The sequence below is a fragment of the Anomaloglossus baeobatrachus genome, chromosome 3 (assembly GCF_048569485.1).
Source record: "Anomaloglossus baeobatrachus isolate aAnoBae1 chromosome 3, aAnoBae1.hap1, whole genome shotgun sequence".
NCBI lineage: Eukaryota > Metazoa > Chordata > Amphibia > Anura > Aromobatidae > Anomaloglossus > Anomaloglossus baeobatrachus.
In genome coordinates this window covers 640,863,513-640,935,601 of record NC_134355.1, presented here as the reverse complement: position 1 = coordinate 640,935,601, position 72,089 = coordinate 640,863,513, and the positions used below count along the sequence as shown (strand labels likewise).

At 48.1% G+C, this 72,089-nt stretch overlaps 1 protein-coding gene across 1 annotated transcript; it reads right to left on the bottom strand.

Annotated features, from left to right (window-relative positions):
• Window positions 1-18,406: 18,406 nt before the first annotated feature.
• On the bottom strand, window positions 18,407-60,507 carry LOC142295693 (b(0,+)-type amino acid transporter 1-like). Its single transcript, XM_075338788.1, has 6 exons — window positions 59,788-60,507; window positions 57,940-58,073; window positions 37,940-38,069; window positions 35,210-35,334; window positions 22,800-22,887; window positions 18,407-19,102 (listed from the first exon to the last, which is right to left on the bottom strand). Exons 1-6 carry the CDS (start codon window positions 60,505-60,507, stop codon window positions 18,872-18,874), a joined length of 1,428 nt encoding a protein of 475 aa, XP_075194903.1. The 3' UTR covers window positions 18,407-18,871.
• Between the last annotated feature and the right edge of the window lie 11,582 nt (window positions 60,508-72,089).

The following is a 72,089-nucleotide window of genomic DNA, read 5'->3' as shown; positions in this document are numbered from 1 at the left end:
GTTGTTTCTGATGCCACTAAGGTCAGAAGACTTTGCTTCTAGCAGCTCCAATAAGGGGTGTGATTCTCACGATCTCTGGCTGTGAACTGAACAGGATGCCAGGATGTGATGTAAGAGGAGCAACAGACACTCCCATGGGCTGGACGAAAAGAAACAGAGGAGCCGAAAGGTCTGATCAGTAGATGGCAGCAGAAGACAAGCATGAAAAACATTAAATAACAGTTTTAAATAAAACAACTAGGAACAGCACACTGCTTGTAGGTTAGAATGCATATGAGACCTGGAAGGTTCCCTTTAAAGGGGTTGTCCGATCTTAAGTTACAAGTCTGCAATCACTCTATGTGTCACTCTATGTGACTGCAGACTTGTGAATCCTCACATCGCATGTACTGTGCGCTGTGAGGATTCTCCGGTGCCGGGAGCCACAAGCGCATGACTGCAAGAATGTGATTTGCATGTATGAGGCCACATTCCAACTAGACTGTATTCGGTTGCTATTAATGCAAGTGTATTAAGCAAGGCCAGATACAGTCTAGTTCGAATGTGGCCAGAAATATGCTAATCACATACTTGCGGTCACATAACCTCCTGCTCTCAGAGCCAGCACTGGAGAATCACCACAGTGTTAAGTGTAGAGATGAGCGAACCGGTCGCGGTTCGGCTCGAGTTCGGTTCGCCGAACGGAGGTCTCGTTCGGTTCGGCGAACCAGTTCGGCGAACCACTCGAACCGCATAGGAAACAATGGGAGGCAATTACAAACACATAAAAACACCTAGAAAACACCCTCAAAGGTGTCCAAAAGGTGACAAACAACTCACAACACAAACACATGGGAAAGTGACAAGGACATATACTCATGCGAAAACTAAAGAGCAGGACAAGGAAAAAGAGGAGGAAACACAGATATAGGCATGGCACGCCCTTCTAAAATCATGTAAATCACCACAAGGTTACTCCAAGCGGAGTCTCCCTTTTTTCCAAAAAATGGGCCCTACACACACCCACCCCTTCAGTGGCAGCACTTGTGCCCCAGTTGTACACTTCACAGGTAGATTTGCATCAAGCACATTCAAAAATACGCCATACTTAACCGTCCCCAGGATGACACCGGGGTAGGTAGCAAAGTCTTTCCTGATCCCAGCTCTGTGCATCTTGGATCATTTTTAAAAACAATGTAAGCAAGGGTTACTCCAAGCGGAGTCTCCCTTCTTTCCAAAAATTGGGCCACACACACACCCACCCCTTCAGTGGCAGCACTTGTGCCCCAGTTGTACACTTCACAGGTAGATTTGCATCAAGCACATTCAAAATCCACAAGCATTTACTCTCCCCAGGATGACACAGGGGTAGTAAATTCCTTGTGGATCCATGACTTGTTCATTTTGATGAACGTCAGTCTGTCCACATTGTCACTGGACAGACGCGTGCGCTTATCTGTCAGCACACACCCAGCAGCACTGAAGACACGTTCAGAGACAACGCTGGCAGCTGGACACGACAAAATCTCCAAGGCGTAACTGGATAGCTCTGGCCATTTTTCAAGATTTGAAGCCCAAAATGAGCAAAGCTCCATTTGCAAAGTCATGGCATCGATGTTCATTTGGAGATACTCCTGTATCATCCTCTCCAGCCGTTGACTATGTGTTAGACTTGTTGTCTCTGGTGACCTTGCAAAGGATGGTCTAAAAAAATTATGAAAAGATTCAATAAAATTGCTGTTACCAGCATCAGATACAGTGCTGCTGGAACGGGTAGACTGTTGAAGATGACGAGACCGTCCCATGTTTGTCAAGTTACAACTGGGAGATTCACTACCTGCACCTGCACGGTTGTTTGGTGGAAAAGCCGAGCTAAGATCGAGTAACAGCTTCTGCTGATACTCCTGCATACGTGCGTCCCTTTCTATGGCTGGAATTATGTCACAAAATTTGGACTTGTACCAGGGATCTAATAGTGTGGCAATCCAGTAGTCATCATCACTTCTAATTTTGACAATACGAGGGTCATGTTGGAGGTAGTGCAGCAAGAAGGCGCTCATGTGTCTTGCGCAGCCATGCGGACCAAGTCCACGCTGTGTTTGTGGCATAGAGGTGCTAACCGTTCTTTCTTCCTCTGACATCTCCCCCCAACCTCTTTCAACAGAAATTTGACCAAGGTCTCCCTCATCTGCTGAGTCTTCCATGTCCATGGACAGTTCGTTCTCCATTTCTTCATGTTCTCCTGCACCTTCCTCAACATTTCGCCTGCTACTATGCACCCTTGTTGATCCCTGTCCCCCATGGTCCCATGCCTGCCGCGTTGGTGATGATGAACGTCTGGACCTTGGTGATGTTGTTGTGTCTTGCGCATATGAATCCTCCTGTAGTTCCTCCCCTTCCTGTTTTCCCACCCTCTGACTCCGAATAGTGTTTAGCGTGTGCTCCAGCATGTAATTGATTGGAATTGTCATGCTGATAATGGCATTGTCAGCGCTAAACATTCGTTGCCATGTCGAAACTGTGCAGAAGGGTGCATAGGTTCTTGATCTGAGACCACTTCATCAGGGTGATCTGCCCCACCTCTGCATCTCGTTGGCCCAGGCTATACGTCATGACGTATTGCACCAGGGCTCGATGGTGCTGCCACAGTCGCTGTAACTTGTGGAGATTCGAATTCCAGCGTGTCGGCACATCACATTTCAGGCGATGAACCGGCAGGTCGAAAGACTTCTGGAGCGATGCAAGTCGCTCAGCAGCGGTGGTTGAACGGCGGAAGTGAGCAGACAGTTTTCGTGCCCTATTCAGAAGGCCATCATAGTGAGTATAAAAATTGCTGGACAACAAGGTTCAACACGTGAGCCATACAAGGCACGTGTGTCACCTTGCCCAGGCGAAGGGCCGCACCCAGGTTTGCAGCATTGTCGCACACGGCCTTACCAGGCTGCAGGTTGAGTGGAGACAACCATTTACCAAACTCAGTCTCCAGAGCTGCCAACAACTCAGCCGCTGTGTGACTCTTATTTCCAAGACATTTCAAGCTAAAGACCGCCTGATGCCGTTGCGCTCTGCTGCCAGCATAGTAATGAGGGGTGCGTGATTCCTTCTGCGCAGTTAGAACGCTGGTGGCCTGACCAGGCAGGCTTAGGGCGGAGGTGGAGGACCCAGACGAGGTGGAGGAGGCAGAAGCAGTGGCGGAACTTGGACAGACAGAGGATTGACACACAAGTCATGGGGACGGCAAGACTTGTGCAGCAGACCCTTCACCATCTATCACCATAGTTACCCAGTGCCCAGTCAGCGACATGTAACGTCCCTGTCCATGCTTACTGGTCCAAGTATCGGTGGTGAAATGCACCCGTTCACACACAGAGTTTCTCAAGGAAGCGGTGATGTTGTGTGCGACATGCTGGTGTAGCGCAGGCACACCTTTCTTAGAGAAGTAGTGGCGACTGGGCATCTGGTACTGGGGCACAGCGACAGACATAAGGTCTCTAAAATCCTGCGTGTCCACCAGGCGGAAAGGCAGCATTTCGGTAGCCAAGAGCTTACAGAGAGATAAAGTCAACCTCTTAGCTTTGTCATGGGTCGCAGGAAATGGCCTTTTATTTGTCCACATCTGAGGGACAGAGATCTGGCTGCTGTGTGTAGACGGTGGTGAGTAGGGTGTCCGTGAAAAAATGCAGGTTTGTGAGGAAAGTGCAGGCGTAGAAATGATGTTGCCTTCATCCAACGTTGATGCTATCGATGTCTGAGAGAGCTGTACACACGCACTTGTTTCCCCTTCCAAACCAAATGACGACCTACCAAGCAAACTGCCTGTTGCGGTTACAGTGGTGGAAGTTGTGTGTGGAAAACCAGGTGTGACAGCTGTCCCCACAGTCCTAGAAGATGAAGAGCGCGCGGATGCACTTTAAGGGGCAGGCAGTGGATGGTTCGCTCCGCTAGACCGCATTACAGCACGGTGAGCTTCCCACTGGGACATATGATATTTATTCATGTGACAATTCATGGAAGAAGTTGTCAAACTCCTGAGGTTTTGCCCTCTACTAACAGAATCATGACAAATTTTACATATCACATAATTTGGGCGATCTTTTTCTATGTCAAAAAAGGTCCAGGCTAGGCAAGGCTTAGAGGGCATGCGACCTGCTGAGCCCCCCCGACTAGTGCTCAGAGGCAGAGTGGTGGCTGAGGATGCAGTTGTAGACGTGCTACCAGTACTACTCCTCTTTCCAGTAAGGCGCAAGGTAACTTCGTCGTCAGTAGCATCCTCCTCCACCGCCTCTGTTGACCTCCTCGAGTGCCTGACTGTGGGTTGACAGTAGGTGGGATCTAGAACTTCCTCATCAAGCGTTGTGTTTGCACTCCCCTCACCCTCAGACCGAGCCTCTTCCTGCCCTGACCGAATATTTAAGTTGTCATCCCAATCTGGTATCTGCATCTCATCGTCATCAGTATGTTCCTCATTGTCTATAACAACAGGTGTTACAGTTTGTGAATAAGGGTCAACATTATGCTCATGAACTTGGTCATCACGGCCTGATTCTGAGTCACAAAGGTTCTGGGCATCACTGCAGACCATTTCCTGGTCTGTACTCACTGTAGCTTGGGAGCAGACCTCTGATTCCCTGGCTATAGTGTGACTGAACAGCTCTGCAGACTCAGCCATCTCAGTTCCACCATACTGTGCAGGGCGGATGGAGACTTGAGAGCTGGGAGAAAGCAAGTGTGATTGGGATGACAACTCAGAGGACTGGTGTTTTTTGGATGCGGTAGTTGAGGTGGCGGAGAGGGCACTTGTTGGACAACTTGAGATCCATTCAAGCATTTTCTTTTTTTGGCCATCATCTACCTTTGTTCCAGTTGTTCGTGTCTGTAAAAAAGGGAGCACATCGGATTGTCCACGGTAAGTAGTAGACATCTTTCTTTTGCTGGAAGATGGTCTATCTTCAGCAGATGTTAATGGAGCTTTGCCACCTTCCCCACGGACAAATCCTTTTTTTCCTTTTCCAACACGCCTCTTCCCCTTTCCACCAGCATCTGTCATTTTGCCACTCATTTTGATTGCGACAAGATTGTGCACTTAAAATGTGGTAGTAAAAATTGAGAGGTGGTGTAGATTGCAGCGGTGGTCTAGCTTTATTAACAGCAGAATAAACAACAATAACTATCCCTGACAATGCAACTACGGCCCTTAAACTGGCAGCATAGTTTGCTAGTATAATGGCTTAGTAACAATGAGTTTGAGTGTGCAATGCAGAGGTGCTGCAAATCGATTTGCACTAGTGGGACACTAATGGAAGTCCAACAGCCACTTTTAGGATGCCACTAAGTTTACTCAGTGTTTGCTAGTATAATGGCTTAGTAACAATGAGTTTGAGTGTGCAATGCAGAGGTGCTGCAAATAGATTTGCACTAGTGGGACACTAATGGAAGTCCAACAGCCACTTTTAGGATACCACTAAGTTTTCTCAGTATTTGCTAGTATAATGGCTTCGTAACAATGAGCTTGAGTGTGCAAAGGACAGGATGGTACAGTGGCAGGGTTGTGGGTCAGTGTACAGGAAAGGAAGCCTCACTTTCTATCCCTCCTAATGGGGAAATGCAGCGAGGAAGTCCCTGACCTTAGCTACACAGAAGCTGTTATCTGTAGCTGTTTCCACGGACCTGACTGTCACCTATGGCTCTGAGCCTGCTGGAATTAGCCCTTACAAGGGCTAATAGAAACTTCTATCCCTATTCTGTATAGCGCTGTGTGTAGAGCGTACATAGCAGTATCGGAGACAGGAGCTACGCCAGCGGTGACTGACACCCAGACGCAGAAGAGATAATGGCGTCCGGACGGGCAGATACCCGTTTCTATAATGCAGGGACATGTGACATGGACATCCTATCACACATGCCGTTGCTTCTCTAGCTAAAAGTCCACTTAGCTGTGTGTGTGTCTAGGATTGGCTGACATGCTGGCCCGCCCCACTACACGCGCGCGCTTAGGGAAGGAAGACAAGGGAAAAAAAAAAAAAAAAGGCGATCGCCATTATCCCAGCAGCAGTGATCTGAATGCGCTGTTCCCGCACACTATACGCTGAAATTTCATAATAATGTGAGTCACAGAGTGACTTACACTATTACAGCGGTAAGCCAGCTAGTAATTAGCTTGTCTTTTTGCTGCTAGAACCGTTCTCGAACGTAACTAGAACTATCGAGCTTTGTTCGATCTAGAACAGCCCCAAAAATCACTCGAACCGCGAACTGGAGAACCGCGAATCGTGCTCAACTCTAGTTAAGTGTGCACAATGTGAGTATTTCCAAGTCTGCAGTCACATACGGTGACACATAGAGCGATTGCAGACTTAACCTTGGTGCAGGAAGGGGATTAAAGGAAGTGGGGGTGTCAGAGAACATTGAAAAAAATATAATAGTAATACCATTAAATTAATTGTGGAATTACAGCTGTGGTATAGATTAAGGCTGCATTCACACTTGCGTTCATTGCAATCCGCCGCTATGGAAAAAAGCGCAGTCCGTTAACGGACTGCGCTATTTTCCATAGACTTGTATTCACGACGCACTGTGACGCAAGTGTCTGCGTTACATCCGCTGCACGATGCTGAGTCGTTATTTTGATTGAGCGCCTGGCGGAGGGAACGCAGCATGTAGCGTTTTTGGTGTCGTTAAAACAATCCGTTGCCTTTATTATCACACTATTTACAACGCATCCGTCACATACGTCACACAACCCATTGTGACGGATGCCAAACAACGCAAGTGTGAAAGTAGCCTAAGGCGGGCTTTGCACACTACGACATCGCAGCTGCGATGTCGGTGGGGTCACATCCGGCGTTGCAGTCGATATCGTAGTGTGTAATTCGTTTTGGATATGATTAACGAGCGTATGATCGGTGTAGCGTCGGTCATTTCCATAATTTCGGAAGGACCGATGTTACAATGTTGTTCCTCGTTCCTGCGGCAGCACACATCGCTATGTGTGAAGCCGCAGGAGCGAGGAACATCACCTTACCTGCGTCCTGCGGCTCACGCCGGCTATGCGGAAGGACGGAGGTGGGCGGGATGTTTACGTCCCGCTCATCTCTGTCCCTCCGCTTCTATTGGCCGCCTGCCATGTGACGTCGCTATGACGCCACACAACCCGCTTCCTTAATAAGGAGGCGGTTCGCCGTCCAGAGCAACGTCGCAGGGCAGGTGAGTGCATGTGAAGCTGCCGTAGCGATAAAGTTCGCTACGGCAGCTATCACTAGATATCGCACCTGCGACGGGGGCGGGGCCTATCGCGCTTGGCATCGCAAGCATCGGCTTGCGATGTCGTAGTGTTGAAAGTGCCCCTTAGAGTCACAGCTGACATTTTTTCTTCCCAATGTATTTCTCAATCCATGAGTCATCAGGGGATATGGAAGATATGAAATGATGAGGCACTTTGAGCCACATGCCACAAAACCATATAGCAGCATTTATTTTTCATGTCATTTATCATACCCACATATGTGTGTCTCATCTCTGCACAAAAAGGGGGTTAGTGTCAGAGAATATTCTATCCAATGTCTTATTATGTACTGACCTGGAATGGTTGTTATTCCAGTATGCTGCTGATGACCCTCCAAAATTTGTAGAAATGCAAAGTCTGTGTCCAAGTTCAGAGTTGGGGGTTCTGTTCGTATGCTAATAATTGTGTTGAAAAACTGTAGCTCAGCCACATAACAAGTTTTATTGCATGCGGGAGATGCTTGTTTGCTGCTGTGATCAATAAAAAAAAAAAAAGATAATGTGGGCGCACACCTATTTTTGATATTCAGCGCAGGTAAAGCAGACAGCTGGGGCTGGTATTATTAGGCTGGAGAGGCCCATGGTTATTTGGCGCTTCCAGCCTAAAAATAGGAGCCCGCAACCATCCCAGAAGTGGTGCATCCATTAGATATGCCTGTCGCGGGCGGAGGAGGGGACGCTGGGCTCACCCACTGCTCGGGTCCGGCTGCTGCTGCTGCTGCTGCTCGGTGGTGGCTCGAGCGGTGGGCCGGCTCCCGGGGACTCGAGCGGCGATCCTCGCCCGTGAGTGAAAAGGGGAATGGTTTTGAGGATGGATTGTTCGTGACGCCACCCACAGTTGTAATGAGGTTGTGACACCACCGCTGCTCTGGATGGGGATCCCGGGAGCGGTGACAGGGAGCAGCTTGGATGTTGTTTCTCCCCTCCGTGGGTAGGGGGTTGGTTGTCCCGGGGCCCGGTGAGGGGTAGGAATGGATGGCAGGCGGGTTACGGGGCCTGGTGAGGTGCAGGGTCGCGGGGGCAGCGCGGTGCCGCACGGCACGGTGGTACTCACTCAGCCAGTAATTCACATGGAGTCTCTGGTCAAACAAACGGCTGGATGGACGGGTCCCACAGACGGCTGCGGTGTTTCTCCTCCTGGCAGGTTGATGGTGACTGCCTTTCCCTGCACCAATGTTGTTTTTACAGTTCCAATGGCTTCCCACCGGTAACCCGCTCCCCAGCTTGTGATGGATGCTGAGGGAGCCCCTTTTGCCCGCAGGCTCTGGCCCTGGGAACTGTAGCCTTGGCGGTGACTGTGTTTCCCTCTACGGTGTGAGCTGTTGCCTTCAATCGAGTCTTGACTGCTGGGAAACCCCGGAGGTTCCCTTCGCTAACGGATTTGACCAGTTTAACGGCAACTCCTAGCCTGGTCGGGGTCCGTAAGCCCTGCCGGATGGTACTGGCTTCTCTTTGCTCTCCGATCCGGTACCGCCGGGCCACCGCCCATCCACGGTCCTTACGGTTCGCTCCTATCGGCCTCTCCTGCAGACGGTCACCACCGTCTGCCAACCTTGCTGTACTGTCTGGGCCACACACCTGGACGCCGTCAGACTCCTCTACTACCACACACTTCACTCCTCAACTCCTCTCCAAAACTCATCTGATCTGACTCCTTTTCCCGCCTCCAGGACTGTGAACTCCTCGGTGGGCAGGACCAACCGCCTGGCCCACCCCCTGGTGTGGACATCAGCCCCTGGAGGAAGGCAACAAGGATTTTATGTTTGGCTTCGGTGTGCCTAACTGGGGTGTGGGGTGTGTTGGTGTTGTTCTGTGACGACCTGGCTTGTCCAGGGCGCCACATGCCAATTCTGGTTGTTTGCCAGGCTCTTACCAATTGCTCTGGTGCGCTCACAATTGGTCTAATTCTTTTGGAGTTGATGTCAGCTGTGAATTGACAGATGGCATAAAGCCCAGGGGTTAGTAATAGATAGGCATTTATCAGAAACCCCCAGTACTAACCTGGCAAGTGTAGAGTTAAAAAAACACACAGGAAAAAATAGTTTATTTGAATAAACATTACCCCACATGCCCTTATTCACCATTTTATTAATTAAAAAGAAATCCTCAAAGTTCTGATGTAATCCGATGGTGTCCCACGACGCCTATCGATTCCTATGGAACTTCGTTCTGAGAACAAGGCTCCATAGGTCACTGCACGTCAGTGGCAGCTTGGAATTTCTCACTAGTGGTGATGTCACCGAGTTACTGACATTACCGCTCGTGAGAAATTACAGGCTGTAACTGACCGGCAGTGACCTATGGAGCCTTGTTCTTAGAATAAAGCTCCATAGGAATTGATGGGCATCATGGGACATTACACCATCATATTACGTCGAAACTTCAAGGATTTCTTTTTAATTAATAAATTGGGCCTTCCCAGCCTGATAATACCAGCCCCCTGCTGTCTGCTTTACCTGTGCTGGTTATCAAAAATAGGTGCAAACCCATGTGATTTTTCTTTCTTTATTGTTCATAACAGTGTACAGGCATCTCCTGCGTGCAATAAAGCTTGTTCATTGGCTGCTCTACAACTTTTCAACACACTTAGTAGCATATGAACACAACCTGAACTCCAAACTTGGACACAGACTTTTTGAAAAGTCCATGTTTAAGTTCAAGCTTTGGATACTCGGTTTCCGGTATAAACACTAAAGTTTACCATTCGGGTTCGCTCAGCCCTATTCCTGTGCCCTTCCGAAGAATTGCTGATTATTATTTGCCATCTGACCATAACCAGCAGTTCCGGAAGCACTTCATCATAACAATGGAAGATTATGCTACTTTATACTTAGTATCCATTGATTCATCATCTATGGCTCCAAGACCAATGCCCTGATGATTCTTTTGTAGAATGGCTCTGGAGATCCAGCTCATGTTTTACTTGATGCAGAACCTCTAAAAGAAGGTCAAGGTAAAACATCTTGTAGTTTGTCTCTACCATTCACAAACTAATGATCTGTGCAGGTGAATTAATGGGACCTTAAACAAATGCTCAAAACGTTGGTTGGGTCTCAGGGACGCAGCTGAGAGCAGTATCTCCCACACTTCTTAGTTGCTTATCGAGAGGTATCGAAGACCTCCATAAGGTTCTCCACTTTTCAAGCTCCTGTATGGCCGACGTGTAAAGAGACCCCACATCTGAATAAATAATCCAGAGATAGAAAGCAATCCATGCTGGGAAATCTGTCATAGATGTTGTCATGCAATTCAGAGAAAAAAATGCAAACTCTATCTCAGTTTGTGCAGGGGAACAAGATACAGGCCCAATGCAATGATATGACTGCAATGCCAGAGTTTATGAAGTGGTTCAGAAAGTGTGGGTGCTAGTCCTCATGATATAGTTGTGTGTAGACCCACTTGGGAGGAACATCTGACCTACGTGTCTCAGGTGCTCAAGCTGATCCAAAAGGCTAGTCTGAAAATCAAGTGTGGAAAGCATGAGATTGGCATGACAAAGGCGCAGTACCTAGGATACTGAGGGCATGAGGGAACTCTAAGGGCGGCTTTGCACGTTGCGACATTGCACGTGCGATGTTGATGGGGTCAAATCGAAAGTGACGCACATCCGGCGTCGCAGTCGATATCGCAACGTGTAAAACCTTTTTGATACGATGAACGAGCGCAAAAGCGTCGTTATCATATCATCGCTGCAGCCTCCGACATTTCCATAATGCCGATGGTGCGACAGGTGCGATGTTGTTCCTCGCTCCTGCGGCAGCGCACATCGCTGTGTATGAAGCCGCAGGAGCGAGGAACTTCACCTTACCTGCCGCCGGCTGCAATGAGAAGGACGGAGGTGGGCGGGATGTTTACATCCTGCTCATCTCTGCCCCTCCACTTCAATTGGCCGCCTACCGTGTGACGTCGCAGTGACGCCGCACGACCCGCCCCCTTAGGAAGGAGGCGGGTCGCCGGCCAGAGGGACGTCGCACGGCAGGTATGTACGTGTAAAGCTGCCGTAGCGATAATAATCGCTACAGCAGCTTTCACTAGATATTGCACGTGCGATGGGGGCGGGACTATCGCTGCAGCATCGGTAACACATTATTACCGATGTTGCAGCGTGCAAAGCCCGCCTAAGGCCAGAGCCGACAAGGTAGATGCCATCAGAGCCAAAATCCAAAACACAGGTTATGCAACTTTTGAGTACTGCTGGGTACCATAGGAAGTTTGTATGTAACTAAAATGTGCTATCAAAACCCCTGACTGACTTTTCCAAAAAGAAGCTGTCTCAAATAGTTAAATCGTTAGAAGACTATGAGCACTCTCCTTCCACATTGAAATCTTCTCTTTCAGGTTCTACTATGTTGCAAGCCCCAGATTTCATCTGAAGATTTCTGATACAGACAGATGTCAGTGCTTATGACCTGTGGGCAGATTAGTCAGATAAATTCCATTAGGGAAGAACATTCAGTTATGTATTTGATCAAAAAACTTCTGCCCCGGGAGGTGGCCTACACTGCTGCAGAGTAGGTGTGCCTAGTCAATGTGTGGATCCAGAAAAGGGTGCAACCATATCTGTACAGATGTATTTTTACAGTAGTGAATGACCACAACACTCGTTACATTAGGTAAACCATAACAAACTACTGCAGCGGAGTCTAGCTTTACAGCATTATAACTTTTCCATCTAGCACAAGAAAGGAAGTAATCAAATGATTGCAAATTAGTTATCTCACCAGAGACAAACTGGTGAGATGGGCTTGGAGGATTGTCTGCAAATCAATCTCCCATGCCATCTCTAACAGGGGGAGTTTTTTATGCATTAATTTTTTAAAAAAAATCCAATATCACTGGACACCTTGCAACATCTCCTGAATGATAATTAAAATAGTGAGGAGTCAGCAAATCTAACGAGAGAACAAAGGTTCTGTACATATCTCCTTGCCGGCAAAAAAAAAAAGGTGCTAATATATGCAAGGAAGATAAGTGTCCTTAAAATACACTGGATATCTCCAACCGATACCAGATACATCACATGGCATAATTGAAATGCAATATTTCCTTGCTATATCGATAATTATCTGCTGTCAACACAATCCTTAGATATATATGAGATAAGTGGATGTAATTGCTCCTGTAGATACAAGCTCCAGGATTTTCAGCCTTGGAAAGCCATAGAAATATAAAATGAACACAAATTATGAATATATCATAGTTAAACTTCTTGTGTCTAGAATAATGAAAGTATGCTCAGAACTATTACAGTCATATTATTACACTTTGCGGTTCCTGTGAGATCATATGAGATAAATTAGAATTATGTCCTGCACCCATCTTTCCTTGCATAAAATTAGCCATCCTCCTCTTACCTTGACCAGAAGGAGGGCTGAGGGGTGTGGATGAAACCTTTTGTAATATGTAATCCAGAGAATCTAATTCTCGGACCAAGGAGAATTGACGAGTATCATAGGTCTGTCGAAAATTCCCCTGCAACTCCTCCGTCAGAAGGTTTCACGACCTGTAAGACATTTTTATATTTTATCCCTTTTAGTTTCCTACTGTTTTTGTCTTGTGTGTATGTCTTTTTATAATTTTGTAAGCATTTTACCCTTTTTGTTATTGAAATATAAAATGAAGATTGAAAATATAGTCTGGTTATGTTAACCTGTGTATGTCAGCGTGCAAGGAGTTTACCTGTCGGCTGCTTGAGGAAGGTGGGGGAAGTGTACTAGTGTATCACCTAGGGTAGGCATCTTGATGGCTTAACAAAATGGCAGGGGGTGGCAGCAAGACGTATGATGTGGACGTGTGATGAAGTGTGGCTATGGAGTGAGCTTAGGTCATTGTCAACCTATTGCCATAGTAGGAAAAACGAGTGAGGGAAGTGGAGACCCCTTTACAGTCATATCCAAGTCATTGTGCAGTGAGTGGGCAGTGCTCGTGACATACTGTATATATTGTGGAACATTTTCTGCATAGCGGTAGGGAAACATAAGATCAATGAAGTCAAAGACAGGGAAACAGAGGTTCAGTTAAAACTGTTCTTTATTACTGTACAAAATAATTGCAAAGTCTTTACATACAGGCACAAAACACAATTTGATCCCTGATCATCTGAGAACTAAAGGCCCCGTCACACACAGATAAATCTTTGGCAGATCTGTGGTTGCAGTGAAATCATGGACATATTGTTCCATTTGTACACAGTCACAAACCTGGCACTGATTGTCCACAATTTCACTGCAACCACAGATCTACCACAGATCTACCACAGATCTACCACAGATCTACCACAGATCTACCACAGATCTACCACAGATCTACCACAGATCTACCACAGATTTATCTCTGTGTGACAGGGCCTTAACTCTCTGACTATGCATGTGGCCTACTACCTGAAAGAGAAACAAAAAAATATGTGTTATCCCACACTAATAGCAGTAACTTGAAAACAACAGTCCTCAGTAGCAGAGGAGACCAGCAATCCTCAGTAGCAGAGTGTAACACCTGCCTGGAACCACAGACTTCAGATTGGCTGTAACGGACAAGCTAGAGGAAAGCCGCTTACAAAGCAGGACCCGGAGAACCCTGAAACCCTTTCACCCCTATACAGGGATTTGGAATTATACAGAGCCCTGAAAATTACTACCTGTGGAAGGCTGCAGTCCAGATGAGAGTAGTAGTCCAGCAGGGTCAAACCAGGAGATGCAGAACAGGGACAAAATCAGCAGATTAGGACGTAGTCAGAAAATCAAGGAAAGGTCAGCAAACAGGAGGGGGAACGAGAATGGTGCAGTGTCCTCCCACTGGCTGCAGTCAAACGGCGGCAACACCAGCTGGAAGACACACCACCTACAGCTAGCCAGCGGCACCGCAGGTCCCAGGGAAATCCAGCCTAGTGGATGAACGGAGCCTGCGCCCACCAGAGCCACTGGCACTGATCCTCTCCAATCACCAGCACTGTCCATGGCAGGAACAAGACGTCACTTGGTGATCGAAGCAGAAGTCGCTGGAGAGGGCTCTGGTGGTGACGTGACACAGAGTAGACCAGCAGTCCTCAGTAGCAGAGTAGACCAGCAGTCCTCAGTAGCAGAGGAAACCAGCAGTCCTCAGTAGCAGAGTAGACCAGCAGTCCTCAGTAGCAGAGGAAACCAGCAGTCCTCAGTAGCAGAGTAGACCAGCAGTCCTCAGTAGCAGAGGAAACCAGCAGTCCTCAGTAGCAAAGTAGACCAGCAGTCCTCAGTAGCAGAGGAGACCAGCAGTCCTCAATAGCAGAGTAGACCAGCAGTCCTCAGTAGCAGGGGAGACAAGCAGTACTCAGTAGCAGAGGAGACCAACAGTCCTCAGTAGCAGAGGAGACCAGCAGTCCAGGAGATGTGGTGGCAGCAGCAGATCAGCAAACTGGCACAATATAAGCAGCAGCACTAAGGGACCTAACAACTAGCAATGTAACTAACATTGCCCAGGCACTTTCCACAAGGGGGAAGTGTCTTAAATACCTGCAGCCTCTCAGCTGACCTGAGAGACACTTCCGGGTTAGAGTGTGCTGGCCCTTTAAGAAAAGTGGTGTGGCCTCATGCCATCCCTTCAGGCAGAAGCTGGAAGCCTGTGACATACACACAGGGTCTGGAAGGCAGCAGCATGGAGCAGGGATGGGATAACCACCACAGGGGGTCCAGACAGGTGAGTGGACCGACGTCCACGCTGGGGAAGGGGGGCAGGAAAGTGCGGGGGTGCCGGCATAGCCATTCAACCTGTGTTCCAGGTCAAAATCGTTGTGTAGCCCCAACCTGAAAGCCGGCAATGGTGCCCCTTTTAAAGTGGGCCAGACTTCTTCCATACAAGTAACTAAAGAATCCCTATAAAATTCAGCCAGGATTCATTCCCCTTAATAATTAGCCAGAGTAACCCTGTAAGACCCAACCTAAACCCCGTTATGATAGCAAGCCAGAGTGCTACCTGAGCCAGCTAGATTGCTCATCATGGCTGTCAGAACTGTGTGTCATGTGACTGGGATAGAGAGTGGCATGGGCTCCTCATGCTCTTGGACCCTAGCCTATCCGTCACCTCCGGATTATCCCTGATGGTGGAGGCACCTGAGTGCCGTGAATTACTATACTCCTGAGTAACCCTGATCTGTTCCTCCCCTCCCCCAAGGGAAGGAAGGGGCAGGAATGTGATGGAAACACAGATGAGACAGACAGGAATAACAGAAACTCAGTCACACTGCACACTCATAGGAATAAACAGTAAGAAACTAATAGGAAAAGCAAGGGAAATAATGCAGCAACAAAAAGACAACAAGTGTTAACACCACAACCGCACCAAACAATAAAGTAATACAACCACCAGTAAGTCTGGATCACAACACTTTACCCGACCAATATAGAGAAGCTATAGCTGGCATTAAAGGAAGTGTCCAGCCAGCATATATAGGAGGAGAGTGAATGTGATTGGTTCTCCCAAAGCATGTGACCAAGAAGACTAACAAGCAGTGCAGCAAAGATTAACTCTTGCTAACCTGCCCCTGAATCACAGGTCTGTGAGTCGAGGCCCGAATCACCCAGTACTGTGCACAGACTTGAGAGAAGTCAGACGGTGATGCCTGCAGAAACCTCCTTGTGAAACTGGACAGGGTCAAATGCCCACTAGTCTGAATTTTACTGACATTCTCTAACTGGAACTAAATGTGAATAGATTACAGGTGGGAAAATCCTGTGCCGCGTCCTCCTTGTATATCCCACATTCCAATGATAACCTCATTTCATAACAGTTTCCATAAAAAGGTGGGACATATGATGTTACCTAAGAACCGTCCGTATAAAATCAACAAATGGCCACCTGTGAGCCACCTGTAACCCATCAGTACACGGCGCTGCTCGACTCTGGATTACTTACTTAGCAATTCCAAAGTAGAGCGTTAAACTTTTCCTGACGCCCAAAATAAAGTACAAGGATTAAAGATGTTCTCACAACATGAACATAGCGTTCTTTTCACTTTTTACGATTGTTTTCATCTCCAGATAAATGGACCTGTGCAAACGTGAGAAGATATGAATGACACGTTCAGATAAATATACTAAACTCTTGGCAGGTAAAAACGTGACATTAAAAATGCTCAGTGCATTGTTGTGTGTAGTAAATGGAATTTCTAAATAATCAATGGGTGCTATTGCATCTGGTTATTAGCGCCCCCCAGCTCATATTTAAAATGCATGCAGTTTGCAAGAAGCTCCATGTAGACTTGAATGTGTCCACGCCTAAAGTTAGTTTCACAGGAATATGTATTGATGACCTATCCTTTGAGCTAGCCACTATTATGTGACTGGTAGTGGTGCACCTCCCCTGCATCCAGGACCCCCATCAGTCATCAAAACTTTTTTGTTAGGCTAGGTTCACATTTCCGTTGTTTATGATCAGTCACAATCCGCCGCTCTGATAAACAACGCAATCCGTTTGGCGGATTCCGTTGTTTCCCATAGATTTATATGAGCGGCGGATTGTGACTGATGCCCTTGCGTTGCATCCTCCACCCGACTGATCAGTCGTGGAATGACTGACCGTTGGGCGGCAGGAATGCAGAGTGTAACGTTTTTTGAGCAGCGGAATCCTTATGATTTCGCTGCGCATACTCTCTCTCGGCGGCTGAACGATCAGCTGATCACCCAGCAGCCGGCTTCTGTGACCGATCAGCTGATCTCCTGGCCGCCGGCTTTTGAGAGCGATCAGCTGATCTCCCGGCCACCGGCTTTTGAGAGCGATCAGCTGATCGTTCACAATAGCCGGCCGCTGGGAGATCATCTGATCGCTCTCAAAAGCCGGCGGCCGGGAGATCAGCTGATCGCTCTCAAAAGCCGGCGGCCGGCTATTGTGAACGATCAGCTGATCGCTCTCTCTCTCGTTTTAAAACGGAATCCGCTTTCTAATTCCAATTATTGTCATCCGTTGTACAACGCATCAGTCACAAGTGTTAAGCAACGCATGTGACTGATGCAAAACAACGGAAATGTGAATCTAGGATTAGGCAGTAGTGATGGGCGAACCCGAACTCTAAAGTTCGAGGTCCGTATAAGGACCCCAAACAGGGACTTCTCAGGGAATTTTTTTTATGTTTTTATTTTGCCAGATGATGCAGATTTGGTGCAGAAATGTCTGCACCCAAATACTCAATGTGCACACATTGAACTCAATATGGAATTAGCCAATGACTTCACCTGCTGAGGTGGGGTCACTGAGTTTACTTCAGGTCAGTTTACTTGCGGTCACAGCTGGGGTACCATGGGAACCTCAGCTGTGACCTCAGTGATGTCACCGTTCACAGCTGCGCCGCATAATTTCTAATGTGACCATGCACTGCGACATCAGATGTAGCAGAGCCAGGATCGTTGTGGGACCTCATGTGAATTACTTCGGACCTGCAGAGTGTTTTGGAAGTTAATATATTAGAGAAAGAGGGTTTTTTTTTTTGTTTTGTTTTGTTTTTTAAATAAAATGTTTCTCTGTGTTTTGTGTTTATTTCTTTTTACTTACAGAGTTAGCAATGGAGGTATCATAGACGCCTCCCCATTACTAATCTCGGGCTTGATGACAGCTGTGATTTTTTGACAATTCACAGTTGTCATTAACCCTTTATATTACCCTGCTTGCCACCGGATCAGGGCAATTGGGATGAGTCAGGTAAAGCGCTGGCATTGGCTTATCTAATGGATGCTGCTGCGGGCTGCTATTTTTAGGCTGAGGGGGACCAATAACTATGGGCCTCCCCAGCCTGTAAATGTCTGCTTTATCTTAGCTGGGTATAAAAATTGGGAGGACCAAATGCCGTTTTTTAAATTATTTAAATAATTAAAAAAGAATGGGATAACTCGCATTTTGATACATAACCAAGACCCGAACCTGGAAGCAGTGTGACAGCCGTGTGGAGACTCGGTAAGTATGATTCTCCTGCTTTACAGCCCCTCAGCACTTACTAACACCATTTTATAGTACACATGTCCCAAATACTTGAATATTAAGCTGTTTTCTCATTGTCAAAAGAAATAATTACAATAATACAAAAAATAAATTATGTGAATGTAATATATGTCATATGAACTGTGTAGGTTTCCAGTTTAACATTTTATTTTTTGAAATACAGAAGCAAATGTAAAAAAACCCCATAAATATTTCCTGTAGAAAGTCTCGCTAGTAGAAGAGGTAGAACAGAAGATCATTAATTAATCATTAATTAATAAGACCTATCTAATGAATAGATCAGTTTTAAATGCAGGATGACCCCTTAACTTTCATTCTACACATTGGTAGCAAAATCTGTGTTAACACTTTAGTTATTTTTGTTTTGGGATGAGGTGGTGTTTTAATTTGTACATATAATGGGGTACATATAATCTAGACACTAATATTTATCCATTTTTTTGGTGGGGAAATAGAAAGAACTAAAAAAAAAAAGAACTGAAAAAATTCCACCTTCATACGCTGTTTATTTTTTGCCCACTCGTCTTGGTCAAAAACACATTTTTGACCACCAAGAGACAAGAAAACATAAAACGACACATCAACGCATACTGTTCCCAGAATTACTAAAAAAAAAATAAAATATATATGTCCTGATAGTTACAACCGCATCTCAGTTGTTTTTATCGGTTGGTGCAACTTGAAGCAGAAGCTGAAGATGGAGCGTGATGGAATGGAACCAGCCTGGAGACCATTTATAGCGGACAACCGGAATATAAATGATAATTCCACTGAGGATAAAGAGGACGACATAGAGATATTCCAGCTGGGGGCTGCCAATAATTGGGGCCAACACCAGGAACACAGAGGCAATGAGCACAATCACTGGAATGATGATTGGAACCTGGAAGAGATTAGAAGAGTTTAATGGTTAACGCCCAAACCAATGACTACCATCTGTGCGGACAATGGAGCCAAATTAAATTACTATTGCAAAGTACTCGAGAAAGTTTATGAAAAGATTGAAATTCTGGTTACTCTTGGGCAGTTCTAAGCACACTAAAGGCCCCCTGATACATTATACTAATGTCAGGCCAAACCCACTGATATTAATGGGTTCAGCCAATGCTATCATGTATATGGAGGTGTCAGCCTACTGATCATCGGGAAAGATGTCAATGGGGCCTGTTTGACTTTGGACTGCTGATTTCTTTATTTTACCATTGTCACGGGTGTGTCACGTGTCCCAGACCGTCATGTGGTTTTTGGCCATAGAAGGTCACAGCGTCTGGATTCACAAAATGCTCCCTGACTTTCCATTGTTCCTGCTGGATTCATCTCTAGGGAAAGAAGGTGATCCAGCTCAGCTGTTGTAAGATGCGGCATGCAAGGATAACACTCTGGTAGTGCAGGGATCCAATAGATGAAAAAAATAATCCAGCTTCCGGAATAATATAAAATCTTGTGCAAGCTTTATTTTAAGGGACGTAAAAATTCAGGCTTGACAAAGAACGCAGATAGCGTTTGAAATGCGTGGGCCTCCCGATTTTGTCCACTGTAATGACAAGCATTTTTTACGTCCCTTAAAATAAAGCTTGCACAAGATTTGATATTATTCCGGAAGCTGGATTATTTTTTCATCAATTGGATTCATCTCTCCTCCTTTTTGGACCCAGCAAGAGCTCGCCTTCCACCTAGCTGGTGATTATCAGTATTCCCTTGGTGTTTAAAACCCCCCTTCTCCTGTGAACTGGTGCTGGTGATATTTTTCAGTTCCTTCAAGCCTTGGTTGCAAACAGGTCGCTTGTACTCCTGCATGGTATTGTTGCTGAAAACTTTGCTGAACTACCTGAGTCATCTAATGATAAGTAATTCATCTATTTTCCCCGTGTGTCTCCCTTGTGTCTTCTATAGTTGCTTAGTGGGGTTGACAAAGAGCTCATCCCATCCGTTCCCTATTTAGGGTCTAGCACTAGGGACACCTAGGGTCAGGAATAAAGCTCGGAGAATAGGTGCAGAATCTATTTAGGGTGGTGAGGGACCCCAGGGACCAGCAGTAGGTTTGGTCAGGGGTCACCATCTTCCCTTTCCCGAGACACAGGGTTTCCCTTCCCTTGTGAGCTTTGTACTTCTCCGTACCTAGCGCGACAACCATAAATAAGCCATTGGCAGAAATGTCTGCTGGCATTCTCATAAAGAACACAAGAATGATCAGCCGAGCAAGTGGTCCTGTGTATGGGAGAGACGGCTGAGATGGCTGTCAACCGAATGGTCTGCCAAATCATGGTTATGCTGACAGCTTTAGGCAATTAGAGATCACAATGCGGTAAGGTGAGGATGACCTCCTAATTCTCAAACTGTAAGTCTAGGTTCACACTAGTAAAGTGCTCTGCATTGAGCACTCTGTCGGGTAGTGATGACTTTATCCCCAATACCTTGACTTAGAGGTGCCTTCTGATTCATCTATTTAATTCAAAAAGGGAAATGCAGTCCAAAGTTGAATATTTTACCGGTCAAACATGGCTGAGTTTTTTAATCCACAGCCACTACCAGTACAAGTGAACTTTTATAAATGTGAAATTAATTCCACATGATCATTTAGAGTTGGGAATAAGTGTTATTTTTTTGTCTTAGCGCTTTTTCACGTAAAACCCAAGTTGGTATGACAAACAAAAAAAAACATTATAAACCACAGGTCTTAATAGCTCACCGATGGTCTATACCAGCGATGCAATGAAAAATCTTCCACATAACCTCTAAACAGTTTTCCCATTCACATTTTCTTGTAAATTTTACTGAAAAAAATTAGATTTTCTGAACCTTTAAATACTCTTGATGGTGAATGCACATTATAGGGAATAAATGTCCATCTCCCACAGGACGCATTGACCACAAGAAGAGGGAAGATGGTGAAGATGGTCATCATGTGTAATCATTATATTACAAGGCTAAGAAATTAAAAATAGGAACGTCTCATCTTATGGAAGGTGCTTAGCCTTATGAGCTAAAGCAGGCTTTACACGCTACAATAAATCTTACGATTTGTCGGCGGGGTCACGTCGTAAGTGACGCACATCCGGCATCGTAAGTGATATTGTAGTGTGTGACAGCTACATGCGATTGCGATTGAACGAAAAAAACGTTCATTGCATACACGTTGTTCAATTACTAAAAATTGAACGTGCGGTTGTTCAATGTTCCCGAGGTAGCACACATCGCTGTGTGTGACACCCCGGGAACGATGAACACAGCTTACCTGCGTCTCGCAGCTCCCGCCGGCAATGCGGAAGGAAGGAGGTGGGCGGGATGTTTACGTCCCGCTCATCTCCGCCCCTCCGCTTCTATTGGCCTTGCTGCCGTGTGACGTCGCTGTGACACCGAACGTCCCTCCCACTCCAGGAAGTGGATGTTCGCCGCCCACATCGAGGTCATATGGAAGGGTAAGTACGTGTGACGGGAAAAAATCGTTTGTGCGACACGGTCAACAAAATGAACGTGCCGCACAAACAATGGGGGCGGGTCACATTGCATACGATATCGTATGCGAAATTGAAATGTGTAAAGCAGGCTTTAGTCACATGGTAAGGCTGATTAAGGGGTCAATATTGACATTTAGGATTGCTGCTTCCAATAGGTGGTATGTAATTTCCTAGAGGAGCACTGCAAGCCTTTAAAGGGAACCTGTCACCAGATTTGTGTCCTATAAGCTGCGGCTACCATCAGTGGGCTCTTATATACAGCATTCTAAGATGCTGTATATAAGAGCCAAGACCGCTGTGTAGAGCGTAAAAATCACTTTATAATACTCACCTAAACGGTCGGTGGGGTGCAGACTGGTCAGATGGGTTTCTCCGTTCTCTGGGTGCGGCGCCTCCTCTTTCGGCCATCTTTGTTCTCCTTCTTCGTCCTACGTCATGCACACAGGCCAGCACTGAGGTCCTGAGCAGGCGCACTTTGATCTGCCATGAACAGGTCAGATCAAAGTATTGTAGTGCGCATGAGCAGGACCTCAATGCCGGCTAGTGTGGAAGATGTAGGACATGTCATGCACCTAGGCTTCAGAAGACGGAGGACAAAGTTGGCCGAAAGAGGAGGCGCCGGACGGAGAAAAGAGACACCCATCTGACCAGTCTACACCTCACTGACCGTTTAGGTGAGTATTATAAAGTAATTTTTACGTTCTACACAGCGGCCTGGGCTCTTACATACAGCATGTTAGAATGTTGTATATAAGAACCCACTGATGGTGGCTGTAGCTTATAGTTACTAAATCTGGTGACAGGTTTCTCTTTAAGTCTCCTCACACTGGCATGGCACTCTCCACAATGAGAAACGTTAACCCTTACACCAAAGTCAGAGGCCTCCTATCCAACCAAATCAGACTTCATGCTTTGCACTAAGGAGGGGCAAACACCCCTAAACACGTGTCTGCAAATGGAGTATCTTCTTCTCCTGAGTCATGTTTCAAGACTCGTTAAAAGGTCAATATTGACTGTTGGGATTGCTTCATCCAATAGGTGGCACTAGAGTTCAAGTTTTCATCCTCTCTAAAGACACGATTTGCATAGAGAAATTAAAAAGAAATAACAGATTGTACTTGCCTTATATGGTCGGGGGATGTCCGGCTTTTTAATCTTAATATATATGAGGCCAGAAATGGTAATGCCATAGAACAGCCAAGCTGTGAAACTGACATCAAACAATACATAACAGGTGTCAAAAATAATATAGACAGGAAACTAGGGAACATAATATCTGTGCAGAGGTATCAATGTACAACCTGTGTCATTACATGGGACTGCAGGTAAATCTGCTTCACACATACCTGTACTCATCATACATCCACATGAGAAACATTGAGGATAAATTTACATAATGCATGTTTTGTACATATTTTTTCTCAGAAAATCCACAGCAGAATACAGTTCCAACTAGGTAATGAGATTTTAACATTTGAAAACTTTCAAATCATCGGTCCCAGCATTTTGTTTTGGTTTTTTTTAGCACTGGGGTGGTGATGTAAATCTAAGCCCTCTGACCCTTGTGTTATACTTACTTTCCAATGTCTTCACCCATTACAGAGCCCATTTTTATCAAATCTGGTAAAAATGGGCTCTGTAATGGGTCATTGTTAGTTATATAGGTGCTATGATATCCCCTGAAGAGCAACTAAGGCGAAACGCGTAGGGAGGCGCCTGGATGAATTGTAAGGGTTAGTCGCAACATGGCCAGTTGTGGGAGTTTGTGGGATAAAAAGGGTCAGCATAGTCCCATACAGGGAGAGCGACCGGACCTACACCACCGCTCTAGTACGCTGGTATACGGACCACAGCTTGCAGGAGAGAATTGATTGTTCCCAGGAAAAGAGGATTTTGGTGAGACCATTCCACTTTCGAGTGGTTTATTTACATATGTGTGATCCTATATTTGACACATTTTGTGTATATGGGCATTTTTTATCGTCACTAATGGTATAGAATAGTGCGTGTAACAGTCCTGAACCCCTTATTCAGGAGATATATCTATCCTGATGTATTAATTGAATTGTGTGTTATTTGATGTAAACGCTTTACACACACGGGTGGGGCATGTTACATATTCCATTTGGATTATGAACAATTATTGAGTAGATATTTGCACATATGTGATCCTATTTTGGATATACCTTCTACGTGTGTAACTGCCTACAACACATTGATAAGCGATTGTGTGGGTTTTGTATGGGTGCACACGTATGCTGAAATAGTTTTGTTACTCTATGTACATATGTGCTGTGATAGATATAAACTTGTGCACATATCTGGGAACAATTTCATAACAAGTAATCCATTGACTGTTTATAATGTGACACCCCTGGACTATCAGGTCGTCACAGGGTACTGCACAAGCTGCCCTTCCGTGCAGTATTCCAAGACCCTCATGGTTCTGGGTCCCTATCTTATGGTGTTGCCTCCAACAGCAAATCAAATCCTAGATACACCCTGCACCACACCCACCAGGCACACCAGTGGACAGCTTGAGTGGAATAGAGTCGCCCACCTGGGGGGTCAGGGAGGGGAGGTGAGGAGTGTAGTCAGTGAAGTGAGAGAGTGAGTGAGAGGAGGTTGGGAGTAGTGGCTCCCAAGAGAAGCTGTCTAGGTTGCAGACGGTGGTCTGGACACAGAGGAGTCAGACCCCCGGTCGCAGGGGATTGCGGCTAGGTGCCTGGACCTGTCAAAGGAGGACAGTCAGCAGCCTGGCATTGTCACCGGTCCGGGACCGAAGGCGAGGTACACGGACCCTAGGTCAGGGAGAAGCTTCAGGCAACCTGGCAATTAACCTGAGGAGAACGGAGCCTTTATGATCTGTTCCCACCCGCTCCAGAATCAGGGCACTAGCGCAACGAGGGGGATAGAGCCTTCCAACAAAACGGTCCAGAAAATCCCAAGCATGAGGCCTGAGAGCAGGCTCCCACACTTAGCCACAGTGGGGAGCGGGGCCTGGCAAGTTTCAGACTACTGGGCCACCACGTTTAAGTTAAACTTAGTGCCAGGGGGAAGGTCACGGATCACCAGGCAACACTATAGGGGACGGGACCCGGACGAGCTCCCCTCAAGCGGCAGCGATACCCCAAGAATTGGTTTACCCGGTTGTCAGCGTCTGCTTATTGACTGAAAGAGTACCTGAGTGACCCCTGCATCCCACAGCATCCCACCAAGTCCCGGGGCCTTCCCCTACCCGTGGAGGGCGACGACACCTTAGCTGCCCCACTCCATCACCCCGAGTACTCCCAACGGCAGTGGCGGTACTCCCAATTACCGTACGCCACAGGTGGCGTCACAAACAATATCTCCCCTGTAAATATGTAATAACCTGCAGGTAACGGGATACGCAAGGACTGCACGGAACCACGGGGGTTAATCAATGCAAATTTAATAATGTATTGCACAACACAGGTAGAGGAAAAGTGTGGGAAGGGGAGAAAAGCGGGAATGTGCACAGCAGTAGAGATAATGCAATATACATACAACTACTTTGAATAACTTGTCAAGGGTAGGAAGCCTCAGATTGTACTCCCAAAAGCAAAACACAGAAATCCTTATTAAACAAAAAATCGCAGAGTCCTTGTTACCTTACTCGTATAACACAGTGCAGTCTTTTCCTATCTGTCCCTAACTAAAAGTAGTGTGCACACTTAACTGCAGGTTTCAGCGTGGGGTACCTCGTCACCGTTGGGGCCCGTATTCCGCTGGCAGACACCTCTAAAGTTCAGTCTTTGTCCCGGGTCTGTAACTTGCACGTGCTGCCTGGCTCCTCGCTCCACATTCAGCCTCTTTGGATCTGTAACTTTGTAATTTGCACGTGCTGTCTGGCTCCTCGCTCCACATCCAGCCTCTTTGGATCTGTGTCTTGGGGGGGGGGGACACCACGCAACACTCTGAGGTACTTGGACCTCGGAAAAACAGGGCAGACTGAGGCCTTCTATCTTACAGCCCACTCCAGCACACTCCTCTCTGCAAAACAGCCACATGTAGACTCCTCCTCCTCCAGACTCAATCAAGTCACTTGAGCAGCAGGACTTTTTCCCGCTGTTCTCTGTTTTGACAGCAGGTGGCAGCATAACACAAGGAAGTCCACCAAACAGTCTTTTAACCTATATATATATATATATATATATAAATGTTAACAGGTCTTACATTTCCCCCCCTCTTTAACCTCGGCCGTCCCGGCCGATACACTCCTGAGGCACTCTGCAAAGGGGCACACGGTGGCAACTCCTGCCCTGCTTCACAACCTGTTGCTTGGGAGCCAATGTCGTAAAACAGGATTCAGTGACAGAACACACAAATTCATCTGCCAAGTACCGATCAGGGGGAATACCAGCATTAGCCCGCTCAGTCCGGCGTGGCACCACAGCTAACTCGCCAGACGTCGGCGCCGTATCAGGGAGTACAGTATTCCCGTCCCCATCTCTGGAGATTAGTGACTCCTGCTCTGCAGGGGTGGCACCTGTGTCTTGAACGGATGGGGGTGTGGATCTCTCCCAGTCTGCTGGGTTGGTCGGGGCCCGCCACCATTCTTCATCGTCAGAGCCCTCTTCGAAGGTAACAGGAACAGGCACGGGCACCGTCTCCGAGGTACTTTGTCTGGTCCTGTCTTCTGAATAGCAGGGCCTCAGCATATTACGATGCAGGATGAGGGTGCCACCTCTTTGCTCGCCTCTCACTTCGTATACTGATCCATGGGGTGAGATTCTTCTGATCACAATGTACGGCTCTGTTTTCCAGCGCTCGCTCAACTTGTGTCTCGGGTGTTTCTCAGCAACTAGTACTCTGTCTCCTGGTAAGAACGGGGTTTCACACACAGGTTTACGCTGCGGGTGTGTCTTTTCTTGCAACCGCTTGGTGACAATTCGATGGATAGTCTCCAGCCGTCGACGGTGACAATCAACCCAGGAACCTACGCTCTGACCTTCACTGATCTCAGGGGGAGCTAGGTTCAGCTCTTCAATGCCTCTTCCGGCTCTTCCAAACAGTAGCACGTATGGGGTGTACCCAGTGGTGGAGTGGATACAATTATTGTACGCCCACACGAGTTCTGCGAGATAGCCGGGCCAGTGATTCTTACGATCATCCTCCAACGTGCGTAGCATTTGTAGGAGGGTCCGGTTAAATCTCTCGCAGGCTCCGTTGCCCTGTGGATGATAAGGCGTAGTCCTTGACTTCTGCATTCCGTAAATCCTTTGCAGCTCTCTCATGACACTGCCCTGAAAGCAAGCTCCTTGGTCAGAATGTATTCTTTTGGGGCAGCCGTACACCCGGATAAAGTCATCACTGATGGCTCGAGCAGCTGATTCAGCCGTCTGATCTCTGGTGGGCATCACCACCGCAAATTTGGAGAAGTGATCTGTCATCACAAGGCAGAACTGATAGCCCCGGTGGGAGTGGCCAATCTTGAGATAATCGATCATGAGTACTTCCAACGGCTCTTTGGTTACAATAGTCTGTACTGGTGCTTGCTGTGGAGGAGCCTTACTTAACTCGCAGGAACGGCACAGTTTACAGGCCTTCTCTACTGCCCGAAGCATCTGAGGACAGTATACTATTCTTTGCAACCACTGGTAAGTCTTGTCCGGTCCGAAATGGGCTCCCTTCTCATGCGCCTCTCGGGCCAATGGTACTGCCATCTTCTGGGGTATCACTACTTGCCACCGTACTTCCAACTCTGTAGCTAGGTGCACCTTCCGATACAGCATCCCTTCTTGCACCGACAGCTTATCCCACTGGCTGAGAATCTGGAGGGCCACGTGCGACAGCGTGGCCCGTATTTCCTTTCTAGGCTTGCGCTGCTGGATCACCCACTCTTTCACTTGAAGCAGTTCTGGGTCAGATGACTGGATTTTCACCCATTCCTCTCTGGTTTGGCCAAGCAGGCGTGATGTCGTGCCCGACGTAATTTCCAGCATACGAGCCTCTACCACTTGAGCGGTGAATTTACTAAAGTCCGGAATTTCGTCTTCCTCCAACTGTTCATCTCTCTCCCCCACTGGGGCTTCGGTGGTAACACGAGAAAGGGCATCCGCATTCTGATTTTCATGCTTAGAGCGGTACTGCACATGATAATTGTATCTGGAGAGTCGTGCCAGCCACCTCTGTTCCATTGCTCCCAGTTTGGCGGTGGAGATGTGAGCCAGGGGGTTATTATCCGTATAGACTTCAATTTGAGCTCCCGTGAGATATTCCGAGAACCTTTCAGTTATTGCCCATACTAGTGCCAGTAACTCCAACCGAAAGGAACTGTAATTCTCGGGGTTGCGCTCAGCTTCTCGCAACGTCCGACTTCCATATGCAATCACCCGTTCAGTACCATTCTGTACCTGGGCCAGTACTGCACCCAGGCCGTAGAGGCTCGCGTCTGTATACAACCGAAAGGGGAGGTTATAGTCTGCATAGGCAAGCACAGGGGCGCTAACCAAGGCCTCTTTCAATCGGTGTAAGGCTTCTGCTTGTCTTGGTCCCCAGCAAATTTTCTGTGCTTTTGGTCCTTTCGCAGTGCCTCGGAGCAATTCGTGCAAAGGTTCTGCCTCCTTCGCGAAATCTTTGATAAAGCGACGGTAATAACCGGCTAGCCCCAGGAAAGCTCGAACCTCCCGCACTGTGCTGGGTGTGGGCCATTGTAGCACTGCTCTCACTTTCCCATCGGAGGGCTGTACGCCGGCTTCCGACACCTTGTGTCCGAGATATTCAATCTCTTCCTGAAAGATCCGACATTTTTTTGGTTTTAGTTTAAGCCCATGGGCCCGTAACCGCTGAAACACTTGGCCCAGGTTTTCTAGATGTTTCTCAAAGGTTGCAGAATACACTACTATGTCGTCCAGGTAAATCAATGTGGCCTCGAAGTTCATGTCTCCAAGGCAACTTTCCATGAGGCGCTGAAAAGTTCCTGGGGCATTATTTAGTCCAAACGGCATGCGATTGAACTCGAAGAGTCCCATGGGTACAATAAATGCGGTCTTGGCCTTGTCTTTCTCTGCCACAGGGACCTGCCAATATCCGCTGGCCAGATCGAGGGAGGAGAAGTAACGTGCCTTTCCCAACGCCGACAGGGACTCCTCTATCCGGGGCAGAGGGTAGGAATCACGAACCGTGCATCCATTAAGCTTGTGGTAGTCAACACAGAAGCGGGTAGACCCATCCTTTTTCTTGACCAGCACGATTGGGGCAGCCCATGGACTCTGACTTTCTCTTACCACCCCGCTCTTCAGCATCTGCGCCAAAAGCTCTTTTACCTCTTGGTAGTACTTTGGGGGTATTTGCCTGTACCTTTCCCTGATCGGTGGGGCATCTCCTGTGGGTATTTCGTGCTGAATCTTGTCAGTACAGCCGAAATCTTCTGCGTGACGGGAGAACGTGGCTTGATTCTCCCAAATAAAGTCCTCTATGGCTTGGGCTTGCTCCGAATCGAAGGGGCTCAGGTCCACTCCCATCTGCCCTAAGATGACGCGACTGTTCCATTGATCAGTGGGTTTCTCTTTTCTTTCCATAGAAAGAGCCCAAGTCCAGGCTTCCCCTGCCATGGGCTGCAATTCAATCGATTCTGCAGCCGCCACCTCTTTAGGCGCCAGGTAGACATGGGCCAGAACAACTCCCGAGGTCAAGGTGTAGGCCTGTTCACCGGTGTTCACGCAACGGAAAGGGACCCTTCCATTTCTTACTGTTGCTAAAGTGCGAGCCACCAACGGTTCGTCTCCGTTCTCTTCACCACGGTAAGGCTCCACCAACACCTCCATCCCCTCGAGTGTACGGTGGGCCCCGACTGGCAAGGTGAGGACTGTCTCACGATTTGGAGGTAGAGTAATTGTTGTCTGTCTTGGGACTCGAACCCTCCCCACCGGGTAGCGGCTCCCACCATTCTTCCACAGTCCTCGGGCACGGATAAGGTGTTGGAAGACCTTTTGGGCAGGCCTGTTAGCAACTGTCGTCTTCCAGTAATCACAGCCCCCCTTGTTGAAGAGCAACTGGTCTAATTCTTTCAGGACGTTGGTTTTCTCTAAGCTCAGTTGGTCTCCCCACCATGTGCCCATCCATGGAGGGAGGCACTAGTTTAACGGCGGTCTTACTTCTGACGCCGGGGCTTGCATATTCTTCAGCAACTCTTGTAGAGCAGTAACAGTCTCTTGTAACTGATCCACTTTAGCCTCAAGTTGGCTCGGTTCTCGGTTTTTCTCACCCGGGACTACCTTATGCATACAAACTTCACCCAAGGCGTTCTGCGGGTCGCAATTTTCAGTTTGTGTGCGGGAGACTGCTTCTTCCAATATTTCCTGGAAAGTTAGTTTTTTTTCTACCCTGAGCCGTTCACGGAGGGCACCTTTGATCTTGGGGTTATGTAATCCGCGGAGGAATTGATCTCGCAGGGTACGGTCAGCATAACCGGGGGTTTGTGCTAGCTCTGGCTCTGCTGTACGCATTTGTCTCATTATTCTCTGGAGTGCATTTGCATACTGTGGCAGACCTTCTTCTTCACCCTGCAGCCTGTAGAACAGTTGCGCCTGTAAATCTCCTGCTTCTGGTTTCCCGCCGTACACTCTCTCAAGAATCTTCACCACCTGCTCTAACGTCTTTCGTTCACTCTCAGGGCGCAATAAAATAGTCTCTTGAGCATGGCCTTCAAGGGCAATCAGCAATATCTCCCCTTGATTTTCTGCAGTCACTCCTGCTACTCTCAACATGCCCCTCACTCTCTGCGCCCAGTCATGGAGAGGTACATTGTTGCCAGTAAATTTTGGTATATGGGTCAGCATAGCCCCCAGGGACAGCTGCCTTGCTGGTATTCCCCCATCAGGTTGTATTAGTACACCTCCATCAGCGACACCCCCATCAGCGACACCCCCCTGTCCGTCCATTGTTCCGTACCAGCCTGCGTATCCTGCCGACTACACCAAATGTAATAACCTGCAGGTAACGGGATACGCAAGGACTGCACGGAACCACGGGGGTTAATCAATGCAAATTTAATAATGTATTGCACAACACAGGTAGAGGAAAAGTGTGGGAAGGGGAGAAAAGCGGGAATGTGCACAGCAGTAGAGATAATGCAATATACATACAACTACTTTGAATAACTTGTCAAGGGTAGGAAGCCTCAGATTGTACTCCCAAAAGCAAAACACAGAAATCCTTATTAAACAAAAAATCGCTGAGTCCTTGTTACCTTACTCGTATAACACAGTGCAGTCTTTTCCTATCTGTCCCTAACTAAAAGTAGTGTGCACACTTAACTGCAGGTTTCAGCGTGGGGTACCTCGTCACCGTTGGGGCCCGTATTCCGCTGGCAGACACCTCTAAAGTTCAGTCTTTGTCCCGGGTCTGTAACTTGCACGTGCTGCCTGGCTCCTCGCTCCACATTCAGCCTCTTTGGATCTGTAATTTTGTAATTTGCACGTGCTGTCTGGCTCCTCGCTCCACATCCAGCCTCTTTGGATCTGTGTCTTGGGGGGGGGGGGGACACCACGCAACACTCTGAGGTACTTGGACCTCGGAAAAATAGGGCAGACTGAGGCCTTCTATCTTACAGCCCACTCCAGCACACTCCTCTCTGCAAAACAGCCACATGTAGACTCCTCCTCCTCCAGACTCAATCAAGTCACTTGAGCAGCAGGACTTTTTCCCGCTGTTCTCTGTTTTGACAGCAGGTGGCAGCATAACACAAGGAAGTCCACCAAACAGTCTTTCAACCTATATATATATATATATATATATAAATGTTAACAGGTCTTACAAATACCCCCCCCCCCCTTAATTCGAGTGCGGCCCCTAGCCCCCGGGTTCGGAGACCCTCGAGCCACAAATAATCATCCCCGGGTACGAGCGGTTCGACCGCTGCAGGGGCGGCACAATATGTCCAGTGGAGATTGACAATTATTATATGTGGTATATACATGTGCGCCACTTAATCTTACTTCTCTCTGGCATAGGTCACAGAGGGAAATTAAAAAGCTTCCCCTCTGTTTGAGATTGGCCCAGGAACGATTCGTTTGTTAAGTTGTCGGGTGGCTGGAATGATCTCGGTTTTAAAGGATGAAGGATCACTTTATGTCTATTGTCTATTTTAGACCAATTATATTAAAGGTTATGTTTTAATAGAGCATGTCAATTTATGGTGCAGATTTAGGTGTGAATTTCATCCTTTACAATGCAAATGGTGTAATGTTCACATTTTTCATTTACTTCTGCTGATGTGAGTTTTAGTAAATACGCTCCTTGGGAACACAGCTGAAAAGGTAAAATCTGCACCAAATCTGCAGCAAAATCCACATTTAACACGTGGATTTTTCTGCAGAAAAGCTGCACATATGCTTTGGAAAAATCAACACCAAACTTGGAACACGTGAACTTAACCTAAAGCGGGCTTTACACGCTGCGATCTCGCTAGCAAGATGGCAAGCGATCGTGCCCGCCCCCATTGGTTGTGCGACACGGGCAAATCGCTGCTCGTCGCGCACAACCTCGCTTACCCCGTCACACGCACATACCTGCTCTGCAACATCGCTCTGGCCGGTGACCCACCTCCTTTCTAAGGGGGAGGGTAGTGCGGCGTCACAACGACGTCACACGGCAGGCGGCCAATAGAAGCAGAGGGGCGGAGATGAGCAGGACGTAAACATCCCGCCCACCTCCTTCCTTCCGCATTGGCGGTGGAGGCAGGTAATGAGATGTTCGTCGCTCCTGCAGTGTCACACAGAGCGATGTGTGCTGCCGCAGGAACGACGAACAACATCGCTAATTAGAAGAGAACGATTTTTTATTTCAGGACGACCTCTCCGCGGCAAACGATTTTGGCCGCTTTTGCGATCGTTTTAGGTCGCACATAAGTGTCATACACTACGATATCGTTAATGATGCCGGATGTGCGTCACAAACACCGTGACCCCGACGATAAATCATTAACGATATTGTAACGTGTAAAGCCCGCTTTAGACTATGCTCACACATACCAGATCTGCTGAGGATTATTTCCACTGAAAATTTCCAATAATTTGGAATGAAAACAGCACCAGATTCTGCAGATCTTTCCTGCAGGAAACATCATAGTGTAAAGGCCGCTTTACACACTGCGATATCGGTACCGATATCGCTAGCGTGGGTACCCGCCCCCATCTGTTGTGCGATACGGGCAAATCGCTGCCCGTGCCGCACAACATCGCCCGGACCCGTGACACGTACTTACCTGCCCGGCGACGTCGCTGTGATCAGCGAACCGCCTCCTTTCTAATGGGGCAGTTCGTTCAGCGTCACAGCGACGTCACAGCTGCGTCACTGAACCGCCGCCCAATAGAAGCGGAGGGGCGGAGATGAGCGGGACATAACATCCCGCCCACCTCCTTCCTTCCGCATTGTGGCCGGAGGCAGGTAAGGAGATGTTCCTCACTCCTGCGGTGTCACACGGAGCGATGTGTGCTGCCGCAGGAACGAGCAACAACTTCGTTACTGCTGCAGTAACGATTTTTAAGAATGGACCCCCATGTCACCGATGAGCGATTTTGCACGTTTTTGCAACGATGCAAAATCGCTCATAGGTGTCACACGCAATGGCATCGCTAATGCGGCCGGATGTGCGTCACCAAATCCGTGACCCCAACGAGTTCGCATTAGCGATGTCGTAGCGTGTAAAGCCCCCTTTAGCTAATAAAAAAGAACGCTATACCTAGCCCTCCTGGCACTTTTGTGGCTCCCATACCTGCTCCCCTGATGGCTATAGAAGCCTGATGACACAATATGTCCTAGCAGGAGCCTGCGTTATCAAGAGACTGGCAGGCACCCAACAAGGGAGCCACAAAAGTGCCAGGGGAGATGCGTATAGTATTTTCTTATTTTCAGCTTTGTAAAAATTGTTTTTCAGGATTTTGCCGTGGATCTGCCAGTAAGGGCATGTGCGCACATTGCGTTTTTTCACGCGTTTACGCAGCGTTTTGAACTGCAGCGTTTCAATGCCAAAATGAATGCATTTTGATTTCCAAGCAAAGTCTATGGGATTTTAGCAAAATTCGTCCGCACGATGCTTTTGTAAATGCAGTGTTTTGAGTGACAAAATTTTGTCAAAATCCCTGCGTTTATAAAAGCAGCATGTCAATTCTTTTTTGCGTTTTGGCAGCGTTTAGCTAACATTGAAGTCAATGACATTTTTAAAAACGCATCCAAAATCGAAATCCTAGCGTTTTACATGCATTTTTGATACTAAACGCATGCTTTTTTGTCAAAATTAAAGCATGCGTTTTTGGCATTATAGTGAGGTCAAGAGGTTTTCTTTTGCCCTCACATCCAGCCCGACTTAAAAAAAAAGTCAAACAATAAATTTAATTTATTTTTAACATATTATTAAATCTCAATAATAATTTTCGAAAAATTATCATTATAGTGTATGATTTAAAGCATTAATTTTTTTATTTTTTTTTCACTTTTTTCCTAGTGTTTGAATGTTCAAACTCTATTTAGTAGTGTCTTTGTATTGAAAACGCATCCCTTTTTAAGCACTGAAAATGCATGTAAAATGCGGTCAAAACGCGGCAAAAACGCAAGAAAAACGCATGCGTATTTCCTGCCTTTATGTGGTCAAAACCAAATTATACAATGACAAATTCTGCCAGAGGATGCGTTCATTTCTGCAAGTTACAGAACGCAACGTGCGCACATAGCCTCAGGGTTTGCTCACTCGGATGAGCGCTATGTGATGTTTTATGGGATAGTACTCGCTCCAATGTTATACTATGGGGCCATTTTTGCTTGTGCTGATTCAATCACATTCCTCATAAATTTCCATGAGGAATATCACAATGCAAAGTTCTCCAAAATTGTTTTTTTTTTTTAATAGGGAACCACTACAGTTGTTACTAAAAGTGTCATCCTTTAAAGGGTTGTCCACTACTTTTTTTTTATTTAAATTTTAATCATAACCCACCAATTATATATTGATGATCTATCCTCTGTGGTATAACTAGAGTCCGATAGGCCCTCGTGCTAAATTTGGACCTGGACCCCCACATGCATGTTGGTCAAATGTACGGGCAATAATGTCTCTGATCCTGGGCCACCTGCAGTAATAATGTCCAACATCCTGTGTCCCTTCCAGTAGGAATTTTCCCCAGTCTGGGCCCCTTGCAGTATTATACAGTATGTCCCCCATCCTGGGCCCCTTCCTGGTATAATGTCCCTCATCCTGATACATTGTCCCCTTCCAGTAATAATGTCCCCCATCCGGCGGCATGTATTGCAGTGCAGGGACTGGGTGGGTCTCTGCACTGCAATACATTTCAGCTGAATGTGCATCCTGGGACACACAATCTGCTGGAATAGTCACTAGTGTCGGCAGGTCCCTCTCCCATATGTGCCGCGTTGCGGTCACACCCTCTGCAACTGTAATCTTTACATCCCCTATGCTAATTTTAACTAAGGATATTCCATCAATAAATTAGCATAGGCCAAACTCTTTAGACTCTGTTACAACTATATATATGATAGGTAGATATACCTACCTGAAAAAGTTGACAATACTACTGAAATCCCCAGGAATGATCATAATCAATGAGATAGCCGATGTGAAGATGAGAGCAGGGGATGGGGTTAAGCGGTTCACGTGAGCCATGGAGAGAGCGTCTGGCTGTGGAAAACAAAATCAACTAGTTAATACTAAATATGACAAAAAAAGAAAGAGAAGAAAGTTTCCAAAGTGTAAGGCGGATGATATCTTTTAGATCAATTTATGTTAAGAAATCATAATTTCTCTAGAGAACACAGGAGTGACTCTTCTATTGAACAGTCCAATTTTTGTCTGCGGGCTATAATAATAATAATATTAATAATCTTTATTTCTATAGCGCAACATATTCCGCAGCGCTTTACAATTCAGAGGTTCATATACAAACATTCATAAGTAATAATTAAAGAAAATACAATAATTAAAGCAAAAATTATGAGAACCCTGCTCATAAGAGCTTATAATCTACAATGGGGAGTTTGAGGGAGAGTTATGTTTTGAGAAGTAGTGGAGTGGGTCTATGTAAGTGTGTATGTGAGTTTGATTAGCGAAGTTGATAAGCCTCTCTAAAAAGATGTGTTTTTAGGGAACATTTCAATGGATGTTCTTCAGGTGCAAGAGCGGACGAGAGATTGTACAGTGCCTTGCGAAAGTATTCGGCCCCCTTGAATTTGTCAACCTTTTCCCACATTTCAGGCTTCAAACATAAAGATAAAAATTTAAATTTTATGGTGAAGAATCAACAAGTGGGACACAATTGTGAAGTTGAACGAAATTTATTGCTTATTTTAAACTTTTACAAAAATAAATAACTTCAAATTGGGGCGTGCAATATTATTCATCCCCTTTACTTTCAGTGCAGCAAAGTCACTCCAGAAGTTCATTGAGGCTCTCTGAATGATCCAATGTTGTCCTAAATGACTGATGATGATAAATATAATCCCCTGTGTGTAATCAAGTCTCCGTATATAAATGCACGTGCTCTGTGATAGTCTCAGTGTTCTGTTTAAAGCGCAGATAGCATCATGAAGACCAAGGAACACAACAGGCAGGTCCGTGATACTGTTGTGGAGAAGTTTTAAGTTTGGTTACAAAAAGATTTCCAAAACTTTAAACATCCCAAGGAGCACTGTGCAAGCGATCATATTGAAATGGAAGGAGTATCATACCACTGCAAATCTACCAAGACCCGGCCGTCCATCCAAACTTTCATCTCAAACAAGGAGAAGACTGATCAGAGATGCAGCCAAGCGGCCCATGATCACTCTGGATGAACTGCAGAGATCTACAGCTGAGGTGGGAGAGTCTGTCCATAGGACAACAATCAGTCGTACACTGCACAAATCTGACCTTTATGGAAGAGTGGCAAGGATAAAGCCATTTCTCAAAGATATCCATAAAAAGTGTTGTTTAAAGTTTGCCACAAGCGACCTGGGAGACACACCAAACATGTGGAAGAAGGTGCTTTGGTCAGATGAAACCTAAATCTAACTATTTGGGCACAATGCCAAATGACATGTTTGGTGTAAAAGCAACACAGCTCATCACCCTAAACACACCATCCCCACTGTCAAACATGGTGGTGGCAGCATCATGGTTTGGGCTTGTTTTTCTTTAGCAGGGACAGGGAGATGGTTAAAATTGATGGGAAGATGGACGGAGCCAAATACAGGACCATTCTTGAAGAAAACCTGTTGGAGTCTGCAAAAGACCTGAGACTGGGACGGAGATTTGTCTTCCAACAAGATAATGATTCAAAACATAAAGCAAAATCTACAATGGAATGGTTCACAAATAAACATATCCAGGTGTTAGAATGGCCAAGTCACAGTCCAGACCTGAATCCAATCGAGAATCTGTGGAAAGAGCTGAAAACTGCTGTTCACAAACACTCTCCATCCAACCTCACTCAGCTCCAGCTGTTTGCAAAGGAAGAATGGGCGAGAATTTCAGTCTCTCGATGTGCAAAACTGATAGACACATACCCCAAGAGACTGCAGCTGTAATCGCAGCAAAAGGTGGCGCTACAAAGTATTAACTTAAAGGGGACGAATAATATTGCACGCCCCATTTTTTAGTTATTTATTTTTTAAAAAAGTTTAAAATAAGCAATAAATTTCGTTCACCTTCACAATTGTGTCCCACTTGTTGTTGATTCTTCACCAGAACATAAACATTTTTATCTTTTTGTTTGAAGCCTGAAATGTGGGAAAAGGTTAAAAAATTCAAGGGGGCCGAATACTTTCACAAGGCACTGTATATAGGAGGTGAAGGAAAGATCAGTGTCAAGTATAACACCCAGACAGCGACTCTGCTGCCTACGAGTTATCGTGGTGCAGATGAAGCCCCAGCTCCTAGTGATGTTTTGCTCTACTGCAGACAGTGGGGAGGTTTCTGCTGCAGACAGTTGTCTTACAGCCATACATATGAAAGTGAGAAGGATAGTGACAAGAATGATCTCCTGAGACACATAGTGTTTAGTGATACTTTAATAGGAGTCAGAAATTGTAAATACTTTCTTGCTTTTATCTACCAGAATAACTGCAGAGCACTGACTGTAGGGGTTTTGGACAACTTTTGCTGCTTTTCTGAAATATGCAGCAGTAGTTTGTCTCCTGCTGATCACGCACTCTTATAAGCCTAAGATCTTTAGAAAGCATTTTAGAGGTAGATAACACATTCCAAAACAAGCAAATAAAGGGAAAAAACATAGGAATTGGTTGATTACCAGATGTCCTTCTCTGGCAGCCACGTAGCACACCCGTCCTCCACTGAAGAAAGTACCATTCGCAGACCCAAAAGTAGAAAGTGCAACACCCAAACTGATTATCCACGTCCACGTCCCTAGTACCTTCAAGCTGCAGTAAATGGAATATAAAAGTATCGTAAAGTCTGAAAAATAACATAAAAAAGAGAGATGTACCATCAGCGCATCTAAAGCCCCCAACACACGCTTCAATATATCTCACAATCCGTCGTTGGGGTCAAGTTGTAAGTGACGCACATCCGGCATCGTTTGTGAGGTATCTGCGTGTGACATCTACTTGCGATCAGGATTGAACGCAAAACCGTTGATCGCAAACACATCGTATCTTTGTCTAGAATTGAGCGTTTTGTTGCACGAACCTAGTCAATTGTAACGTGTGACATCCCTCATACAATTTTGGTGTCTGATGCTATATGCGCAGGTGTGCGCTCTGCACCACAGCTTAAAAAAGGTCCGCTTCAGAGCGCAGCTGAAAAGCTGCGTTCTGAAGCGCCTCACAATGTCTGTCATTCACTAATCTCTGTCAGTCGGTCACTATCTCTGTCCCTCTCTCTCTGTCCATGTCAGGCTATCCCTCTTACCCCCTCTCTCATACTCACCGATCCACGATCTCCGGCGCGGAACTGCACGGCATTCACACTGCTCCGGCGGCTTTTACTGTTTTGAAAAGCCGGCCGCCCATTAAACAATCTCGTATTCCCTGCTTTCCCCGCCCACCGGCGCCTATGATTGGTTACAGTGAGACACGCCCCCACGCTGAGTGACAGGTGTCTCACTGCACCCAATCACAGAAGCCGGTGGGCGTGTCTATACTGTGCAGTGAAATAAATAATTAAATAATTAAAAAAAACGGCGTGCGGTCCCCCCCCCAATTTTAAAACCAGCCAGATAAAGCCATACGGCTGAAGGCTGGTATTCTCAGGATGGGGAGCTCCACGTTATGGGGAGCCCCCCAGCCTAACAATATCAGCCAACAGCCGCCCAGAATTGCCGCATACATTATATGCGACAGTTCTGGGACTGTACCCAGCTCTTCCCGATTTGCCCTGGTGCGTTGGCAAATCGGGGTAATAAGGAGGTAATGGCAGCCCATAGCTGCCAATAAGTCCTAGATTAAACATGTCAGGCGTCTCCCCGAGATACCTTCCATGATTAATCTGTAAATTACAGTAAATAAACACACACACCTGAAAAATCCTTTATTAGAAATAAAAAACACAAACATCTACCCTGGTTAACCACTTTAATCAGCCCAAAAAAGCCCTCCATGTCCGGCGTAATCCAGGATGCTCCAGCGTCGCTTCCAGCTCTGCTGCATGGAGGTGACCGGAGCTGCAGCAGACACCGCCGCTCCTGTCACCTCCACACAGCAACTGAAGACAGCCGCGCGATCAGCTGAGCTGTCATTGAGGTTACCCGCTGTCACTGGATCCAGCGGTGGCCGCGGGTAACCTCAGTGACAGCTCAGCTGATCGCGCTATTGCCTTCATTAGCTGCGTGGAGGTGAGAGGAGCGGCGGTGTGTAGCGCGATCAGCTGAGCTGTCACTGAGGTTACCCGCGGCCACCGCTGCATCCACCGCTGGATCCAGTGACAGCTTAGCTGATTGCGCGGCTGTCTTCAGTTGCTGTGTGAAGCTGACAGGAGTGGCGGTGTGTGCTGCAGCTCCTGTCACCTCCATGCAGCAGAGCTGGATGCGACGCTGGAGCATCCTGGATTACGCCGGACATGGAGGGCTTTTTTGGGGCTGATTAAAGTGGTTAACCAGGGTATATGTTTGTGTTTTTTATTTCTAATAAAGGATTTTTCGGGTATGTGTGTTTATTTACTGTAATTTACAGATTAATCATGGAAGGTATCTCGGGGAGACGCCTAACATGTTTAATCTAGGACTTATTGGCAGCTATGGGCTGCCAATAACTCCTTAGTACCCCGATTTGCCAACGCACCAGGGCAAATCGGGAAGAGCCGGGTACAGTCCCAGAACTGTCGCATATAATGTATGCGGCAATTCTGGGCGGCTGCTGACTGATATTGTTAGGCTGGGGGGCTCCCCATAACGTGGGGCTCCCCATCCTGAGAATACCAGCCTTCAGCCGTATGGCTTTATCTGGCTGGTTTTAAAATTGGGGGGGACCGCACGCCGTTTTTTTTAATTATTTAATTATTTATTTCACTGCACAGTATAGACACGCCCACCAGCTTCTGTGATTGGGTGCAGTGTGACACCTGTCACTCAGCGTGGGGGCGTGTCTCTCTGCAACCAATCATAGGCGCCTGTGGGCGGGGAAAGCAGGGAATACGAGATTGTTTAATGGGCGGACGGCTTTTTCAAAATAGTAAAAGCCGCCGGAGCAGTGTGAACGCCGTGCAGCGCCAGAGATCGGGGACCGGGGATCGGTGAGTATATGAGAGAGGGCTGCTCAATTCAGTTACTCAGGAGTTTAGCGGTCACCGGTGAGTCCTTCACAGGTGACCGCTAATCAGGACGCGGCACAGACAGAGCCGCAGCATGACAATGAAGTCGGGTGAAGTTCACCCGAGTTCATTCTGATTGTGCGGCTCTGTCTGTGTCTGCTGTCATCTACCATTCAGCTCTGCTACATGGCTGTCTGTGTCTGCTGTCAGCGGCCATGTAGCAGAGCTGAATGGCAGATGACATAGTAAAAACGCATCCCTACACATTACACACGCTTGGCAAGTCAATAAATAAAAAAAAAAAAAAGGATGCCCAATGCATACGTCACAGAACACATGATCTAAAGGATCGCACACAAAATTGATCAATTTAACATAGACTACTAACGCTCGTGTGACAGCAAATGAATGACATACGTGCAATCTCATAAGATCCCGTATGCAACCTGGGCGTGTCACATCGCAAATGCGATTGTACAACTAATTGCAAAGCAGGCTTAACCATAAGGTGACATGGGCAGTTGCCAGATCTTGTACATGAATTGGAAGGTCCTCATAGCAAAAAATAAAATGGAGTCTTTTCTGGAACTAATTATTGTATCTCATCACATCACTAAAAGGTGAATAGTAGAGCTCAGCAAAAAGATTTGCAGGACCCTAGTTTGGCATCCATGTCAGTACTCCATTGCAGCCGGATCAGAACTGTTAACTTCCTTGGCTGACACCTAAAGGGGTCATCCAGGATTTGCTTATTTTTCCCTAGGGGGGCTAAAATCTTACAGGCAAGTAGTTGCTACTGTAACTACTTCCCTATTTTGCCCAGCGCTGGTTCAATATGGGCCACTCCTGCTGGCGATTCTGCTTCATTTGACTTCATGTCAAGACAGCAGCTCCTCCTCTTACGCCATGCTGCTTTACAGCTAACTCCTCACAATTAGACAGCAGGAAGCCAGCTGTCAATCATCATTACATCGGCAGTGATGCCCTGTCAACAGAGCGGAAGAGAAGTGCTCTCTTGACTTGACCTCACCGTAAACCGTAGAGCTGCCAGCAAGAGCCGTTCGTGATCACTCTGAGCTGGTGGAGATCAGTGTCAGCAGGAGCGGTCCTTGATCACTCTGAGCTGGTGGAGATCAGTGTCGGCAGGAGTGCTCCGCGATCACTCTGAGCTGGCAGGGATCAGCGTTGGTAGGAATGGTCCGTGATCACTCTGAGCTGGCAGGGATCAGCATTGGCAGGAGTGGTCCATGAACACTCTGAGCTGGCAGAGTTCAGCGTCAGCAGGAGCGGTCCGTGATCACTCTGAGCTGGCAGAGATCAATGTCAGCAGAAGTGGTGCGTGATCACTTTGAGCTGGCAGAGATTAGCATCTGCAGGAGTGGTCCATGATCAATCTGAGCAGGCAGAGATCAGTGTCGGAAGGCGCCGTCTCTTGATCAGTCTGAGCTGGTGGAGATCAGCTTCAGCAGGAGTGGTCCGTGAACACCCTGAGCTATCAAAGTTCAGCTTTGGCAGGAGAGGTCCGTGATCACTCTGAGCGAGCAGAGATTAGAGTCACAGGGGTAGTCCACAATCACTCTGAGCTGGCAGAGATCAGCGTTGGCAGGAGCAGTCCATGATCACTAAGCTGACAGAGGTCAGTGTCTTCAAGAGCGGTTTGTGATCACTCTGAGCTGGCAGAGGTCAGCATTAGTGTTGAGCGGGTACCTAACTATTCCGAAAAGTGTGTGCAATGCAAGTGAATGGGGAATGCTCGCAATGTAACGAGTAACCCGAATTCCGCACTAATCGCTACTCGCACGAATAGTACGGCATTCAGGTTACTCGTTACTTTGCAAGTTTTTCCCCATTAACTTACATTACACACTCTATTCAGAACGAATACGCGAGTATAAGACAGTACTCGTTATGAGTATAGCGAATACAAATATTAGCTACTCGCTGAACTCTAGTCAGCGTCTTCAGGAGCGGTCCGTGATCACGCTGAGCTGGCAGAGATTAAAGTCGGCATGTGTGGTCCGTGATCACTCTGAGCTGGCAGAGGTCAACGTCTTCAGGAGCGGTCCTTGATCACTCTGAGCTGGCAGAGGTCAACGTCTTCAGGAGCGGTCCGTGATCACTCTGAGCTGGCAGAGGTCAACGTCTTCAGGAGTGGTCCGTGATCACTTAAGCTGGCAAAGATTAGCATCTGCAGGAGTGGTCCATGATCAATCTGAGCAGGCAGAGATCAGTGTAGGAAGGTGTGACGCCCTGGACCCCAGGGGTCACAGGTAACAACACCTACCACATTACACACACACCCCCACCCCCTGTGAGGACACACAACAGTCACCCGAAAGGGAGACCTGATGCCTCCCTCAGGGCCAGTAGGGCACACCAGGTGGGCGGAGTCAAGCAGAAAGGCATGCCCACTGTTCTGCCTTCTTTCACATAACGCCGTGAATCTCCGGCATACAGCTAAACCCTCGTTCACATTTCAAATAAACAGACTGGAATTCAGTAGCCTTGATTTATTAGCTGGTAACGTGAACTTGATTGCAGTATACGTGGAATATACAGTGAATATAGGAATATCCAAGATGCAGGTGAATACGGTATATCCAAGATGCAGTTGAATACGGTATACGGAATATGGTATATCCAAGATGCTGTTTTATACGGGTAAAAACTATAACAAGAAAATTATTATAGTCAGTACAGTGTTAATACAGAGTTAACATAGCATAACAGTACATAAGATGCAGTTCTTATGAGAATGTAGGTGAAAGGTCACTGCATCTGCAATACATAGAAAATCTTATCTATACAAACAAGACAGGGGCTAAGATGTAGCATTGAAATGTACAATACATTTACTACAGTCTTCCACCAAAGATTCTATCACTAACACATGTAATTTGATTTGCTCACCGGATTACACTAGGCAGGGGTGAATGTACAGAGAGGTAAGTCGGCATGTCCTTTCCTGACAAATCCAAAGAGAAAATGGCTGCAGGCTTCTTCTCAGCTCAGGGAGTAGTTCCTTACCCAGAATACATTTAGCTTAAAGGGAAACTCAGCAATTCAAAAGAATAACAACGACCTCTAGAGGTTATAACAGAAATTGCAATGAATGACTATTAGCAGGCTGCCATAAGGCAGAACACTCCCCGCTTGGCGTCAACGGATGCCACTATTTGGTTCTTTTGGGGAAATCAGTAACACAAGTTCAGTTACAGGCCTGAGGAACAGTTTGTTCTCCCCTTGCTTGCACACTCTGACCTCTACCTTACGTACTTTCCCATCCTTGCTGGGAAAAGGTTTGGTGACTAGGCCGAGTGGCCACTCATTCCGATGTGCTTGACTGTATTTCACAAGTACAACATCGCCAGTTTTGAGGTTTGGGTGGTCTTTCTGCCACTTCGTTCTAGTTTGCAGAGTGGAGAGGTACTGCCTTTTCCATCTGTCCCAAAAGATATTGGCTACATTTTGCACTTGCCTCCATTGTCGTCTATAGAGGTCCTTGTCGTTAAATTCTCTAGGTGGAGCATTTGGAACACAAGTCTTCTGCGTGAGTAGCATAGCGGGAGTAAGGATGGTCGGGTCTCCAGGATCACCAGGAAGAGTTGTCAGCGGTCTTGCATTCATGATAGCTGAGACCTCGGCCAGGAATGTAGTCAAACTTTCGTGTGTAAGTCTGGTATTTGCTTGTAAGAAGATGGAGTCTAGTATTTTGCGTGCTTCCCCTATCATTCTTTCCCAGGCTCCTCCCATGTGTGAGGAATGTGGCGGATTGAAAGTCCAGGTGCACCCTTGCTCGCCTAGGTACCTTTCTACATTAACCATATCCAGGTTAGAAGGGATTTGGAGTTCTCTTGCCGCTCCAACAAAATTTGTGCCTCTATCAGAACGAATATGCTTCACAGGGCCTCTGATCGCGATGAAGCGTCGAAGAGCATTTATGAAGCTTGAAGTGTCCATAGATTCGATTACTTCAATATGGACAGCTCTGATGGATAGGCAAGTGAATAGAACTGCCCAGCACTTTGCTTCAGCATGGATCTTCCTAGTGCGTCGTGTGGCCACACACCAAGGGCCGAACACATCTAGCCCGACATTGGTGAAGGGAGGTTCGGTACTAAGTCTGTCGGGTGGCAGATTGGCCATCTTCTGATTTTGGAACATGCCACGAAATTTGCGACACGTAACGCAGTTGAAGATGAGCTTGCTCACATTTCTCTTCGCTCTGACTATCCATAGTCCGGCTGCTCGTAGATTCCCTTCAGTAAAGAGACGACCTTGATGTTTCACTAAGACATGATGATGCTGAATGAGCAGGGTGGTTACGTGATGAAGTCCGGGGATTATTATCGGGTGTTTCTCTGAAACCTCTACCTCGGCTTCTTGAAGGCGACCACCTATTCTCAGCAGTCCGTCTTCGTCAACGAACGGATCGAGCTTCTTCAGGACACTGTCTCTGGGAATGGGTTGTCCCTTATTGAGGTTGTCTATTTCTCTGGTGTAGGTCTCATTTTGTATAACGCGGAGTATTACGATCTTAGCTCTTTCCAGATTAGAAGCAATGAATGCATGCTTGCAGTGATGCCATCCTCTACAAAGTCTCTGACTTGTAGGTAGTGTTATCTTGTAGGAAAGAACTACATGAAGTAGAAAAGCGATGGCTCGAACGAGTGACTTCCAAGTCGAGAACCTGCTGAATCGATGAGATTTGAGGTGATTACTTGATGTCACTGTATGTAGAACATACCCTTGAGGACGAAGCTCTTCATCGTCATCTGGGTCCACTAGCTCAAATGTATCAGACTCTCTGATGTCAGGCATCGAACGGTGCAAGAAGGTAGGACCTGTGAACCTTGTAGTGTCTCTCAGATGACTTGGTGCAATGGATCTAGTCGCGTGGTCTGCAGGATTGTGATGGGTAGACACGTAGTGCCATTGACTAGGGCAAGAGGATCTTCTTATCCTTAGAATCCGATTGCTGACGTAGACATAGAAGCGTCTCGATTCATTGCAGATATACCCAAGTACCACTTTGCTGTCTGTATAAAATTCGATGTCTTTGATCTCCAGACTCCTCCCATCTGAGATAAGTTCGGCCAATTCAACGGCGAGAACGGCAGCGCAGAGCTCAAGTCTGGGTATCGTGTGTTCACGGAGTGGCGCCAGTTTTGCCCAGCTCATAACGAAACCGATGAGGCTCTGTTCATTCGCATCTGTGGTTTTAAGGTACGCTACTGTTGCGATTGCTTTTGACTGATGCGTCACAGAAGACACAAAGTTTTTGTGTTTTGACTTCCGTGGATGGCACAGGAGCATACGGTCGTTTTACACGAAGGTCGGTCAAGGCTTCGAGAGACTTCCTCCACTCAGTCCACAGATCTGCTTTTTCTGCTGGAAGTGGGTCATCCCAATCAGATGTCTCTTGGGTGAAGTCCCTTAGCATCATCTTGCCTTGGATGGTTACTGGAGCCACGAATCCCAATGGGTCGTACAAGCTATTCACAAAAGAAAGAACTCCTCTGTGCGTGAAGGGTTTCTCGTCTTTGTTGATCCGTCTTCAAATCCCAAAGCAATCCTAGACTCCGCTGCATAAGAAGGGAGTCAATGCTTAGGTCTAAGTCCTTTAGATCGTTGGAATAGTCTTGAGAGGAAAAGGCTTCCATCAATTCTCGGCTGTTGGAGGCAATTTTATGCAACCTCAGGTTAGACAGAGCAAGCATTTCTTGAGCTCTTTTTAGCAGACTGATTGCAGCCTCAGTTGTTGGTGTGGACTTCAGGCAGTCGTCTACATAGAAGTCTTTTTCTATGAAGGATCTGACATCTGACCCATACTTTTCTTCACCCTCTTTGGCGGAATTTCTGAGGCCGTAGATAGCGACTGCTGGGGAAGGACTGTTCCCGAAGATGTGTACCCTCATCCGGTACTCTGCAATGTCTTTATCGGGGTCGTTGTCGCGATACCAGAAGAACCTCAAATAGTTTCTGTGTTCCTCTTTGACGAGAAAACAGTGGAACATCTGTTGTATGTCAGCCATGAATGCCACTGAATCCTTGCGGAAACAGAGTGGTACTTCTAGGAGTCTGTTGTTGAGGTCTGGGCCCCACAATAGGACATCATTCAACGAGACGCCTTCACATTTGGCATTCGAGTCGAATACCACTCTTATCTGGCCTGGCTTTTTGGGATGGTACACACCGAAGATAGGTAAGTACCAACACTCCTCGGAGTCTTGAAGTGCGGGTGTGACCTCCGTGTGGTTGTTCTGTAAGTTCTTCTCCATGTAAAGATGTGTTCTTTCATCTCGGGTGACCTCTGAAGCTTGGTGTACAATCGCATCTCCCTCAAGCACATTTCCCTGTTGTTTGGTAGGCGTCGTCTCCGAGGTCGAAATGGTAGTGGTGCGACCCAACTGTTTGATTTGTCTTTGACTATTTCCCGATCCTTGGTGTCCAAGAACATCCTGTCTTCTATGGACATCCCTGTCTTGTTTTCTTCCTTTGTCCTGTGGAAGACTGCACACCCTATGTGGTCTTGTTCACCATCATAACCGTGGTCTTCGTTGGAAGGAACTGAGAAAGGGCAAGGCAGAGGGTTGATGCACGGTAACTCCTTTACCAGCAGACTATTCTGACATGGCTGGAAGAGAGACGGGCGTCCATTTTCTAATGTATTGGTGAGCATACTGTTTCATAGTTTCATAGTTTTTAAGGTTGAAGGGAGACTCTAAGTCCATCTAGTTCAACCCGTAGCCTAACATGTTGATCCAGAGGAAGGCAAAAAAAAAAAAAAACCCCAATGTGACAAACAAGTTCCAATGGGGAAAAAATGTCCTTCCTGACTCCACATCCGGCAATCACACTAGTTCCCTGGATCAACACCCTGTCATAAAATCTAATATACATAACTGGTAATATTAAATTTTTCAAGAAAGGCGTCCAGGCTCTGCTTAAATGTTAGTAGTGAATCACTCATTACAACATCATGCGGCAGAGAGTTCCATAGTCTCACTGCTCGTACAGTAAAGAATCCTCATCTGTGATTATGATTAAACCTTCTTTCCTCAAGACGTAGCGGATGCCCCCGTGTTCCAGTCGCAGGCCTAGGTGTAAACAGATCTTTGGAAAGGTCTCTGTACTGTCCCTTCATATGTTTATACATTGTGATTAGATCCCCCCTAAGCCTTCGTTTTTCCAGACTAAATAACCCCAAGTTTAATAACCTGTCTTGGTATTGCAGCCCACCCATTCCTCTAATAATCTTGGTCGCTCTTCTCTGCACCCTCTCCAGTTCAGCTATGTCCTTCTTATATATCGGTGACCAGAATTGTACACAGTATTCTAAGTGCGGTCGCACTAGTGACTTGTACAGAGGTAGAACTATATTTTTTTCATGAACACTTATACCTCTTTTAATACATCCCATTATTTTATTAGCCCTGGCAGCAGCTGCCTGACACTGTCCACTAAAGTGAAGTTTTCCATCCACCCATACACCCAAGTCTTTTTCTGTGTCTGTTTTACCCAGTGTTCTACAATTAAGTACATAATCATAAATTTTATTTCCTCTACCCAAGTGCATGACCTTACATTTATCTACATTAAACTTCAATTGCCACTTCTCAGCCCAATCCTCCAATTTACATAAATCTCCCTGTAATATAAAATTATCCTCCTCTGTATTAATTACCCTGCAGAGTTTAGTATCATCTGCAAATATTGAAATTCTACTCCGCATGCCCCCAACAAGGTCATTAATAAATATGTTGAAAAGAAGCGGGCCCAATACTGACCCCTGTGGTACCCCACTATGAACTGAGACCCAGTCCGAGTACGTACCATTAATAACCACCCTTTGTTTCCTATCACTGAGCCAGTTTTTAACCCAGTTACACATATTGTGTGGCACCGTATCAAAAGCTTTTGAAAAGTCCATATACTGTTGACTGAGGTCGGCTTGTGTGCTCCTCCTAGACAGACGTCTCCTATAATGACCCATCCAAGATCGAGCTTCTGTGCGTATGGAGCGTTTTGGAAGCCGTTGATGTATTCTCTAGTCTTGTGAACTCATAGTATATCTCTTCCCAAGAGTAAAGCTATTGGGGCTTCTGGGTCTAACTAAGATATCAGGTGAGCTATACGCTTCAGATGGGGGTGATGAGCAGCTACCTCCGGTGAAGGTATCTCAGACCTGTTGTCGGGAATCTGATTGCACTCCAGTATGGTCGGTAATGATAGACAGATCTGGCCATCTACAGACTCCACTTTGTATCCGGTTGCTTTCCTCCCCGCCGTCTCAACAGTACCTGCGCATGTCTTCAAGGAATAGGGAGAACCGGGGCCTACAATGCTGAAGTTGTTGAAGAAGATGGACGTGCCTAGCGATCTGTTGCTCTGGTCATCCAGGATTGCATATATCTTGATCGCTTTGTCCCTATGGCCTGCTGGGTAGACTAGGACAAGGCAGATTTCTGAACAGGATCTTCCTCCTACAGGGTCTCCGCAGATCTCGGTACATTGAGAGGTGACCTCAGGGGAGTCCACGTCAGTATCCTTCTGCTTGGCATTGTGCTCCTCTGCTTGTGACAACACTCGTGGGGGTGGTCCAGGGTGTAAGGCTTTATTGTGATCCGTGCTGCTGCATTCTGCACATTTCACGCTAGCTTCACAATTCCTGGCAAGGTGTGATGTTGTAGCACAGCATTTGAAGCAGATGTTGTTTTCCCTGAGGAAACCTTTGCGATCCTCTAAAGACTTCTCCCTGAAGGCTCTGCATTTTAGTAGCGGATGCGGTTTCTTGTGTAGCGGACACTGCATACTGACATCTTGAGGTCTGTTCTCTTTTGGAGGTGGCTTACTAGCATGTTGAGAAGGTCCTGTGGAAACAATGTTAGTTTTATGGACTGCCACGGGTGTCCTACTGAGTTTGACACCGGGGGTAGTGGGACACGACAGGGTGAAGTCAAAACTGGGGTCATTTCTGACTTTAGCTTGTTGAACAACAAAATTTACAAATACAGTGAAAGGAGGAAAGAGAACATTATGAATTTGTTTGTACCGTGAACCACATGTGACCCACTTTTCTTGTAGGTTGTAAGGAAGTTTCTGCACTATCGGATTAACTCCCCTGGCAGTGTCTAGGAAAGCCAATCCGGGCAAATTTCCTTCCTCCTGGGCAACCTGTAACTCTATCAACAAATCACTCAGTTCTCTAAGTTTTTGATAACCTTTAGGCCCTATCTTAGGAAAATCATCAATTCTTTGGTATAAAGCATTTTCAATGGCTTCTATGGACCCATAGCATTCATCAAGTCTTTCCCACACCTTATGTAGGCCTGTGGCTGGATGCTTTATATTAATGTCTCTTAGTCGTTTGGCGTGCTCAGCCGACTCATTCCCAAGCCACTTTACTAGGAGATCTAACTCCTCACTACAAGAAAGGTCCAGACCCTGAATGGTGTTCTGGAACGAGGCTCGCCATGACCTATAGTTCTCAGCTTTGTCAGTGAACTTTACAAGTCCCTTAGTAACCAGTTCTCAGCGAGCAAAGAACTTTGCAAAGTCCATGGTAGCTTGGTCGGCGCTGGTGCGAGCTGGTGTGTTATAGTCATGTCTAATGTGTGGTGTATAACCATACCTTTTAGGAGCTTCAGTCTCAGGGTAGTCTGTATAATACTGTTCTGAAGCAAAGGGTGTCCCTCTAATTCGGGATAGAGGTGATACCTTCTGTTCTGTAGAACTGTAGTTGTAGTCGACGTCGACCTGCTGCATACTTTCTTGCTTACAGCACTGCAGTTCGGGATGGAGTCTCTGGTAGTCGGTATAAGCTGATCGATGTCGTAGATCAGGGTTGTCATCCGTTCCGGGATGCTGGTGGACATACTCTGAGACGCGTTGGGTTGGATCTTGTTGCTCTACGTCTGGTCCAAGTACGTTGCTGCATTCCTCGGATTCAGAATACTCCACGGCCTCCAGGAACTCTGCTTTGGCTATTGCCTCTGCTGCCTCCTTTTCTGCAATAAGTTTGTCCAGAGAGGCCTGCAGGCGTGCTTTTTCAGCTTCTTGTTCAGCTACCAAGCGTGTTCTGTCTGCTTGCAGGCGTGCACTTTCTGCATCTCGGTCTGCTTGTCTTAGCTTTAGTTGCATCTCTTGTGCGGCAAAGGTGGATTTTACTTTTGCAGCCTCAGCTTCTGCACGAGTGAGCGCAGCGAACTCTTTCACTGAAGACTTGTTAGAGCAGCTTGCTCGGGACCTTGTCCTGACTGAGGGTGCTCGGGATGCAGACATTGTGCACTCAGCTGTGAATTGATGATAACTTGGGTGGAAAAGCTGGGTCTATACGTGAACGGGTTCCGTGTGGCGGGAAAGGTGTCGTGCTTGCTGAGGAGGACTGCGGTCTTGATCCCTGCGGCTGTATGGCGGCTGCTGTAGTACCCGTATGCGGTGCAGTGTGGGTGATAGCGGTCTGATGCAGTCTGTTCAACTACTGCCTGCGGTCAGTGTCCGTTTTTACTGTTCTGCCTTATTTCACGTAATGCTGTGAATCTCCGGCATACAGCTAAACCCTTGTTCACGTTTCAAATAAACAGACTGGAATTCAGTAGCCTTGATTTATTAGCTGGTAACGTGAACTTGATTGCAGTATACGTGGAATATACAGTGAATATAGGAATATCCAAGATGCAGGTGAATACGGTATATCCAAGATGCAGTTGAATACGGTATACGGAATACGATATATCCAAGATACTGTTTTATACGGGTAAAAACTATAACAAGAAAATGATTATAGTCAGTACAGTGTTAATACAGAGTTAACATAGCATAACAGTGCATGAGATGCAGTTCTTATGAGAACGTAGGTGAAAGGTCACTGCATCTGCAATACATAGAAAATCTTATCTATACAAACAAGACAGGGGCTAAGATGTAGGATTGAAATTTACATTACATTTACTACAGTCTTCCACCTAAGATTCTATCACTAACACATGTAATTTGATTTGCTCACCGGATTACACTACGCAGGGGTGAATGTACAGAGAGGTAAGTCGGCATGTCCTTTCCTGACAAATCCAAAGAGAAAATGGCTGCAGGCTTCTTCTCATCTCAGGGAGGAGTTCCTTACCCAGAATACATTTAGCTTAAAGGGAAACTCAGCAATTCAAAAGAATAACAACGACCTCTAGAGGTTGTAACATAAATTGCAATGAATGACTATTAGCAGGCTGCCATAAGGCAGAACACCCACCGAGGAGACTACTGTCCTGAGGCAGGAAGTTCAAACAGTAGTTTTAAGTGAAGAGTTCTAGAGTTGACAGTGAGTGGGAGTACAGCAACCGGCGGAACCGTAGGGACCGGGCCTAGGTTGGAGCCCGCCGGTCCTGAACCGGGGAGTCAACCATGTACCGGAGCACCAGAAACCGGGTACTCAGACCCCGTCCTAGCTTAGAAGCCACTGAGTTTAGGAAAATTGACTGATTGCTGGCTGGACCTCACGGGTTCATCCACACCCAAAGTCCCGAAAGAAGGCAAAAGCCCACCGATACTGGGTGAGTGCCACCGCCAAGGGCCAAACACCCGACGGCCCAGCGCCTGCGGGCAACCGAGGGCTCCTCTGGCAGCTCAACGCCGGGGAGCGGGCTACCACTGTCCAGGCAGGGGAGCCGAAAAACCACAACAAGAGGTGCAAAGGAAAGGGGCCACCACCAGCCTCACAGGGGACATCAGCAGCCGGCTGCGGGACCCGACCATACCCGAACTTTGGTTTACCAGTGACTCTGAGTGTGAATTAATCGTGAGTACACCAGTGCCATCTGGGCACGACACTGCACCGCAGAACGGCACCCTGCACCCCGACAACAACATCAGCGCTCCAGTCCCCTCACCACCGGGCCCCGGGACACACCGCCCCTACCCACAGAGGGGCTAACATCTAGGCTGCGGCCGCAACACCGATCCCGGACGAGCCCGCCTTCTCACTCCAGCCGCAGCGGTGGTACATCCCGTCACCATGACCCGTGGGTGGCGTCACGACCCGTTAGATGACCACGCGGCCCTCCCCGGCTGCACGCCTCTTCCCACCTCACCACCACTACCACCTCCACTGCCTCCCCTTTAACAGAGCGACGTGGCCCTCGGTCCGGAGGCGCTCGTGCCACCGACAACTCGAGCCCGGACCTCGAGCGGCTCGGCCTGAGCAGCGGAGAAGCGGTCGGGCCCCTCTCAGGGCGGTACAAAGGAGCCGTCCCTTGATCAGTCTGAGCTGGTGGAGATCAGCTTCAGCAGGAGTGGTCCGTGAACACTCTGAGCTGGCAGAGTTCAGCTTTGGCAGGAGCGATCCGTGATCACTTTGAGCTGGCAGAGATCAGCGTCAACAGGAGCGGTTTGTGATCACTAAGCTGTCAGAGGTCAGCATTAGTATTCAGCGAGTAGCTAACTATTCGTCAGTGTCTTCAAGAGTGGGCCGTGATCACGCTGAGCTGGCAGAGATCAAAGTCGGCAGGAGTGGTCCGTTATCACTTTGAGCTGGCAGAGTTCAGTGTTGGCAGGAGTGGTCCATGATCAGTCTGAGCTGGCAGAGGTCAACGTCTTTAGGAATGGTCCGGTATCACTCTGTGCTGGCAGAGTTCAGTGTCGGCCAGAACAGTCAAGTAGTTAGTAACTACCTGCCTGTAAGTGTGTCGCGGGCGGGGAGGAGGGTGTCAGCACACCGCGCTCACCCCTTCTGCTCGGGTCCGGCGGCTGCTCAGTGGTGGCTCGAGCCGTGGGCTGGATCCCGGGGGTTTCTTGAGCGGCGCTCCTCGCCCGTGAGTGAAAGGGGTGTTTGGGGTGTTGGGATAATGTCCGTGACGCCACCCACGGTTGTGGTGATTGAGTGTACACCACCGCTGCTCTATGTGGGGGTCCCGGGGATGGTGAGGCGGAGCAGCCAGTTGTTGCGTTGCCCCTCCATGGGTAGGGGTTGGTGATCCCGGGGCCCAGTGGGGAACAGGGGCGCAGGGGCAGCGCTGTGCCTTGCGGCACGAAGGTACTCACTCAGCCAGTAAACACGACACAGTTCTCGGTAAACAAACGGCTGGTTGGACGGGTCCCTCGGACGGTTCACGGTGCTGCGGTTCCCTGCAGTTAGCGGTGACGGTCTCTTCCCTGCACCTTGGAAATGTTTGTTTGGTAGCGATGGATTCCCACCGGTTACCCGCTCCCCGACTGCAATCTGGGCCGGAGGAGCTCCACACTTTGCCCGCAGGCGCCGGCCCTGGGAAACTGGTGCCTTGGCGGTGGCGGTGTTTCCCCGTTGTGGTTGGACCTTTGCCGTCAATCAGGACTTGCTTGTTGGGAGATCTACGTCCCCTTCACTAACGGATTTAGCAATTTACAGCGACTCCAAGCCTTGCTGGGATCCGAAAAGCCCCTGCTCTGGTGCTGACTGCCCTTTGTATCTGCTCCAGACCACCGGGCACACAGCCAACGGGGTCCTTCCAGTAACCTCCAGACAGTCCCACTGCAGACCTTCACCGCCGTCTGCTGACCTTGCTGGCTCCGTCTGGGCACACAGCCACAGACCAACTTCAGGCTTTCTGTCACTTCACTGCTGTTTCACTTCACTCTAGCTCCCTCCTGAGCTACACTCCGTTGTTTTCTCCTTCCACTTCCTCCTCCTTTCTCTCTCCCCTTAACTGCGTTGTTTACACTTGCCCTCCCTGGGCTCAACTGCCTGGAACTTCCTGCCTCCAGAGCTGTGGCCTCCTAGGTGGGCGGACACCAACCGCCTGGCTCCACCCCCCTGGTGTGGACACCAGCCTCTGGAGGAAGGCAACAAGGATTTGTAGGTTAGCTGGTGTACCTGCAGGGAATGTGGGGTGTGTGTGTGTTGTTGTGATCTGTGACCCCTGGCTTGCCCAGGGCGTCACATTCCCCCTTAGCAAAACGCAGACCGTCCTCGGGCTGCCCGTCCAACACCGGTTTTATTTTCCTTTTTGTTTTCTGTAAAGTAAAAGGTATAACATAATACGGTAGAATACATTTTTAATAATAACTCTTCCCAAAACGGGAGGCACATCACTTTAACGTTGCAACGGTGTACGGTTACGGTTTCCGCTCTCTCCCACCCAAGCAACCTGGCCCTGATGCTGCCCCTAAAACCCAGGCAGCACCCCTTGACCCACAGTCCAGCACACGGTTCCCGAGCGGGATCTGTCCTTCCCTCCAGAGGGTAGCCACCGGTTCCTTTGGTGGCTGGGCTCTGGCCTGCTCTGCTCAGGGCCCTCCCTCCAACCTGCCTCTCCGGAGGCGGCCTGCGGAAACGGTAACGGTACCCAACATATTTACAAGCCACTAACGTTTGTAGTTGCCCTGCAAAGTTCACGAGCTTGTCCATGGATAGTTCCCATGCATTTTTAAACGGTCCCACGGGGACAACGGTGCCGGCTCCAGCCAGTTGCTAATCACAAAGGCAAATCAGATGAGGTACACTGTAATCATTTCTTCTTATCATTCTTTCCAAACAAACAAAGTGGTGGTCCCAACGGGGACGGTGCAACGGGCATCCGCTGCCCTACTCCGGTTCTTCTGCTAAGGCGGACCCATCCTCTGCCACCAACACATCAAACATGCACTGACATGCCTGCTGCGACAGAGGTACCCGGTACCCATTTCCACCGGTACGCGGAGTATGATACACCACAGGGTCCCCCACATAGCAGGAACGCTCAATTGCTCCTTCAAGTGCAACAGGGGACCCGAAGCTGGGGCAGGAGTCGTCCTCTCTTGTTCCTGCGTCAGGCGGGTTGCCGCCAGCTGCCGCAGCCTCCTGATCTCCAACATCCAACGCTTCAGATCCCTCAGCAGTAACACGGAATAGCAGACCAGGCGAGTCTACACTGAGGCGCCCCATAAGTAGCGGCAAGGGTGATGCATAGGCCGAGACTAGGCCGGGCCCCTCAGCCGCAGCGGCCGGTCCTGGGAGGACATAGGGACGTGGGTCACCAGTCGGCTCTGCTACACCGGTTCCCTCTCCGTACATCGGGACAGCTGTAATCAGCATCTCCACCTCGTTGGTCCACTGCTCCATCATCCGGAGGAGTTGTCCCTGCTGACGCCGGTGGAACTGAATCACCCGGGCCTTCATCCAGGCCACGGTTCCGGGCTCAGGATCTGGCACAGTCTCTACTGGGACTTCAGGCACCACGCTGTTAATGGGCCGTGGTTCTAGCGGTTCCCCTTGGTGCACTTCAGGGCCGTCTTGAACGTCTGCAGCCGGCTGGTCCGCTGAAGCGGCTGGGCAGGGTATCGCTACCGATGGGGCAGGTAGCGGGCCTAATGGCGGGGCAGCAGCAGCTATTACAGATAGCGGGGAGAGAGGCAGGGTGAGCGGAAGCCGGCCGGGCCCCTCAGCCGCAGCGGCCGATCCTTCAGGAATACAGGGGCGTGGGTTGCTTACCCGCTCCTCCAAATCCTCTTCCGCCTCGCGTCTCCACATAGCAGCCACAACATCCGCCATGTCGGTCTCCCACTCCTCCAGGAGGAGTTGCATATGGGCCTGCAGACGGTTACTCAGCGGGACGGTCCGGTCCCTCAACCACGTCGCCGTGCCGGGCGCGGGGGCTTCCTCGTTGGGAGTTGGGTTGTTCATCTTGGCAAGCGTGCCTTCCAGGAACCCAGTCAGTCTGCAGAGTCCTGGCGTCCCTGCTCTTATAGCCGCAGCTACATGCGGCCAGCCGCCATCGCGTCCCCCTTAGCTCTTTCCGGCCCCTCCTCCTTCGGGGCGGGGTCTTGGCCTTCGCGCCTCTACTGCTCGAGAAGACGCTCGAGCGGGAATTTTTCGCGCCAAAGATGGCGGCTTCTGCAATTTTTCTGCCGGATACCTCCGGCGGTAACAAGGCGCACCTCTACCAAACGGCAGAGCGGTAGGATCCTGTTCGTGACGCCAAGTTGTCGCGGGCGGGGAGGAGGGTGTCAGCACACCGCGCTCACCCCTTCTGCTCGGGTCCGGCGGCTGCTCAGTGGTGGCTCGAGCCGTGGGCCGGATCCCGGGGGTTTCTTGAGCGGCGCTCCTCGCCCGTGAGTGAAAGGGGTGTTTGGGGTGTTGGGATAATGTCCGTGACGCCACCCACGGTTGTGGTGATTGAGTGTACACCACCGCTGCTCTATGTGGGGGTCCCGGGGATGGTGAGGCGGAGCAGCCAGTTGTTGCGTTGCCCCTCCGTGGGTAGGGGTTGGTGATCCCGGGGCCCAGTGAGGAACAGGGTCGCAGGGGCAGCGCTGTGCCTTGCGGCACGAAGGTACTCACTCAGCCAGTAAACACGACACAGTTCTCGGTAAACAAACGGCTGGTTGGACGGGTCCCTCGGACGGTTCACGGTGCTGCGGTTCCCTGCAGTTAGCGGTGACGGTCTCTTCCCTGCACCTTGGAAATGTTTGTTTGGTAGCGATGGATTCCCACCGGTTACCCGCTCCCCGACTGCAATCTGGGCCGGAGGAGCTCCACACTTTGCCCGCAGGCGCCGGCCCTGGGAAACTGGTGCCTTGGCGGTGGCGGTGTTTCCCCGTTGTGGTTGGACCTTTGCCGTCAATCAGGACTTGCTTGTTGGGAGATCTACGTCCCCTTCACTAACGGATTTAGCAATTTACAGCGACTCCAAGCCTTGCTGGGATCCGAAAAGCCCCTGCTCTGGTGCTGACTGCCCTTTGTATCTGCTCCAGACCACCGGGCACACAGCCAACGGGGTCCTTCCAGTAACCTCCAGATAGTCCCACTGCAGACCTTCACCGCCGTCTGCTGACCTTGCTGGCTCCGTCTGGGCACACAGCCACAGACCAACTTCAGGCTTTCTGTCACTTCACTGCTGTTTCACTTCACTCTAGCTCCCTCCTGAGCTACACTCCGTTGTTTTCTCCTTCCACTTCCTCCTCCTTTCTCTCTCCCCTTAACTGCGTTGTTTACACTTGCCCTCCCTGGGCTCAACTGCCTGGAACTTCCTGCCTCCAGAGCTGTGGCCTCCTAGGTGGGCGGACACCAACCGCCTGGCTCCACCCCCCTGGTGTGGACACCAGCCTCTGGAGGAAGGCAACAAGGATTTGTAGGTTAGCTGGTGTACCTGCAGGGAATGTGGGGTGTGTGTGTGTTGTTGTGATCTGTGACCCCTGGCTTGCCCAGGGCGTCACAAGTGCTTAACCCCATAGACGAAAATAAGCAATGTCTCGAGTAACCCCTTTAATTGCCAACACCCTGGGCACCTCTTCTGATTTCTGAAAACAGAGAGGATTGGTCAGCTCACCGATAGAGGCAAAGTGGATATGCTTGGTCCCAAGGATCAGTCAGAGCAGCTCCAATACGGTCAAATCGAAAACAAAAATTCAGCACTTCAAAATGTTCAAAGTTTTTTAAAAACTTCATATTTATTGAATAATTGTAAGCTCCATAATAATACAGTAAAGTCTGTCGGTAACATCCAGTCATACGACACAGACTGCTTTATTAATATGGAGTTTTTCATTATTATAACCTACATGATATTAGATAGAAATCTCAATTAATAGACTCACCCCCAACTGATAGCGACAGCATCTGATGCAAGTAATTCCTGTGGAGTCATGGCTGCAAAATAGCTGACGTTAACCAGAAGGTAAATACATGTGACGAGTGGGATTGCAATCATCACAGCGCGAGGGAGGTTCACCTAAAATATATATATATATATACAGTTACAAAGCACACAAATATTTTGCAACTAGCAAGAAGGCGAAGTAGCCGTCCTATAAGTCAATTTTAAACCCGTTAACGATTTTTGTAAATGGGGGATTGGTGCTTTCATGCTAAGTTTTGAAGTTATCCTCTATCTAATCCAATCTCTTGGTGTCTGACTACTGATCCCGAGGATAGAGCTCTGAAGAACCCAATCTGAGTGGAGCAGAAGTCGAGCATGCGCTGTATCAGTGCCCTAGAGACTGAATGGAGTGGAGGTGCGCATGCTCGACCTCTGCTCCACTCAAACTGGGCTCCCTGTTCACAGAATCAGTGGGAATCCCAGCAGTTGGACCCCCACTGATGAAGTTGACCCCTATCCTATGGATACAGAATAACTTTAAAACTTGGCACAAATCCTTTAAAGAGTTTAGCTCACCATGGAAGTATTATTGAGCCACCATTACAGAGACAGACATAGATTTATAGGGTCGCTAGCACTCCTAGGTGATACTTGTGAGATAGCTCCTGGAGAACTAGAGAAACTAATTTGCTTATTTTTCTCCCATGGATTATTGTCATTAAAGGGTGCTTTACACGCACCTGCCCCCGTCGTTCGTGCGACATTTGGTGATCGCTGCCGTAGCGAACATTATCACTACGGCAGCGTCACACGTACATACCTTGTTCAGCGACGTCGCTGTGACCGACGAACAATCCCTCCTTCAAGGGGAGGTGCGTTCAGCGTCATAGCGACGTCACTGCGGCGTCACTAAACGGCCGCTCAATAGCAGAGGAGGGACGGAGATGAGTGGCCGGAACATGCAGCCCACCTCTTTCCTTCCTCAGTGCCGGTGGACGCAGGTAAGGAGATGTTCGTCGTTCCTGCAGCGTCACACACAGCGATGTGTGGTGCCGCAGGAACGACGAACAACCAGCGGCATGCACCACCAACGATATTATGAAAAGGAGCGACGTGTCAACGATCAATGATTTTTGACGTTTTTGCGATCGTTGATCGTCGCTACTTGGTGTCACACGTTGCAATATTGCTAACGACGCCGGATGTGCGTCACTAACGACGTGACCCCGACTATATATCGTTAGCGATGTCGCAGCGTGTAAAGCACCCTTAAGACTCTTTACTCAGCTGGTCTCTACAATGACAACCAGTACTTCTCCAAAGTTACCAAGGATGACTCTCAACTTTCTCCATCAATCCCATAGATGTTAAATGGAGAGTCAGTGCATGTTCCCCACTACTGTTCCATTAAGTGTCTTCAAAGGTACATAATAGTTATGACACTATGTGTATGCATTCACAGTCGTGAGGTAGGATAATGCATGTGAAGGTCACAGAGGAGGGTCTCCACATACTAAATGGTTGCCCACTCATTTGAATACAATTCCTGTAGTTCTGGGCAGGTTACATATTGGCCCGAGCAATTCATGTTGTGAAATTAGGAAAAAGAAGTTCCAACACCTATAGTGCTGGCAGAATGTTGAGAAAGCAGAACTGGCAATCCCAAAATAATATATGGTAACTTCCAGAGTGTGAGAATCAGGACATTTCCCATACATATTAGACTGGTATGTTCACCAAAAGCAGTTTTATCTAGTTGTGGGGGATGAGTGCAGAAAGACAGTGATTTTCTACGGGTTTTGTGGGAAAGAAAGGTATACTTTAAGAATCAATACTAACTACTAACCTCAGGGTTCTTCAGTTCCTCTGTCATATAATTCAGATTATTCCATCCATCGTAAGACCAAAGTCCTTGATAAAATGCAACCCCAACAGGACCAAAACCAGTCGCTGTGTTTTCAAAAGCATTCTGTAATACCTGGGTGTTCCCCTTAGCCAAAAGGACTATGCCACCCACAACTATTACCAAGAGGACTACCAGCTTAGCCGCTGTGAAGAAGTTCATGATGGACATGGAAAGTTTGACATTGAGACAATTAATAATCCCCAGGACGAGGATGCAAGCCGCTGCTGAGCACTTAATGATGACTTGTGGAGAAGAACAGTCTGGGAAGAAAGCAGCCACAACGTATTCCGCAAAGCTTAGCGTTATCCCGGCTATGCTGGCCGGCCTCACCACAATGACCGAGGTGTACGCCAAGAGGAAGGCAGGTAAGGAGCCAACGTTCCGTAAGATATATATGTATTCTCCTCCCGATTCCCTAATCACGGTCCCAAGTTCAGCATAAGATAGAGCTCCGAGCATAGCCAGCAGGCCACAAGCTGCCCAAATTAAGAGACTAGCCCCCGGGCTACCCATGTGGTACAGCACCCATTGAGGAGACATGAAGATTCCAGAACCAATCATGGTGCCAGCAATCATCGACACAGCACTTATCAGTCCAAGCTCCCGTTTTAAATGGATCTTGCCCGTTTCGGTCAGCGAGGAGGTCTCCCTGCTCCCCATCTTGTCTGCCGAGTCCTCCGATCAGATTCCTCTGAAAGACAGAAGATTACACTGCATTCGGACAGCACCACATTGGCAATTAACACCCAAGTTAATTATTAAAGTGACATGTACAAAGAACATAGCAGGTTTTATATCATCTGAGTTAATGATCTATCAAGAAAGTGCCAGTAAATCATGTATTATGGTAATGATGGGGGCGACGGGACATATGGATGCTCCAAGGAGTATCCAGATCAGTCAGTTTTCTTATTTCAGGCATCTGCAGGTGACAATGGCCAGGCTTTGCTAAGAATTAGGGTCCATGTCTATAGCAGAACCCAATTCATGGAGATTTTATGACCCTGGCGTGCCACAGGTTATATGCTGCCCTCGTATCCCACCTGTCAGACTTGCCACCGTTATTTTTTCCTTCTGATTCTCGGAGCTGGCAGCCTCAATACTTCCTGTATGTCAGGGGCAGGTACTTTGGACCTTAGCCATGTTGCCAGTGTGTCCGCCGGCTCTGTAAAGCCTCAGGTTGTCAAATCTGAAAAAGTTTTTATCGTGTATCTGTAAATATTCAGATGCTTCTTTGTTTTTGTTTTCAGGCAAACGTGCGCCAAACAATGCCGGGTAGAAGAATACGTTGCATCTGCAAGCGTGATCTGACTTCTGTGCAATTTCAGCTATTTTTCCCTTTTATATTTCACATACAATTTGCATGAAACCACATTTTAAGTAGAAAAACCTATAAAAATATCAAAACAGGCCCCAAGCTTTGCCCAGGACAGAAAAGCCAGCTGTTTGCTCCACTTCCATTATCCCTTGACTGGGTCTCCAGTTCATACTTTGTTGGCACACACTAGTTCTATTCACTTAAGGTCCAGTCACACTAAGCAACTTACCAGCGATCCCAACAACGATAGGGATCGCTGGTAAGTTGCTAGGAGGTTGCTGGTGAGATGTCACACTGCGACGCTCCAGCGATCCCACCAGCAACCTGACCTGGCAGGGATCGCTGGAGCGTCGCTACACGAGTTGCTGGTGAGCTCACCAGCAACCAGCCCCCAGCGCCGCGTGGAAGATGCTGCGCTTGGTAACTAAGGTAAATATCGGGTAACCAACCCGATATTTACCTTGGTTACCAGCGCACGGAGCTACACGTGCAGAGAGCAGGGAGCAGCGCACACTGAGCGCTGGCTCCCTGCTCTCCTAGTTACAGCACACATCGGGTTAATTACCCGATGTGTACTGCAGCTACATGTGCACAGAGCAGGGAGCAGCGCACAATGCTTAGCGCTGACTCCTTGCTCTCCTAGCTACAGCACACATCGGGTTAATTAACCCGATGTGTCCTGCAGCTACATGTGCACAGAGCAGGAGCCGGCACTGACAGTGAGAGCGGCGGCGGCTGGTAACAAAGGTAAATATCGGGTAACCAAGGACAGGGCTTCTTGGTTACCCGATGTTTACTGTGGTTACCAGCCTCCGCAGAAGCCGGCTCCTGCTACCTGCACATTTAGTTGTTGCTGTCTCGCTGTCACACACAGCGATCTGTGCTTCACAGCGGGACAGCAACAACTAAAAAATGGCCCAGGACATTCAGCAACAACCAACGACCTCACAGCAGGGGCCAGGTTGTTGCTGGATGTCACACACAGCAACATCGCTAGCAACGTCACAAAAGTTGTTCGTTAGCAGCGATGTTGCTAGCGATGTTGCTTAGTGTGACGGGGCCTTTAGTAGGAGAAAGATGGGACCAACCATGGCTGAAAACCTTTTTCTCAGATAAACCCACAGGTAGCTGCTCTCACGGTGTAGTTGTGGCGCCCCTGAGGCTCTAGTCGCCACAGGGTACTGCACCTCAATTAAGGTGCGGAATCTATCTCAGGTAAGGAGGGGATTAATCACCGGTGTTCCACATTCACATACTACATACAGCTTAGGAGCCGTCACACAGGGTGGGATGGCTGAGGGTAGGCAGGGGGGTGGCCTTCACAATACATGGGACTTCCCCAGTCACTGATGCCAGCCACCTGGAGGGAGGGTTCCACCTGGGGTAGAAATAGGCGCAACACATGCGCACCAAAAGCAGACCCGTCAGGACCATAGTTCTGGCAAGACATCTCTGGAAAACTTGGACTCTACTAGGCCCGGGGCTTGGAGCAGGAGCTCAGCTATAATAATAATAATAATAATAATAATAATAATAAGTTTTATTTCTATAGCGCCAACATATTCCGCAGTGCTTTACAATTAAGAGGGGACATGTACAGACAATAGGAGACAATACAAAATAACAAAATTAAGATACCAGGAGGAGTGAGGGCCCTGCTCGTAAGCTTACATTCTATGAGGGAATAGGGGAGACACAAAAAGTGAATGTGGGGGAGAAAAGCTTATCATATATGGTCCAGCTAGGGTACCTAACTGCGGAGAGGGACACCCTAGAAAATAGAACTCTCACTCCTTCTCTCTCAAAACATCGGAGGTGACCCCTTACCGGATCTGGGATTGAATTGAGCCCATCACGGCAGTGACCAGTGTGACCGGGCTGGCAGCTGAAGTTGTGAGTAAACTACACCCTGAACTCGCAGAGACTGTGTTGGCTCGTCCTTACCGGCGCTGCTGCCCAGCACTTAGGCGCCAACCTCCACTAAAACCCTCATCATCCACCTGGGGCCCACTCTGCCTGTGGAGAGCGACACAATCCCAGTTGCCATAACACTTACCCCGAGAGGAATCCTGCAGCGGCGTCTACTCCCTGGCCGCATACCACAGGTGACGTCACGACAAACTTCTTCCAATACCCCGCTTCCCCCACCATTTACTGTACGCCTCGGGGCAACGGAACCGGGCAAGGCCTCCCGTAACATCGCCTGACCCGACCCGAAACAGCCCAGCAACGAGCAGGTTAACCACCTCCCCCGTGGGGCGCTACATAGTAATGTAAAGAATCATGAACGGAGCCAAGGACTTAGCTCTCTATTGTATCCTGTGGAGTCTTGGCTCTCTGACAAGAAACTAATGTTATTCAAGGCTTCTTAGTTACATAGGTTGAAAAAGTCCTAGGTCCATCTAGTTCAACCTCTCTCCACCAATTATACATTTTTTGTCCATAAATCATCTATAACCCACAATGTTATGTACTGAGGAAATCATCCAGCCCTTTTTTAAAAGCTGTTATAGTATCTGCCATTACTACCTCTTGTGGTAGGGCATTCCACAGTCTGACTGCTCTAACTGTAAAGAACCATTTCCTATTTAGCTGCTGGAATCGCTTTTCTTCCACTCGCAGTGAGTGCCCCCTGGTCCTTAGTATTGTCTTTGGAAGGAATAGGTCATGTGCCAGTCCTTTATATTGACCACACATGTATTTATACATATAAATGAGATCTCCTCTGAGACATCTTTTTCTAAGCTAAACAAGTCCAACTTTTCCAACCTCTCATTATATGGGAGGCCTCCATTCCTTGCAATATAATCTAATTGCCCGCCTTTGAACTGACTCTAACGTCTAAGGGGCACTTTGCACACTACGACATCGCAAGCCGATGCTGCGATGCCGAGCGCGATAGTCCCCGCCCCCGTCGCAGCTGCGATATCATGGTGATAGCTGGTGTAGCGAACACTATCGCTACGCCAGCTTCACATGCACTCACCTGCCCTGTGACGTTGCTATGGCCGGCGACCCGCCTCCTTATTAAGGGGGCGGGTCGTGCGGCGTCATAGCGACATCACACGGCAGGCGGCCAATAGAAGCGGAGGGGCAGAGATGAGCGGGACGTAAACATCCCGCCCACCTCCTTCCTTCCGCATAGCTGGCGTGAGCCGCAGGACGCAGGTAGGAGATGTTCCTCGCTCCTGCGGCTTCACACACAGCGATGTGTGCTGCCGCAGGAACAAGGAACAACATCGCAACATCGGTCCTTCCGAAATTATGGAAATGACCGACGCTACACCGATGATACGATTCCGATGATTTTGCGCTCATTAATCGTATCAAAAAGGCTTTACACACTAAGATATCCCCTGCGACGCCGGATGTGCGTCACTTTCAATTTGACCCCACCAACATCGCACCTGCGATGTCGTAGTGTGCAAAGTGCCCCTAAATATCCTTTTTAAAATCTGGAGCCCAAAACTGGATCCCTTATTCCAGATGTGACCTTACAAGTGATTTGTACAGGTAACAATCCGTTGGGATCACAGGATCTAATCTCTCTTTTTCTCTTTTTATACACCCTAAAATCTTGTTTGCTTTAGCAGCTGCTGCCTGACATTGAGTGCTGCTGCTCAGCTTACTTGTAACCAGAATACCCAAGTCCTTCTCCTGTTCTGTAGTCCCGAGTTTACTTCCATTTAATGTATACGCAGCTATAGGATTACTCCGTCCTAGGTGCATTACTTTACATTTATCAACATTAAATCTCATTTGCCAAATGTCAGTGTGACGCCCTGGACAAGCCAGGGGTCACAGGTAATGACATCAGGTACACCTAAGCTAGACCAGAAACCCTTGTTGCCTTCCTCCAGGGGCTGATGTCCACACCAGGGGGTGGGCCAGGTGGTTGGCTCCGCCCACCGAGGAGTTCACAGTCCTGGAGGCGGGAAAACAGGCAGTTCAGTTCAGTTTTGGAGAGGAGTGAGAGTGAAGCTAGGGAAGTGAGAGGAGAGGAGTTGTGAGGTGAAAGTAGAAAGAGGAAAAGTGACAGTTTGGAAGCCTGAAGTTGGTCCGGGTGTGTGCCCCGGACCGAGACAGCAAGGTTAGCAGACGGCGGTGACCGTCTGCAGTGGAGGCTGATCGGAGTTACCGTAAGGACCGCGGACGGGTGGTGGCCCGGCGGTACCGGACCGGTACACAAGGAGAAGCCAGCACCATTGGCAGGGGCCTTTCGGATCCCGGCAAGGCTTGGAGTCGCCGTGAATTTGCCAAATCCGTCAGTGAAGGGGACCTCCGGGTCTCCAAACAACTAAGTCCCGATTGAAGGCAACCGTCCAACCGTATGAGAGAGACACCGCCACCGCCAAGGCACCAGTTTCTCAGGGCCAGCGCCTGCGGGCAAAGAGGGGCTCCTCCGGCCCATATCCAAGTCGGGGAGCGGGTTACCGGTGGGAATCCATCGCTACCAACATTGAACATAGGTGCAGGGAAAGAGACAGTCACCGTTAACTACCGGGGAAAAGCAACAGCAGCCATCCGTGGGAACCGTCTTTCCAGCCGTGTGTTTTACCGAGGACTGTGTCATCGTCTCAGGCTGAGTGAGTACCACCGTGCCGTGAGGCACAGCACTGCCCCCGCGACCCTGCACCTCACCAGGCTCCGCACCCGGCCTGCCATCCACCCCTACCCCATCACCGTGCCCCGGGACAACCAACCCCCTACCCACGGAGGGGAGAAATAACAACAAAGCTGCTCCCTGTCACCGCTCCCGGGGTCCCCATACAGAGCAGCGGTGGTGTCCACACAATCACCACAACGTGGGTGGCGTCACGGACAAAAAATCCCCAAAACCAAATCCCCTTTTCACTCACGGGTGAGGAGCGCCGCTCGAGTCCCCGGGATCTGGCCCATCGCTCGAGCCAACGAGCAGCAGAGGCCGCAGCAGCAGCAGCGGCCGGACCCGAGCAGTGGGAGAGCGCAGCGTCCCCTCCTCCACCCGCGACAACTTGACGTCACAAACAGGATCTTACCGCTCTGCCGTTGGGTAGAGGTGCGCCTTGTTACCGCCGGAGGTGTCCGGCCGGAAAATTTCAGAAGCCGCCATCTTTGGCGCGAAAAGTTCCCGCTCGAGCGTCCCCTCGAGTAGTGGAGGCGCGAAGGCCAAAATCCCGCCCCGATAGAGGAGGAGCCGAAAAGAGGCTAAGGGGGACGAAATGGCGACTGGTCGCATGTAGCCGCGGCTATAAAAGCAGGGACGCCAGGACTCTGCAGCCATCTTGTTCCTGGGAGAGGCTGCCAGCAACATGTGGATGCCGTCCCGAAGCACCGTAGCCCCCGCGCCTGGAACCGCGGCGTGGGTGGAGATCCGGACCGCACAGCTCTACCAGAGGCTGCAGGTCAAAATGCAGCTCCTCATGGAGGAGTGGGAGACCGACATGGCGGAGGTCATAGCGGCCGTGCGGAGATGAGAGGAGGAAGCTGCGGAAGGGAGGGTGAGTGACCCACGCCCCGATACCCTTGAAGGGCCGGTCATCGCGGCTGCGGGACCCGGTCTAAACCCTCTCACCCTGCTGCCTCCCTCGCCACCCGTCCCGGAAGCCGTGACCCCGCCACTAGGCCCGCTACCACCGCCACCGGTAGCGATACCCAGCATGCCGGCCCTGGCGGGCCGACCTGTAGCCGGAGCTCGTAGCCAACCGGAGGTGCTGCCGTGGAAAGCCCCGAAGCCTGAACCGGAGGCGTCCCCCGAGAAGTTCCCCGAGCCGGAGCCGATAGCCCGCTCCGTGCCGAAGGCCCAGCAGAGGAAAGCCCCTGTGCCCATTCCCCACACCTCGGCTGAGGTTGCGCCGGGTTGCCGCTGTGAGGCGGCGTCCAAGGCCAAGTCACCGCGGGACCTGCCGCCCAGATCACCAGTAGTGGGCAGTGTTCAAAAGGTCTCGCGGGGCCCGACCTGTGCGCCGGAGCTCGCAGCAGCGCCGTACTGGGACAGGGAGCCGGTACCGTTGGGCCTGGAAATCGAGGAGAGGGAAAGAAGGAAGGCGGAGATGGTAGCCCGTACGATACGGGAGAAGGAGAGCCTGAGACAAGCGACCTTCCGTGTCCGGGGCCCGCTGTATGAGGGGCAGGTGAGGCGGTTTGATGTCCGCCGGGGCTATGGATTCATCTATGAACCGGGCCAGGAGGCCCGTGTGAGCGCCGCACCCCCTCCCTCAGGTGATGTCGAGGACTCTGAGTGATGGCAGCGGAGCACCATTGTCACCGTCCCCGTTGGGACCACCTGTGTCCCGATTGAAAGCAACCGTCCAACCGTATGAGAGAGACACCGCCACCGCCAAGGCACCAGTTTCTCAGGGCCAGCGCCTGCGGTCAAAGAGGGGCTCCTCCGGCCCAAATCCAAGTCGGGGAGCGGGTTACCGGTGGGAATCCTTCGCTACCAACATTGAACATAGGTGCAGGGAAAGAGACAGTCACCGTTAACTACCGGGGAAAAGCAACAGCAGCCGTCCATGGGAACCGTCTTTCCAGCCGTGTGTTTTACCGAGGACTGTGTCATCGTCTCAGGCTGAGTGAGTACCACCGTGCCGTGAGGCACAGCGCTGCCCCCGCGACCCTGCACCTCACCAGGCTCCGCACCCTGCCTGCCATCTACCCCTACCCCATCATCGGGCACCGGGACAACCAACCCCCTACCCACTTGAGGGGAGAAATAACAACAAAGCTGCTCCCTGTCACCGCTCCCGGGATCCCCATACAGAGCAGCGGTGGTGTCCACACAATCACCACAACCGTGGGTGGCGTCACGGACAATAAATCCCCAAAACCAAATCCCCTTTTCACTCACGGTCGAGGAGCGCCGCTCGAGTCCCCGGGATCCGGCCCATCGCTCGAGCCACCGAGCAGCAGAGGCCGCAGCAGCAGCGGCGGCTGGACCCGAGCAGTGGGAGAGCGCAGCGTCCCCTCCTCCGCCCGCGACATCAGCCCATTCCAACATCTTATCCAGATAATTTTGTAATATTGTACTGTCAGAAGAATTAAAGGGTACGGTGACTTTAAAGACCATGCTCCTCCCCAAACTGTATGTACTAGGACTGGCCCAGCCCCCCGTGTGTCCTGATGTTGGTTTGGTCGGGGCTGTGGTGTGGTGTGAGGGAGCAGGAAAAAGGCGAGTGTGCCAATAGAAGAGGTCAGAGGTTGCCAAGGGAGTTGGACCAGTGTGTGTTGGAGCAGCGGCTCTGGAAAGGAACGCGACACGCGGTGACCGAGAGACCATTTAGCCAGACTGTGTGAGAGCGAAGAAGAAGGTCCGCATAGCTGAGGTGAAGTGGTTTGCCTCGAAGCCCACTAGCCGGAGAGGTCATAAAGGAAGTGCTCCCCGCAGAATCCGAGCAAAGAAATTGAGACTGAACTAAAGTAAAAAGGCTCTTCCTCTCTACAGTAATGTGAGTGTTATATCGGGGCTTCCTCTTGTTAGGGTCAGCATATGCCACAGTAGCTATGGCGCTGTAGTAGTAGGACTGGGTAGCGAAGGTACCACCTGTACTCTTCTTCTGTTGAACACTGCTTGTACTCTCCTGTCACAAACTATTTATACTCTTCCTCTTTCACACACCACCTGTACTCTTCTTCAGTCACACACCACTTATACTCTGATTCTGTTGTACACCGCCTGTACTCACCTTCGGTTGCACACCACCTATACTATCCTTCTGTCTCAGACTGCTTGTACTCTCCTTTTGTCACACACCACATATACTCTTCATCTGTCGCATATTGGCACCTGTACTTTACTTTTGCCACACACCAACTATACTCTTCTTCTGTCGCACACCCCTTGTACTCTTTCTCTATCACATACCACCTGTTCTCTTCTCTGGTCACACACCATCTATACTCTCCTTCTATCACACACCACCTGTACCCTCCTTCTTTTTGTTGCCCACTAACTGTACTCTACTTCTGTTGAACACCACCTCTATTCTCCTTCAGTTTCAAACCATCTGTACTCTCCTTCTGTCGCATACCAGCAACTGTGATCTTCCTTCGTCACATATCACCTGTACTGTCTTTCTATTGCACTGTGCCTATACTTTACTTATATCACACACCACCTGTACTCTCCTTTTGTCACACATCTCTTCTAGTCTTTTTTTTTTTCCGAACACCACCTGCACACTCATTCTGCCGCCCACTGAATGGACACTCCTTTTGTTGAACACCGCCTGTACACCCTTTCTCTTGTTGCCAATCACACAGCATCCTGCACACAGTGGAACCTGCTCCACGCAACTGGATTTTATGAGCAAATACATAACACAACGTAAGGCCAACTTTTCTTTGTTTCTAACAATCCATCAGTCGCAATCTGTCGAAATGTGAAAAAAATGGATCCAGCGCTGGATCTGTTTTTTTCTCATTGACTTGCATTAGCAACGGATTGCGACGGATAGCCTGACGTTGCATCCGTCGTACGACGGATCCGTCAAAAAATGTCTCTGTAGTCGAAAAAACGGACAGCACTGGATCCGTCACCGTCCATCATCTTTTAGAATGGAAGCCTATGGACGCAGGATCCTATGACAGAATCCAGAGACGGATTCCGTTTTTTCAAACAGAGCATGCTCAGATGGGGTAAAAAAACCTCTCCCTTTCACATGAAAAACAAAAATTATCCGTTTTTTTACAGGATCCGTTGCATCAGTTTTACCACAATCTGCCACAGATTCGTTGCATCAGTCACAAGATGGATTGTGACTGATGGAAAAAAACTGATGTGTGAAAAATACCTTAAACGTTTTTTGGCATCACAGGATTTTGAACGCTATTTTGAACGCTATAGCTTTTTTTTATTTTTTTGCCAACAGAGTCATGTACCATTTTTGGTCACACAATTTTTGATCGCTTTCTATTCCACTTTTTGTGATGCAGAACCAAGAAGAAACAGCAACTGAGGAATAGTTGTTTTGTTTATTTTTACTCCGTTCAGTGATAAAGTGATAAGTTAGGGGTTTTTTTTGGGGGGGGGGGGTTGCCGCTTTTACACCATAAAGACAATTTTATAGGGAAAAAAAAACAGTTTTTGCATTGCTACATTCTGAGAGCTATAACTTTTTTATTTTTTGGCTGATGGAGCTGTATGACGGCTTGTTTTTTAATAATGGACATAGTAGAAAAGACGCCCAGTAACTGAATGAATCTAGCTGTGACAAAGCACCGTGTGTCTGAAATGCGTCGCCGTTTGTATTTTATGGTCAATGTTTTGCCCCGCGGGGTCATGTAATTTTATTAACATTTGCTATATGCCATTCTGGATTTTAACAGCAAGTTTGTAATAAAGCCTTGAATCTTTTATCTGAGTTTTCGGAGCTGGATTTATTTCTGCTTATGCTGCATTTTCACACCAGGCAGGGTGTTTCCGTGCTCCATGGAGGAGAAGCCCACGCACAGGTGAGCTAGCCATTTGCACTGTTGTTAATGGTATTCGATTAGACTGGCTGCGCAGCTCCCTCTCAGTACAACACACAGGTACAAGGTCCCCATTGATGGGCCTGGCTGTACCCTGTAAAAAAATATAAAATGTGCAGAAAAATAAATATGAGGTTTTGGTTTATATTTTGGGCAAAATATGCAAGCTCGCAACTCAACATCATGGGTCCCCATGTCTTGCGAATCCCTACACTACGGTAAAATAAAAACCATAGTCAAAGAAATAAGGGACACTGCTGTATTCTGTCTGTGAATTTATTTCTATGACATTAAATACCATTGCTTTTTTGCTTTGTGTATATTTGAATTATTTTTTACCTGTCTGTATGTCTTTGGCTATATCTTTTCTTTACTGTAGTGTAGGGGACTTGCAAGACATGGGCACCCATTGCAAACTTATGTATTTTAGCCACAATATAAACCAATACCTAATATTTATTTTTCTGCACATTTTTATATATACATATATATATATATATATATATATATATATATATATATATATATATATATATATGCATATATATATATGCACACACTGTATGTATATATATATATATATATATATATATTTTTTTTTTTATAAATTCTTTATTTAAATTTTTTAAGTCATAATAAGGTATAGGACAAAAAAAAAAAAAAAAGGGGGGGGATATATATTTTTTTTTATTATTATTTTTTTATTATGATTAATTTTTTTTTTTTACAGGGGCAGCCTTGAAAAATAATCTTGTTAATATACCTAAGCAGTGTTAGTGGTCATCACAAATGCCAATAGTTACAGATAAATATTAGGAGAATTGTGGATGATATCACGCCTATAACACGGATACATATTGTTTCAGTCATCACTGCCCATATACCGTAATTGTACAGTATAGCTATTACAGGGATATAGGAATCCTTTACACTATAGCGCCACCTCCTGTCTATAGGCTAATATGACTTTTTATGGCATTCAGCAGCCCATGATGCGGTTCGCACAGATTTTGAGTACATCCTGGACACAAAGACAAAGATCTACAATTTGCGACTCTCCATGTGTGCTACTACAACTCCCAGCATGTCCTGGCTATTGTAGGGTGATAGTGTTGGCACTTGAGTCATGGCATTGACCTATTATTGACTAGCAATGTATAAAGAAGGAATCTCAAACTCGGTTGGGAATATATTATAATAATAATAATAATATTTAATAAAGTTTTTAATTTGGGGGCCGCATATTTTGCAGGACAAAGCGATATTTTTAGTGATACCATATTTTTTTCTATACACCTTTTGATCATTTTTTAAATATTTTTGTTGTGTTCATTTTATTATTTTAAATGGCATTTCTCATATGGGTTATGGTACAGTTTTATAGACTGGGTCGTTACGGATGTGGTGATAACAAAAGTGCACTTTATAATTTAGTTTATATGGAAAACAGCATATTTACTGACAAAAAAATTTT

Coding starts and splice junctions, on each gene's coding strand:
- LOC142295693 (XM_075338788.1), bottom strand. CDS start 60,507: ATGGGGAGCAGGGAGACCTCCTCGCTGACCGAAACGGGCAAGATCCAT. Junction 38,070..57,939: donor GCTGTCGCTATCAGTTGGGG/GTGAGTCTATTA, acceptor CATTTACTGCAG/CTTGAAGGTACTAGGGACGT. Junction 35,335..37,939: donor CTGCCAGAGAAGGACATCTG/GTAATCAACCAA, acceptor TGTTTTCCACAG/CCAGACGCTCTCTCCATGGC.